The sequence below is a fragment of the Pinus tabuliformis genome, chromosome 9 (genome assembly GCF_031772625.1).
Source record: "Pinus tabuliformis cultivar Carrire ecotype Pingquan chromosome 9, CPIR1, whole genome shotgun sequence".
Lineage (NCBI taxonomy): Eukaryota > Viridiplantae > Streptophyta > Pinopsida > Pinales > Pinaceae > Pinus > Pinus tabuliformis.
The window spans coordinates 1,659,939,125-1,660,011,213 of record NC_142307.1 but is presented as its reverse complement, the minus strand read 5'-3'; the positions used below and the strand labels follow the sequence as shown (position 1 = coordinate 1,660,011,213).

Sequence of the window (72,089 nt, the reverse complement as noted above, 5' to 3'; positions counted from 1 at the left end):
TAAGAATCTTTTGTTTTAGCTGGGAATTCTTACAGAGGTATAAGCGATCTTTGTACCATAACGAATCATTTTTCCAGCTAAATGTATCAGAAGTACTGGAATCTTGTTGTAGCTTTCGAATAAGTGCCCACACTTCTTCGTCATTCTTCCATTCCTCCCTTGCTTCGTTTATCCAATCTGGTTGGATAATAGAAATGGCACACAACAATGCTTCCACATCCTCATCCTTTCTTGAGAGTGCATCTGCCACCACATTTTGCTTCCCTTTTTTGTAGATGATTTCAAAGTCATAACCCAACATCTTTGTGACCCACTTTTGTTGCTCTTCAGAGGATAATCTTTGTTCTAAAAAGTATTTAAGGCTATCATGATCCGTTTTTACCTTGAAGTGTCTTCCCATTAGGTAGGGTCGCCATTTCTTAAGTGCATGGAGTATTGCCAACATTTCCTTCTCATAAATAGCTTTGCTTAAAAACTTTCCCTTGATTGGACGACTTTCAAAAGCAATGGGTCTTTCATCTTGCATTAGAACAGCACCAATTCCATTTCTGAAGCATCACATTCCACAATAAAGGTTTTTGTGAAGTCCGGTGTAGCTAAGACCGGTGCTTGGCACATTGCCTCTTTAAGATGTTCAAAGGCCTTTGTTGCTTCCAGAGTCCATGAAAATGAATCTTTCTTCAATAATGTTGTTAGAGGTGCTGCTATTCTCCCATAATTTTAACAAACTTGCGATAATACCCTGTCAACCCAAGAAATCCTCGCAGATGCTTTATGGATGTGGGGATTTTCCATTCCTTAATGGCTTTAATTTTGCTAGGGTCTACCTTAACTCCTTCATGAGATACAATATGACCCAAATATTCCACCTCCTGGACTCCAAAGAAACATTTGGATCTTTTTGCATATAATTGTTTCTCCTCCAATAGTTGTAGCACCCTGTCAACATGTTCAACATGATCCTTCCAAGACTTGTTGTAGATTAGTATATCATCAAAAAATACTAACAAAATTTTCTAAGGAATGGTTTGAAAATTGAATTCATCAAACCTTGAAATGTTGAAGGTGCATTGGTAAGGCCAAAAGGCATGACCAAAAATTCATAATGACCCTCATGAGTTCTAAATGCCATTTTCGGAATGTCTTCAATCTTCATTCTGATTTGATGATATCCCGAACGAAGATCCAACTTGGTGAAGTAAATTGATCCATGCAATTCATCCAGTAATTCATCAATGACAGGAATGGGGAACTTATCTTTAATAGTGAGCTTGTTGAGCTCCCTATAATCCGACACATGCGCCATGATCCATCCTTCTTGTGCACCAATACTACTGGAGCTGAGAAAGAACTTTGACTCGGTTGAATTATACCAGCCTCTAGCATTTCTGCAACCATACGTTCAATTTCACTTTTTTGGACATAGGGATATCTGTACGGCCTGATGTTTGGAGGAACACTTCCTGGAATCAGATGAATAGCATGATCATGATCACGCATAGGTGGGAGACCTTTGGGAGTCTCAAATACCTTGGAATGATTGTCCAAGACTTTTTGGAGATCTGGAGAAATAGATGATTCCAATGTGGAAACATCTAGCAAACATAATTGTGCAATTACACCTCTTTGCTCCTTTTTTAGAAGCTTTGTCATGCCATTAGAGCTGATTATCTTTCCTGGTTTCCCTGCAATACCCCTTAATTCAACTTCCTTTCCTTCCATAGAAAATTTGATGAAAAGTTCTTGAAAATTAAAAGCTATTGTACCCAAGGATTGTAGCCATTGGACTCCTAGTACAACATCAGCACCTCCCATTGGAATGGAAAGCATTGGGCTAGTCAATACATATTCTCCCATGGATAGCTTGATATTATGGCACTTTCCAGAGCAATTTATTGTTCCTCCATTTGCAATCATCACTTGACACTCTGGTGCTGGATATAGGAAGCAATTCAATTCTTTTGCTACCCTACAATGAATAAAATTGTGGGTGCTTCCTGAATCAATCAACACTATTACCTTTTTCTTCTTGATTTGTCCTTCTATCTTGATGGTTTGAGGAGTGGTAATTCCCTTCAATGCATTACAAGATATGGTCGGATTTATTTGTTCTTCATCTAGGCTTTGTTCCTGGAATATATCCTCTTCTTTTGACCTTTCTTGCTCCTTTTCTTCTTCCTCTTCACAATCTATGTAGAATAATTTCTTCTCAGCACACTTATGACCTTTTGTGTATTTGCTATCACAATTGTAACAAAGCCCTTTTGCTCTTTTTTCTTCCAATTTTTGTGGTGTCAACCTTGTAGGTTGTGGAAGACTATGGGCAACAACACTTCCGTCTTTATAGTTGTGAGTGGTATGCTTCCTAGTTGCCATAATTTTGCTTTCCATTTTTCTTGCTAACCTGAATGCCTTCTCTAATGAATCAGGTTCCCAAAGGCAAACATCATGTTGGATATTATCCTTTAAAGACCCTATGAACACATCAATCCTATGCTCCTCTGGAATATCTTTTACCCTTATGTTCAATTTTTGAAACTCCTCAATGTGCTCCATTATTGAACCCTTTTGTTTGAGACTTATCAATTGGCTAAAAAAAGTGTTGCTTTTTATAATGTGCTATCAATTCTTCCATAAAAATTGCCCAAGTGATAAATTGTTTACGAGAAAAAAGCCATTGATACCATACAAACTGATTTGGTTCCAAATATACAGTTGCCATACGTACCTTTTGTGCGTTTTGCACATTATTGAGATCGAAGAATTGCTCCATCTGTAATATCCATGTGGCGGGATCCTTGCCATCAAACTTCCTCATATCGATTTTTGGAATATGGTGATTCTTCGATCCAACATTAGCATCTATGGAATCATGATTAACATTTCTTTTGTTCTCATCATGAGTTTCCTTTACTACCTTTTCATCATTAGTAAGTATTTCTTGTAGAAAATTTGTCAAATCTGTCTTCAAATCTGCCATGCCTGTCTTCAAATTTGTGTTCAAATCTATCTTCAAATTGTCCATCTTAGTTTCCATGCCATTTATCTTAGCTTCCACACCATTTATCTTAGCATCTGTTAACTTTTTTGAGCGTGACATTTGTTGCACTTGTTCTTGTAATTTTGATATATCATGTAGCATTTCTTCCTCTTCTTCATGAGTCATGCTAGAGCTTTCAGGTTCCTTACTAGGTGTTTGCATTTTCTTTCCTCGGGGCATCAGTTACTGATAATAATTCTCTACTATGCCCTTTGAATTCCTTCAAAATAAATTTTCAAACAAAGCTTAAGCAAAAATTTAAAAAAATCTACACACCTTTTTTCACTTTGTAGGAGCTCGATATTGCCTCTGATGTATCTCTGTACTTTCCAATCATCTAGTTCTGAATTTGCGACCTGTAGTAGCTCTCTGTGTCCTCTTTCCAATGCCACCAGTCTGATCCAAATTGGATTCTCCAAGAAAGGTTATGCACAATCTCCCAAGATGACCTGATTATAGACCTTTCCGGAAGAGCGAAGTTGTATGAAGTGCCACGTGTACAATTTTAGATATTTAGTTTTGAAAAAGATATACAAGAAACTACAGTCCGTACTATTTCTGTACCTTCTTACGAAATTTCAATCCGATTCCTAGAGAGAAAGTTATGACAATTTACCCCAGGTCACCTGTTTTGAATGTAATTCAGGAGTCTGCAAAAAGACCAACTTCCTCAGATCATATCTCCGAAAATATTGCGCAAAAAGCTTTGAAATTAAGACCCACGGTTCAACACCATTTCTTCTCAAATGGGTTTTTTTTGCGACTTCTGAATCATCACAGGAAAAAATTTATAGCGAAAATGCCACGATGACCTGTTTGGAGCAGCGAAACCCTAGAATCCAAAGCTCTGATACCAAATGTTATGAAACCAGCTCAAGAAAAGATAGAAAAGATAGATCAACGCCTTAGAATTCAGCCTCTTCGAGGGGGCAACCTCCTTTACATTACATAAATGAACAATTCTTGGATGATTCAAATGACAAAACCTCCTTTCTATATATAGGAGTCTAAGGAATCACAATATAATCCAGCCGACCTAACAATAACAATATAAAGCCACAAAAATAACAATAGAGGGATTCTATGAGGCACAGAAATAACAATATGGGGGTAATAGGGGCACAACAATATAAATAAGGGGTATAACTATAATATTAATGGGGTAATCACTAGTATTATAGGGACCCAACATAATGCCTTTCTCTTGAGGGGCAACAAAAAATGTGTGAAAGAATTTACCTTTGATATCCTTGTCATTTCTTTTAATGGATATAGCGACCATAACCAACACCCCACCATTCAACAAATCTTGAGAATCTGTAGATTTGATCTGAATCACATAACTAGTATAGTTTAAATACATTACACAGTTATGAATTTCCTGCATAAAAGGAAAGTAAAATAATGGTAAGAAATCAATGACCAATGGCCATAATAAAATTGAAGGAATGTTGGTTTAATCTTTTACTATAGGATTAACATCTGCTGATGGAATTGCGCCTACCAACATTCAAGGGATATCCCCTATAATAATTCCCAATTAGACCTTAAGCCATTTGGAGTAGGAGTCCCAGTAGTGGGTGGTATTGTAATGCCTTGACTGCAATAGCAAGCATAAGTAAGTATGGTAAATTTTGGTGAGAGAAAGTTTGTGACCTTGTGGCGGGTCAAGTGCGATGCATGGGGGTCCTAACGCATGGAGAGGAAAATGAAGTGTGCCCCTTCCAATCCTATAATAGTACATAGCTTGAAAGGAACACATAAGCAAAATGACATCACACACTAAAATGTGAAATAGTCCACAAATTAAAGTGACACGTTAATCCAACAACACACATTCAACAAGATTCATACAATTGCATAAAATGTAGTTCATAAGAAAATGTGTAAGAAACAACATACATTGCTAAAGAAATTGGAATAGTCCAACTACAATAATAACATATGCATGAAATTATTCTGGCTCTGATATTATTATTATAAGTGAATGTTCCATCCATACATACACCATTGATGACTAGTAGCCCCAAAAGTGGAACATTACACTCAAGAACACTTGGTCCTCTAAAGAGGTATACTTGCTCTACGTTATGGATGAACCAAGCCTCATCACAATACTCACAATCCTTTTCTAAGCCTAAACCTAGCCAAACTCTTGGCTCCCAAAAACATGTTCTATGAGTTATGAGGTTCTTCTTATAATAGAGGGTGGGCTGACCCTTGAAATTCCCCTTTGTGACTCTTTGACTACCCTCATAACTCTTCAACTTCTTTATAAATAATTCATTACTTTACATGATGACCTTTCACATTCCACTAATGACATTTGGAATTTCACTTACACATATTTACAAATAATATTACATTTTGCGCATGTACCCATGTGAGAAAAAATAGGCTAGAGACAACCTACCAATGTAAAACATTATGACTCTGAAGTTTGGGGAAATACCAATTCAACAACCTCCACTTAGTGTTTCTTAGTCACATAGTGAAGCCAAACTTGGTAATGTGATGATGTCCCAAAAATGCTTGATGGCGTATTTTTGAGAGTGGACTCTTGCCTTCATAGCATTCAGGTATATGGTCTTGGAACCTATGTATAACTCATTTTGAAGCATGTGCAACATGGTGTTGATCATGACATGACCACCAATGTACTTCTGCATTTTATATGTTTTCAGCTCCAAGTCATCCATGGTGGCCTCTCGCCTTAGCTGCTCCATGTACCCATTGATCTCTATCTGGACTTGGTTCTTGGGTCTAGCCTTGGTGAGGTAACCGATTGATGGGATCTTGTGCATTATCACCATAACATCCAAACCCTTGTACAAATGTGCATATGAGGCTTGTATTTTGCTGACAAATGGGGAGATCTACTCACAGTTATGGATCAACATCCACACCTTTTCTTTCTCCATCTCTGCCTATGACTTCATGTTCTTTGGAAAGTGAAGCGAGGACCATTTTTACCGCATTTTCCACGCTTTCACATGGGTGATGGAAGCATGTATGTTCCTGAGAGTTTGAAAAAACTCTTTTCTCTTCTGGTGTAAGCCATGCACATGGACAACTGCTTTATTCACAGTGATGAATCCATCATAGAACTTCTACATGGTAGTCTCAAGTATTAATACTTCAACAAGTATCTCTTTACTCATCTCTTCCATTGTGGAAACTGTGCTTTGTTCTTTGTGCTATTCTGCCTCTTGCCTGGCATCATGAAAATTCTTTTCCATTTATTCATTATCAGCCAACATGAACTTAACATTTGAGCTCGTTCCTCCTGCATAGGCCAAAGTGGCATCGACAAGGGCAACTGTATGATTTCTAATACCTGACACTATCATCCTTTCCTTCATGAATGTAGGTGACACATGATCATTCTGAAATTGTTTCCATCACGAATGTACAATATTCTTCTGCAACACATCAAATGATATATTTTACACACCCATAACTGGATCATCATCAAGGACTGGTTTTGAAACTAGAGGTGGTGGATATTGAGAGGTGACCTCTAGTGTTCATGGCACAAGTTCAATGTATTCATTCTATCGCGCATACTCCAAATGCATCTCTGTCACTTCAATCAGTTGCTCAATATATTGAGTAAGATCCTAATGTTGCATATGTTCATCCTCTTCTTCAGCTGCTGGTCGTTCTGACTTCTCGACCTGTATGCGCATTTTTTTCTCTGTCATTGCGCATTGCCTTTCTTCTTCTTCCCATTTCTTCTTCTCTTCCCTTTCTCTCCTTCTTAGCTCCTAATCTTCCTTCAACTTCTTCTCCACTTCTTGTGACTTTAGTTTCTCTTCCTGCAACCTCTACTTTTCTTTCTTCCTTCTCTCTACTCTCTTTATTCGTTGCTCCATCTTTGCCGCATCTTCGAAAGCTACTTTCTTAGTGATAAGACTTGTTCTCCTCTTGTAGCTTTTCTCTGGCTTTGGGTTCTCGACAATCTTCCTCTCTCCCTTGTCATGGGTTGGATTGTTGCTCATTTTTGTTGTTGTTTTTGCTTCCTCCACTACTGCTACATCTAGAGAAACCTTCCAAGTTGTGGCTATACTTACTGGATCATGGAGCTTAGATTCATTGTAATAGTACCTCTAAGGGTCCTCCTCATGCCAGTGAAATGTCCCGTGCATCCATGGATAGTACATCTTCGCACAATGGTTCTTGCATATACCATGGGGATCATATGGATTAAAGTCTTTGGTGCCAAACTTGAACTTCAATATCTCGTTAGTTTCAGCATCTAAATCTTTCAAGCTCTTAATCTTGTATAACTCGATCCACAAAGGAGGAGCAGACCATGGTGTCTTCTTCTTCCTATGTAGTCTTACTAATAACCCTATGGAGAGGTGATATGAGACCTCTTACATGGCCAACACGTCTGTGGCATGCCTTTATAAAACATGTAGAGGATCCTCTCTACCAAACACTCTAATAAAGATGGCACTGGGTGAGGCATACCAATTTGCAATGTTAAGTATTGCCTCCATTTCTTCTTGGGACATGCAAGGTATATCCTGCTCTAATATCAACTTGTATGACAAGATGATGAAATGGTCAGTTAGCCTTTCCATTACTCCTAGGTAGTTGCAGTTAGAAAGCAACTTGCAATAAATGTTCATGGTAGATTTTTTTGGTGTCCATGTCCATCTCATGCAAGGACACTGTTCGTTGGCACAATTACATCCGATGAGTATGCGGACATGTAGAATCTTGCTTTCTCATCCCTGGACATAAGTGACATGGATTTTCAGCTAATGAGCCAACATGTCTGACCAGTTGAATGACCTTCCATCGCTTACAAACTAGTCCAATACAACTACCCAACCTTTGGAAAAGGGCTATGTGCTCTCTTGACCGTAAATTCGACATGCAAAGATGATCAAGAACTGGTTGGCCTTCCTGTGATATTTTGTCTTGTAAATATGATTGGGTGTCTATCTAAACTTTGATGGCTCTTTCACCCAATGCTTGACTATATCTGTCATTTTCACCTGACTATGGGTGGCATAGAAAAGTGTGTCCATATGCCTCGCCTGTTGAGCTAAATGATACATATGATGAAATTTCTCCACCCTAAAGTTGACAAGATCTAACCTATTGGAGCTGCTCAATGTCATAGTCCCTGGATTTGTGTGTGAGATAATCTACCTCATAATGTGTTCACATGGGAAGGCAAGGTACCTACATGCAACCTTGTACAAGTCTGACTGTTGGATATTGATATACACCTTTCGGTCCTCTAAATCTTCCTTGAAGTCCTCTTGAAAAGTATCCTTGATTTGTTGCCATGTAAACTTTATGCCATTCTCAATGGAAAAAAGAGTGTCTTCATAAACTAGTAGATTAACTCACATCTTCTCAACTATTTCCCGAGTACTACTCTCGACACTTTCCTTTGATGTTTCTCTCTTGGAGGCCATGTTAACCGTAAATGCTAGAGAGATGTTCAACAATTGTTATACCTGCAGATAATTAGGGGTGTTTTGAGGTCTAAAATGGGCCTCATAAGGAGATTATAAAATAATATTGGAAATAATAAAATAGGATTAGATTACATCATCAAATCTTAGAGGGAAAAAAGAAAAAACTATTTTTTCAACTCATATTTTTAACTTATCTCCCTATGGGATTTCTCAAATTTTGAGCAAAAACACTCGTTGGATGCAGAATTTGATTCTTCATTGAAGGAGTACCCATGTTGCATACTTTTGATGGACCCTTCTACATGAAAAAAGAGAAATACATGAAAAATGTGAATGCAATCACATGTTTTCATGTATTTCTCTTTTTTCGTGTAGTAGGGTCCATCGAAAATATTCAACATGGGTACTTCTTGCACGAGGAATTAAATTTTGCGTCCAATGAGTACTCTTTGTCTAAATTTGATTAAAACCATAGGGAGATAACTTAAAAATACGAGTTGAAAAAGTAGGTTTATTATTTTATTGATTTTTTATATTTTTACCTTTTTGCTCCAAAAATGGTGAATCATCCCCCATGGTCGACATAATTATCTTGAATCCTATTTGTTCTTATAATGTTTATTTTGGTTGTACATTTTCTTAGGAGGCCCATTTTAGACCTGAAAATTCTCGTAATGAGAGAGGACACTCATCACATGCAAATGTTAACTTAAAAAAGAAACTTCAAGACAATACCAAGCAACAAACTGGGCTCATGATGGGGCAGACTATGTAATTCTTATTCACAAAGGTGACTTGCTGCTTGCTAGAACTGTGAATTTCACAATCCTAGCAATAAATGGGGAAGGCTTGCTGATTGGAGCTACGTAATGCGCAGTTCAGTCTGGGCACACGACAGGAGAGATTGTGCATTACGTAGTCCCAGTGGCCAAGATTGCGAGGCTAGATCTTGGAACTACGAAGTGAGCAATTGGAGCCAAGACAGGGTAGATCCTACATAGTTCCAAATGGTAACAAAAAGGCCTTCAACTCATAGAATGCACAGTGCATGCAAGGGAAAGCGAGATCTTGGCAAGGGGAACCGAGATCTGCCCAAGGGGAGTGTGAAATTGACCAAATCTAAACAATCATGTGATGTTCAGTGGAGATGTAACTGAGTGATGATGTATGCAAGTAAACCAAGAGGAGTAATAATTCAAACTGAAGGAAAATGAAGCATGTGAAGAGAGTTTCCACAATGACGATCGTTAGTGCAAAAACAGGGTAATGTATGTGACACTTGGGAAATGCAATGCAAAAATTGAAACATTACTTCTGCAAGCCAAAACAAGTTAAAATGAAAGTCTCTATTTAAAAAGACAAGTGATACAACACTCTCACAAGATAAACAAGAAATGGTGATAGAAAAAGCGGCAAAAGACTAGAAATGAAAAACTTACCCAAAAAAATGACGATGATTGTAACGAAGATTCCTTTATCTCATTGGGAATGCGAGAGCTCAAATATCGAATTTCAAAATGAGATCTAGAAGTGTCAATTGAATATATTTGGTCAATTTAGGGTTTATGAAGCGAAGGTAAAAAATCAAGGAATAAGCGACACGTGGTGGTAGTTTCAAAAATAACTCAAGTGCTTCCTTTGGACATCTAGAAATAGATCCCTATTCTAAGTTTTTTTTTTCATTTTTTGCCTTTTCCCTTTTTCGAGAAAAGATGCCATGCACTACCCAAAGAGATTGTGAAGTTCTTGGAAGGACTCGGCAACCTGCTAACTCATGCACTACGTAGCTTCTCAGCAAGAGGCTTCTATGCATTTTATAGGTTGAGTGATTGTGGGCTTCCTCTAAAGCTTTGAAAAATTTTACAACTGAAGGTTTGTTGTGAACTAGCTTTGCAAAATTTTGGAGCTGAAGGCTCACTATTAGCTAGGACATCATAATTCCCAAGAGTAAGGGTGGTTTCCCTCAAGGATTGCACAGTTATCTAAAGTAAGACCAAGTCTGGATGAAAAACAAGTCAAGAGATTGGCTTGTGGGTTAAAAATTAAATGAAGTAAGCAAACACAATCCATGAAGCAAAGGACGAGGCTCCATCAAAGGACAAGTACCTAAATCAGTGCAAGATGAGTTGATGTGATTTAGAAGGGATGTTGCGAAAGGAAGCATAGGCAAAATTTTGGAGGATGGTTGGAGGGGCTACAACAATGCCAAATCTAGAAGCAGATATGTAGGTAGAGGCCCAATGCTAAATTAGAAGAAGACAATGCAAAAATTGCAGATAATAAATTCATAAAATCATGGAAATTCTCTACCTCAAACTATCTCAATATGTAAATAAACAAATACAGAAAGGAGGGATACATTTCCAAGGTATTTCGTATCCAGGAAAAAATGAAATCGAAAATAAGGATTTCAAATAAAGATACAATAAGCACACCCAAAAAACCTGTGGGGCACATAGAAGCACGTGGTACAAACTTTAAAAAATAACATTAGGTAAATCTTAAAAATCATGTTATTAAAATTGTCATGTTATAAACACTTAAGCTTACCCCTCTTTCTTCAAAAAGCTTCATTTTTTATCAGTGAAGATAGTGCAGGAAGCTTTGAAAGTCTTATTTGCGGGGTCTTAACAGAAAAATAGCATTTAATACTTTCCACTTGTGAAAGAAAATAGTGGGGGAAATCATACCTGCCATACCTAGATATAGAGTCCCAAATTAGAAATTACAATATTAGACAAGAGGGTCACAAAAAGTGCAAGGTTTGATGGAAGACATTAAACAAGCATGGTAAGGACATGGTGTCCAAATGACATGGATGGTTACGTAGATATAATTAAAAAACCCTTTTTGATATCATTGTGACAGTTAATCTATTCAAATGTGATTTGTTTTCACTGATTCTCATGGTATGATTTAGTTTAACCATTCAAATTTTCATTATGCCCTATTAACAGATACAATTAGAAATATTGGTCGTCCTAGTAGTACAACGTATACCATATGACACACTGGTTTATCGAGTTATGGTCAACATCATATTCTTATGTAAAGCAATAAAAGATTAGAAAATTGATCCAAGCACGGAGCTAAGAAAGAGTTTAGGACAAATTTGGAAATGTATGTTTTTTCACTACATTATTTAGGGCAATGACTGAAAGAAACATTACATTATGAGTGCTCTAATAAATCCATTATATTAGTGAATGGAAAAGAATTCAATACCACCATCCCTATAGCTATTTCGTGCTTGTGGGATGCATGATGCTTAGATCTGTATAGAATTGGTGCACAAACTCTGGTTGTTGTTACACGATATGGTAAAACTACCCAACAAAATAAGTGCTTACCTTCCATTTCCCAGCAACAAAACCCCTTATTGCATTTCATTGAAAAATAAAGAAATTTACCATAAAGGATAGCTCATCATCGAGCCACTTGACCAAAGCCACAAAATTTTCAATGTTTTTATCTACATAACTCAAAATTTATAAACAAAAATCTATTTCTTTGGACATGGAAAATGAAAGAAACAAAATTTAGCTTGAAACATCAGTGGTTAGTCTCTAATCTATAGAAGGAGTACCTAAGCAAAACATGGGAAAATTGAAATATAGATAACTACTTACAGCTAGTAAATGCAATGAATGATTCTTAATTTCTCCAATTTTGCTACCACAAGCATTTTTCTCGCTGTAGCAACATTTTTTTGAAGGTTTGGGAGGGGGCTTGGGTATTCTTAATTCTCTCCTTTCAACTTTCTCTTGTTTAATTTATGTCACTTTACGTGGTTGGAAACTGATGGTGACTTGTGGACCTTACCCTGCTCATCTTTTTGAGGAACTCTCTCCTCATATTTATGAATAACCAGTTTGTGTCTATCCTTGAATGGAGTGTACTTATTGTCTAAATCCCTAGAAATTGACATTGATAACATAGGGAAAGACATTGCTACATCTTTTGAGACAAGAGACTTATATAAATCCTTAAGATTGTTAGACTTCATGGACTAGAATCTGTAGAATAAAAAACATAAAATATAGAATGCTTTTTGTCGGTTCCATAACCCTATAATCCCTCCAATTCAAGCATCTCTACAGTGAAAGCTACAAGGACCTACAGAACCCAATGGCCAAAAATATTATTAGACTAGAGAATAATTTCTGTCGATCACACACATAATCGTACACAACTCAGCAAAATCATATAGATATTCACATATATTCATACACAACACATAGCAGCCTAGGGGCCAATGCCTAGACATATGGCAGTGTGGTTACTAGTACACTGTGCAACTAGTGACACCAACTACCTGACACTCTGCCATCCCAGCTGTCACCGCCATACCTGCACCAAACCTACCACATCACCATTATCTTCTAGATCTCCATCTGAATCACATGCAGGATTCCAGATCCTCCTTCAGCCTCTATAAGTTTGTAATTTCTTTGGCCAGGCCATGCAAGCCAATGCCCAGGCCTTTTGTGTAATCAGAAATGATTCCTCTTCTCCAATTATTTGATTTATCTATATTTTTATCTATGATTTAGTAATCATGTTGTTTCTCCATTTATCTATCTCTATAAATTATTCTCTGATATGTGCTCTGAACTAACAACTGTTGTGTGCTCTGATCTAACAACTGGTATCAGAGCCAGTGATATTCAGAGTGCGTGGATGTGTCATAAATTTTTTAATAACTAAATTGCTGCACTGTTGTTGTCAGCCTGAACATGCTCACTAGATCCGAGTCAAAGTTTGTTCCTCGTGAGCAACACTACGAGAGGCCATTATTGAGTGGCAACAAGTTCCCTCTACAAATGTTCTCCGTAAGCAGTCATTACGGAGCAGCAACAAGGCGCCTATTCTTTGCAAAAAGAAGATGTGAGATTTCTTTTTTCTGAAAATACGTTGGATTGGATAGAGGTCTTGGCTTGAAAGGACCATCAAAAATTGGACTAAAACAGAAGGGAGGATGGCTGTTGAAGGACCACTGTTGAAGGAAAACTGAAATCACAAGAAAATGGATGATTGTTGAAGAAAAAAAGAGATCGCAGGAAAAGAGGACCACTATTGATGTTGGAGTTCCAAACATGGAGTTCGATGCCATGTTGTAATCTTTTCAAATGGATATATGAGCCACTTATTTTTGATGTGTGATGGCTTTATGTTTTTTTTAAGTGTTGTCTTAATTTTTGAAAAGAGCACGTATGTGTGAACTTGAGCAAAAAGTATTTTTTTAATTTATTATTGTGGATTCACACATCTTTAATGTTGGATTTTATGTTTTTTTTAAACATAAAAAGGTATAGTTTATTAAAAGAATGAGGTTTATTACTTGTTTTAGAGGAGTAAACAAGTTTTTTTAAGTGCTAAGAGAATAAAAAAAAGAGTTAAAAGGAGAGTGATTTTGACAAAAGTTGTAATAATTAAATTTTATTTTTAAGTGGAGTTTTTTGTGTTTTTGGACATAAATTTGATTGAAAATGGAGACAATAGTTACAAATATGGAGATGTTCAGTCGGGCTAATTTTTCCCTATGGAAATCACAGATGGAGGATATACTGATTTTAAAGGATGAGTATTTGTCGATTGAGGGAACGACAAAGAAACCCTCATCAATGATAGATGAAGAGTGGAATAAGCTAGATAGAAAGATGATTCCAACGATCCACCAATATCTAGCAAAGAATGTTTATTTCAATGTGTCTAGGGAAAAGATGACCGAAGGATTATGGAAGAAACTCCATGATCTATATGAGAAGAGCACAACATCAAACAAAGTGTTCTTGAGGAAGAAGCTTTATAATCTCAAGATGAAGGAGGTTGCTTTAGTTGCTGAGCACTTGAATGCATTTAATATTATTATTAATCAAATTCCCTCTCTTAAAATCATTTTAGATAATGACATTAGAGCCGTTTTGTTAATGTGTTCTATGCCAAAAATCTAGGAAAATTTAATTGTAGCTATGAGCACTTTAGCAACTATAGGGACCTGAAGTTTGATGATGTCAGCAGTAGTTTAGTGAATTAGGAGCTGGGATGTAAGTCAATTGCAAAAAACCAGGGAGGAGAGGCTCTAGCTCTACCACGGGAATGGATTGAGTCTGGCAAAGGTGATCAAGATTGAGAGGCCGATCAAAATCAAGGAGAGGTAGGATCGTCTACTTTCATTGTGGAAAACCCAGGCACATGAAGAAAGAATGTGGATTCTAGAAGAAAGGATAAAAGGATCATAGACCATCTAATATAAATCACAAGTCACCCATCACAACCGAAGGTGAAACTACTGTTGTAGCCACAAATGGTGATGTGTTGTTTACTGTTTCAGTAGATGATGCATGTGTGTTGTGGGGAAAAGTATCCGACTCGGAATGACCCTATCCCTACTCTAAGGGTGATAGTTCCTTAGCAACAACTGAAAGTAAAGCTTTGATATTTTTCCTTTATGAAAGTACAGAGAAGGAAGAAAAGATTGACCAACCGATGTCTTTCGCTTTTGTCGATCCTGTCTTCTATCTTTGCCTCTTGTTCCCAGCTCCTTGCTCCCTTTGCCGGCCCAGCTACACAAAGATCCTGCAAAAACAAGAGAGGGAAACTACAAGAAACATGTACTCATAACTGATGCATGGATTAGGATGAATCAAATATACAGATGAAAACAATACATCATTGCAATACAAGTATATAGGAGAACATCAAAAGCTTTATTGATAGAAGAAAAAGGTTCTGAGAAGGTTACAACCATAAATGGCTCCAATCCAGCAGCACCTCCTCAGCAGCAAGAAATCTCCTCTTCTCCTCTATAAAAGAAATCACCCAATAGCTCTAATTGTAAACCAACAGCACTTCCTTGCTTTGCACAAAATTCCAGCCTCCCTAGACCTCATGAGAGAGCTCTATATATAGGAGATTTGGAGAAAGGATGAGTCAGCTTGAGGTTGGCTTCAAGCTGACTAGTGTCCTCTCCCACTTCAGTTATACTTTAGTTCTTGAGTCCACTTGGAGATCCTTGCTTCCACTTGGAGTTTAAGAACCTCTTACTCATCACTGGGCGAATTCCCTGATCCAAGTGTCATTTTGGAAGCTTCCTGGGCATTGACACCTTGAGAAATGAGCCTGCCACTTGTCCAAACACGTTCAGCGCAGGTAGCTAGTGTTGGAGTTGACATTCAGCGCAGGTAGCCAGTGTAGCAGTTGACATTCAGTGCAGGTAGCCAGTGTAGCAGTTGACATTCAGTGCAGGTAGCCAGTGTAGCAGTTGACATGATCCAGAATTGCCTTGTTTTTGAGCGTTTTCAGGTGGAGAACTGATTTGAAGTGTTGTGGTTTGCTGACCTTGTTCCTCTAGGGGTAAGAACAACATGTTTAGGGACTTTGGATCCCTTTGATTATGGACATTTCATGCTTCATGCTGTAAGGCACAAAAATGTCTATAACAGTTGCCCCGTAAAGTATGAGGTCGTTTATCGGGTGAAATGCTTTATCCAGAGGATCCGAAGTTCATTCAAGTGCTGAGAGGTGCCCTGTAATACGATACAATACAATACATTATTTTTCATTCTGTTTTCATGATCTAGCTGAGGCGGGCATTCCCATGCTCAGCTTTATAAATACATTTTGGTACATAGAACAGACGATCGTCTGATGGTAGACTGATAATTCTCTGCTGAAATTATCATCCTTTGAATAGGATGATCATCTGCTGCAATGATGTACATGACAAATGTTTTTATATTTCCTGAATATATTTCGCAGCCCAGATGGATGAAACTAGATCCGGGGTCTTCAAACTCGCTCGATCTTCACTCTAAGTACAAGTTGATCCATGTGAGAATTGCACTGAAGTCGAACATGGAAAGACATCGCTTGATTACCGGTCAATGATGAAAATCGTTGACAAGCGCGAGAGGAATCACCGATAATGATAATGACCCTCAAGGTACTGCAGTACAATTCACGTGGCGTGAATAAAGGACTTGGCGTCGAACGCCACGCAAAATCTTCTGGTCGAAGGTCATTGATGTATACCTATCGCCGGAAGTGAGAGACTTGCCATTGAGGCATGCAAGCTTCAAAGTACTGATGGGGTTGTTCCTAGATCAACTTCTTGGATAATGAGCTGAAGTCGACAAGAAGCGATCCGTCAAAGGAGGGCCTTAATGAATCCCACATCAATGACACGGAACGGAGCTAATGATTTTAGTGGAGGTGAAAACAAACTGTGACATATGATTCAGGGTGGCGATCATGAATGGATGAAGGATAATGTATGGCAGTGGATGGGACACGGTTGACACTTTCAGAATGACCTCTCTTGAACATATAACGACACTGATGCGATGGATCGGTAGCATTACCCCAAAATGTGGATGGTTTGGCGAAGACCATGGCGATGAGACCGGTGAATGAAACAACCCAACCCGATGTGGTACGGAGGAAAAGTGTCATGTTCAAGAGCGACTTGCTACCATTAAGCTTTGATGTTCTCCCAATTTTTCCCCTGTCATTTCTGACCAGTACCTCTTTATTTTTGTCAAGCTTGAGGAGGATAACATATGCTTGTTCTATAACCTGCCCTTCGGGCAAGCCCATCGCTATGTTTTAACGAGCCTAGCGATAGGGAAACTCGTTCTCGTCTAAAGACAAGTTTGTCGCTATTTAATCATTTTAACGAGTCTAACGACAAGGAAAACTCGGTCCTTTTCATTTTTAGAGAGTCTGAAAAGGTACAGAAAGTTAACTCCAAAATTCCTTTTTCGTCATCTAATCCCTTAAGTCCGAAAAAGTATAAAACAATACAGAAGGGATGAGTGTTCAGTACTTTTAACGAGCCGAACAAGACAAGCGCTCGATCTTTTTGTGCAATAATCCCTCAGGTCCAAAAAAGATTAAAATCTAGAGGAGGGATAGCTCTTCCGGTCGTTTAATGAGCTGGAAGGCCAAAACTCGGCAAACTTTTCATATTTTACGAGTCAGATGAAAAGAGCTCAAAGAAGACTCGTCTTTTGAGGAACGAGTGATAAACAGGGATAGCAGCAGATTCCAGGTACAGGTTGGAATTCTCCAATCACGGCAGTGTCACAAGGATGGCTAGGTGAAATCACTCTTCGCAGCTGTTTCTCAAAAGAGGTAAACACACAAATGGAGGTGAATGATCGGCCAAATGAAAAGTGGAGGTGACGGTGCACAAACACGACCAAGGCTTTTATGGCTGATGGATTTACGATCTCAAAAGGTTATTTACCGGGATAGGTTCTTTTTTTAGATAAAAATGAGCTTAAACTCTAGAGGGAACATTGCTCACTGCTTTTATTTATTTTTTAACGAGCATGAAGACCGCGTTAAAACTGCTCGGATCTTGCGTTTATTTTTTAACGAGCATGAACTATGTGCTAAAACTGCTCGATGATAAGTTTGCATGCCCCCGGCATAATAATGAAAATCGAGGTGCATGCCCCCCAAGCTTCATTGCATTCAACTCGGTGGTTGGAATGAAGGTTTACCTTTGAGATTTGGAAAGGGGATTTGTTTCATTTTTTAACGAGGTTGACATGAGATAGGAACTATCCTCGAGACTCGTTATTTCATTTTTTAACGAGGTTGACATGAGATAGGAACTATCCTCGACGCCCACTGTATTTACAGTATTTCCATTAGGGCGATGATCCATGCTGACAAAATGTTTAGGAATCTTCCGTATCCATTAGATATAGAAGATTTCATATTGTAGGTTTCCACTGTGGCCACTTCCGTCAGATTACTTGCAGGCGGTAGGGAAAAAGTACCCATTAAGGCAGGGTCTTTTAGGAGACCTACTCCGATATTTTGAAGCGAATGATTGCTTCTATGGATCATTGGAATGCTTCCCGTAACTTGTGAACTGTCGGGGAGAAAAGTTTGTTGGTCGACGACTGTAATCTCTCCTTGAAAGGGAAATGCAATCTTCCTGAAGTAGGTCGACACGACTACGGCCATGGCATATATCCAGGGCCTTCCTAGTAGGATGTTGTAATCGAGGTTTCCATCAATTACTTCAACATCAACTTCTACTGTTTTGCCCCCCAGTTCAACTTGCAAGTTACCTAAAATCCCGTAGGGAGTGTATGATCGTCCATCAAATGCTTTTAAGGTCGTTGACGATTTCGACAAGGGTGGTGAGCCTAAATTTTTCCAGCAACTCATCGACATAAGACATGTAGATGCCCCCTCATCAATAATTGTTCGATGAACAGTTTTGTTGAGGGCTTTCACTTGAATAAGGAAAGCTAGTTGAGCTGGTAACTTAGGGTCATATCCTTTATGATCAAAGGCCACAAGATTGGAATCCATTGGGTCAATCCCACCTATTGCTGATAATAAAGTTTGCTCTTGGGAGGGGCAATTTTGCGGTACCTCAAGTGTCGACATAGCGGACGGCGATTGGGCCAGGTCCTCTATTATATTATAATTCTGTGCTATTTTGGCACGAGGATTAAATGTCGATTTGTGTACTACTCCCTTTGGCAACTTTACCATTGGTTCAGGAATGATGGGTGGCACAACTTTGGTCAAAGCTGTCGTCGAACTACTAGGTTGTTCATTAGCCTTGTTATTTGACAGCCATGGATTCCCGTAATCTTTATTCCTTGTCAAAGCATTATTCTGCTGCTTTGAGGTAGACAACATAAGCACTTGGGATTGGGAAGCATTTTGATTAGCAACCAGATTTTGACCAGGATTAGGAAACGGATCAGTCAACACAGCTGAGGTTTTCGGACTCTTAAAGAATCTTTTAAGCTCAGCTTTGCATGGACAATCTGCTGTCCAATGATCCTCATCGCATATATGACACCCCGAAGGGGGTTTCCCTTTTCTCCCTTTCTTTTTCTTCTTGTCTCCTGGTTGCTTCAGTTGTTTGCCCTTGTCGTCCGACACGACACTTACTTCCGAGGCAAGAAGTTCTTCATTTGCATTTTGATTCGAAGTCTTACGGGTTTTCTTAGACGAATCCCGTGTTGACTTTGCATTTGCAGTGCCAATCACACCATCGCTGGCATGAGAGTCACTATTTGATCCAGGAGGGGGAGGAATTTAAAATTCCGGTCTAGGGGCGTCAGGTATCTTGTCATAGAGCGTGCCAGACTGAGTATATACTAAGTCTAAATACTGGGCACGAGCAATAACTTGCTCCTCTGTTACGACGCCTCCCTTGGCCACATCTTCTGTTATAGCAGGAAGAAGCGACTTTATAAACCACTCAGCTAAAAGCTGATCTGGAACATAAGCCTTTACCATTCTGCGACGACGACGCCACTCATGTATATGATCTGATATATGTGCGGTCGTTGTCTGCTTGAAATTGGTTAAGATCTCGGTTCCAGTTTCGTACCTTATAGGTAACTGAAAGTGTGTTAAGAAAGTCGTGGCTAGGGAACTAAAATTGTTGAAAGAGGCTCTAGGTAATTCAATATACCATTTAGCCGCCGGACCAGTCAATGTCCTCTGGAAAAGGCGAAGCCTTATCGAATCATCATTCAAGGTATTCGACGAACACCACAGATGGAAAGTCATCACATGATTCGACGGGTCTTGCCTAGGATTTCCATTGAATTTAGGAATGTCCGAAGGAAGTTTGTGAGGAATCCCTCGCCACCAATGGGCATAGGCGATTGGATCATTCGTCAATCGATGTAAATCTGGTAATTCTAGAGTCGCCACGAATGGCAACTGCTGATTTAGGTTTGGCGAGGCATACCCAGGATACGATGGAATCGCCTAAGCAGTAGGCCTTTGCATACCAGCATAATGCAACTGATGTTGATAGGACTGATATGGCTGGTGGGCTTGGCCACTGTAAAGTGGTTGATTTAACCCGTTCTGAATATAGGGTTGCCCACTATTTGCAAAGATCTATCGCTCAGATCCCTGGTACACCTGTTGAAACTGAGGTTGTTGGTATTGCATCATCCATGGCTGCGAAGCCATGTTTTGCTGTGCGATACTAACCGACGGACCAAGATGCGGGGTTATGGTTCCCGTTTGTATCTGTGTCGTCCCGGCAGTTGGCGATTGTGGTTGTGTTGCAGGGTCAAGGGGCTGTTGCATTACAACTTGGGGTTGACATACAACAGGCATCGATTGAACTTGCGACACGGTTACAATTGCTGGCGTCGTCGGGATGCTAGACATAGGTACACATTGTTGCATGGAATATACAACTCTCGGTTGTTGGGGCAACATAGGCACCCAACCACTCGTCGTAACTTCAGTCAAACCTGAATGCGGTTGAAAACTGCCGTATGGGTATCCTCCCGAAGAGGGAAGTGAAAGGGCATATTGCCCCCCATACGGTAACAATCTGGAGCTCAAGGGTATAGATTGCCTTTGAGGACTGGATGGTCCAAACTGATTTCCAAAGGGATCAATTTGTCTAGTTTCAACATAAGAATTACCGGGTATTATACCGGAAGAACAAACTGGAACAGACCAAGTTGTCATAATAGTCCCTGGGTGGACTCCTTCTAGCTGTTGAGAGCTAGTCGGGACAGCTGGTATGCCGGCAAACATCGTCGGAGTGACAGCAGGAGCTTCTGCTGTCGCTGTGTCATTTGGCACAGTCCTAGATGTCGACGGTTGCTCAGAAATTTTAAGTCTATCCAATAAACTGCCTAACGATTCTACAGGAACTTCCACTGGCGATGGACAAACTTCTGATGCAGAAGGAAAAAGAGTGATGCCTACTCCAAAATGAGTTGGAGTATTTGCTTGCTGGTCCTCTACGATTTCCTCTATTGCAATCAGACCAGGAGGAAGAGGAAGACCGTCAGGTTCGTAAAAGATTTCTGGTGCCGAAGAAGGGGTTGCTTCGACAGCGACAGTTGTTTGAGCAACAAGACTCTGTGGACCGGTTTCAGATGGAACTGGTTCAGTTATGCAAGTACTTGTTCTCAGACTAGGATCAGTACAACTGTCCCTCTGTCGCTGTTGAACTTCTTCAAATGAGGCAGGGATTCCAGAAATATTAGGAGTGACCAGAATCTCAGATGTAGTTGGAACTGTTGTTCTAACTTTAATGGGAGATTTTGACCCAGTCAAGCGAGTTTGCTTCGTCCGTACTACTCTCGATTCCGGAGACAAAGACGATTGACTCGCTAGTCTCCTCGAACGACGGAGTTCTAATTGACTTTCCTCCACAGTTGCGGATTACTCGATCAACTAAAATACAAAAAGGGGAATTATGTTTCCGTATTGAATGAATTTTATTAGACGCTTTTAGACACAACTTTGCTTTTTCATGTTTTAAGAGTCGAGAAAAAGCTAAAGATGACTCTAGTCGCCTTCGATGTATTAACGAGCCCGAAGTGACAAATGCTCAGTTGGACTTTTTCAGTTATAGAGTTTGAAAAAGGCCAAAAGAAACTGCTCTGGAGATCTAGGCAGAGGGTGTGCCAAACCTTTCGCGAAACCACAGAATACGTTTTACGGTACGGGTGGTCGATCTTCGTGAATGCTGTGTTCACTGCATCGCGATCAGTAGGGCAGCCGACACGGCTTCCTAAGGATAAAGGATAAATGCCTATAGGGGTCTCCCAATATACGTGACGGTACGCGGGAGCACAAGTCCGTATTAGTGCTATCGTCCCTCAGGAGGAATCACCCACCTTCGTAGAGATCGACAGTCACTACGTTTAACGACGCCAGAACACGTCTCTGCCTAGACCTCTATTGTGAGCGTTATGTTACAAAGCGTTTTTAGATTCATTCAATATATTTTAAGTTGATCTTGTTTAGCAGTTTGTCTTTCAGGATCACCACGAGATGTATTGGTACAAATTCCTAAATGTAGCTAAAATGATAAGCAAGCTTTACAATCTTTTTAGCTTTGAAAATCCTAACTACTGAGGGGAGAGAAAAACATTATCTTTCCACACAGAGCACAAAGCACAAACTAATGCACTTTCCCCTAGATCAATCACGCAAACTTATCAAAAATGCAAATGCAAGATGCATGTATTTCTTTTCTTTTCCCTTAATGTTGATGTAGACAAAAGGAAACTGTCGTATAATTTTCGAATTCAATTTGAAGCGTAAACAAACAAGTTTTGTCTAAAATCAAAAGACGCCTTACAGGTACTTGTTTCGACACTAAAAATGTATGAATTCAAACCATAAAATGAAAAACAAACAAACTCAAACAGCCATGAAGAGTAATAAAACTAGCTCTTAAGATCGCGACGACACTTTTACAGTTCAGGATCTAAGAGGCCACAGCTATACTGGTTTGCTTTTCACAATGGGAAACTGTAACTGAAACAAGAAATACTGAAAGAACAATCACAGTTTCATCACACAACTGAGGCGGAATAATGTCAAGGAAAGTTGGTTTACAGCAAGTACAAATGACAAGCAATCAGCAGCAAAATAACAGTGAAAACAGGGCCAAGACTCAGTAGGAAACCTCAGCAAGACACTGGCTAACTGGTTCAGCGCAGGCTCTGGTCTGTCAAACTGACTTTCAGCGCAGTTCCCGAAGGGAGTACCTACGCTGAAATGCAGACTGCCTTTGGGCAGCCTGCACTGAGACACGAGAGTTGCGTTTACAAGGGTTTCCGGGTCATAAAAAGCTCAAAAATTCACTGTTTTTGCTGAAATAAAAAGCTATAGGTCAAGTACAAGCTAAGGGATGATCAAGAGGATGAAAAGCTATCACAAAGAGCACAAGAGTCCTTGTGGATCAGCTCTTCAAATCATAAACTTGCTCAGAAACTGAGCCAGAGCAGCTGCCCTTTACTTTGCAATTGAAGGACTCAATTGCAGTTCGATTTGGTGCTCTCCTTGTTTATGAGATGAATAGCAAGAAACACAATAAACCAACAAGATACTAGCTCCCCAGCGGAGTCTCCAGTTTGTTGTGGGGAAAAGTATCCGACTCGGAATGACCCTATCCCTACTCTAAGGGTGATAGTTCCTTAGCAACAACTGAAAGTAAAGCTTTGATATTTTTCCTTTATGAAAGTACAGAGAAGGAAGAAAAGATTGACCAACCGATGTCTTTCGCTTTTGTCGATCCTGTCTTCTATCTTTGCCTCTTGTTCCCAGCTCCTTGCTCCCTTTGCCGGCCCAGCTACACAAAGATCCTGCAAAAACAAGAGAGGGAAACTACAAGAAACATGTACTCATAACTGATGCATGGATTAGGATGAATCAAATATACAGATGAAAACAATACATCATTGCAATAAAAGTATATAGGAGAACATCAAAAGCTTTATTGATAGAAGAAAAAGGTTCTGAGAAGGTTACAACCATAAATGGCTCCAATCCAGCAGCACCTCCTCAGCAGCAAGAAATCTCCTCTTCTCCTCTATAAAAGCAATCACCCAATAGCTCTAATTGTAAACCAACAGCACTTCCTTGCTTTGCACAAAATTCCAGCCTCCCTAGACCTCATGAGAGAGCTCTATATATAGGAGATTTGGAGAAAGGATGAGTCAGCTTGAGGCTGGCTTCAAGCTAACTAGTGTCCTCTCCCACTTCAGTTATACTTCAGTTCTTGAGTCCACTTGGAGATCCTTGCTTCCACTTGGAGTTTAAGAACCTCTTACTCATCACTGGGCGAATTCCCTGATCCAAGTGTCATTTTGGAAGCTTCCTGGGCATTGACACCTTGAGAAATGAGCCTGCCACTTGTCCAAACACGTTCAGCGCAGGTAGCTAGTGTTGGAGTTGACATTCAGTGCAGGTAGCCAGTGTAGCAGTTGACATTCAGTGCAGGTAGCCAGTGTAGCAGTTGACATTCAGTGCAGGTAGCCAGTGTAGCAGTTGACATGATCCAGAATTGCCTTGTTTTTGAGCGTTTTCAGGTGGAGAACTGATTTGAAGTGCTGTGGTTTGCTGACCTTGTTCCTCTAGGGGTAAGAACAACATGTTTAGGGACTTTGGATCCCTTTGATTATGGACATTTCATGCTTCATGCTGTAAGGCACAAAAATGTCTATAACAATGTGTATATACATCTAGTAGTAGTTTTGATTAGATCCTTGACTCTTGGGCATCTCACCATGTAAGCCCATGTAAAGATAGTATTGTTTCATATAATCCTAGTGATTATGGTAGAGCGCATTTGGAGAACAATCATTTTTGCAGTATTGTTGGAGTGGGAGATGTCTAGATCAAGATGAAAGATGGACAAGATATATTGTTGAAACAAGTTAGACATGTACTAGAAATGCACATGAGATTGATCTCTATGGGACGATTGGATGATGAAGGATATTCCACAAGCTTTGTAAAAGGAGGCTGGAAAATTAGTGAAGGAGCATTGGTCGTGGCCAAAGGACCCAAGATAGGAACATTATACACATTGAAGGCATTGATAGGAAAATTAGATTTGGATGTTGTCACAAAACATAGATCGGTGGCATAAGTGTTTGGGTCACATGAACAAGGAAGGGATTAAAAATCCTTGTCGGTAAAAATTTATTGTCGGGTTTGAAATCCTACAATCTTGATCTTTTTGATCATTGTATATATGGTAGAAAAAGAAGGGTTTCATTCCTTAGAGGCGGCCATGATAGAAAGAGAAATGTGTTAGAATTAGTACACTCAAATGTGTTTGGGTCTGTTAACATCAAATCATTAGGATGAGAATCATATTTTGTAACATTTATAGATGATGTATCCAGGAAGGTTTGGGCATATCCTATGAAAAATAAGAGTGAAGTGTTTGGAATATTTCAAAAATTCCACGTCACTATTAAAAGAGAGACTAACAAATTGCTGAAGTGTTTAAGAATAGATAACGGTGGAGAATATTGCTCAAATGCATTTAAGGAATATTGTAACAGGTTTGACATAAAGCATGAGAAGATTGTGCCTGGTACTCCTCAACAGAATGGTGTCACAGAAAGTATGAATCACACCATTATGGAAAAGGTGTGAAGTATGTTGTCCAATTCTCGTTTGGAGAAGAATTTTTGTGCTGAAGCAGTCAGGGCCACTTGCTACCTCATAAATAGATGTCCAAGTACAACCTTAGATGGTGGTATCCTTGAAGAAGTTTGGACTGGTAAGATGTTGAATTATTCTCACTCAAAAATATTTGGATGTCACGCATTTGTACATATTCGTAGAGAAAATAGAACTAAGCTAGATGATAAATCTATGAAATGCATTTTTTTGGGATATGGGGATGAAGAATTTGGTTATCGTCTATGGGATCCAATCAAACATAAAATTATTAGAAGCAGGGATGTTATATTTAATGAGTTAGAACTGTTCAAGAGGACTGTAGGTGGGTTGTAGGTCAAGAAAGTTATTGACAGGTTTAAAGAGCAGTAGGAAAACATCCCTCCAATGCAAGAAAATGAACAACAAATTCAAGAGCATGAAGAACAACAAATGGAAAATGATGAACAATAAGAAGAAATCTTGCAGGAACCTTTACAGTAGATTCAACCTAATAACACACCACCACAATTGGTTCGCAGATCTGCTAGGCCTGATAAGCCTGATAAGCCTTCACAAAGGTATCCTCCTTCAAAATATATTTTGTTGACAGATGACGATGAGCCTAATTGTTTTCAAGAAGTTTGTAAAGTTGAGCACAGTAAAGAATGGAAGAAAGCAATGGAAGAAGAAATGAACTCTTTGTAGGAAAATAAAACTTGGGAGTTGGTAAACCTCCCAAAAGGATGAAAGGCTCTACAAAACAAATTGGTCTATAAGATTAAGCATGAAGGCGACGAAAAGATGGAGAGGTATAAGCAAGGCTGGTGGTGAAAGGATTTGCCCAAAAAGAAGGTATTGACTTCACTGAAATTTTCTCACCTGTTATTAAAATGTCATCCACTAGAGTCATTCTTGGTCTAGTTACTGCTTTAGACCTAGAATGTGAACAATTAGCTATAAAAACTGCATTCCTTCATGGTGAATTGGAGGAAGAAGTTTATATGGAGCAACGAGAAGGCTTCATAGAAAAAGGCAAAGAAGACGTTGTTTGCATGTTGAAGAAGAGTTTCCATGGGTTGAAACAGACACCTCGATAATGGTACAAGAAATTTGATTCATTCATGTTGGAACATGTTTTTGAAAGGTTGGAAGCTAACCATTGTGTCTGTATCAAAAGGTATGATAAAGCAAAGTATATCATATTACTATTATATGTGGATGATATGTTGATTATTGGGCATGATAAGAATAAGTTCAATAGGTTGAAGAAAGATTTAGGTAGTAAATTTGTAATGAAAGATTTGGGACCATCACAACAAATATGGGGCATGCGGATTATGTGGGACAGGTAAAACAAAAGGTTATGGCTGTCACAAGAAAAATATATCAAGAAGGTGCTTGACAGGTTTAATATTAAGGATGCCAAGCCAGTTATTGCAGCCCACTTCAAGTTGAGTACTAAATTATGTCCTAGTGATGAAAAGGAGAAGGAAGAGATAACTAGGATCCACACATTGCATATTCAGTGGGAGTAGTGAGCAGGTTCCCTGCCAATTGGAAAGGAGTGAAATGGATTTTGAGGTAGCTCTAGGGTAGTAGTCCTTATTGTTTATGTTTTGGTCATAATGATACTATGCTTGAAGGATTTACAGATGCAGATATGGCTCGAGACATGGACACCAGAAAGACGTGGACACGAGAAAGTCCACTACAGGTTATTTGTTTACATTTGCAGGTGCAATAGTATCTTGGGTGTTAATGCTACGAAGAATAGTACCTCTCTCCACAATAGAAGCAGAGCTTGTAAAGAGATGTTCAGGATGCAACGATTCCTAGGAGAGATAGGAATAAAACAGAACGAGTATGTGCTATATTGTGATAGTCAAAGTGCCATTCACTTGGCGAAAAACCAATCACATTGACTTAAGGTACCATTAGATGCGTGATGTGTTGGAGGAAGAATAATTATCCTTGGAAAAGATCCATAAAGATAGGCACCTTGTTGATATGCTCACTAAGATTCTACCAAGAAATAGACATAAGTTATGTAGAGGCATGATAGGACTTGCTGTTACTTGATTCATGACTCTTATTTTGCTTCAAGTGGGAGAATGTTAAGTGTGAAGCCAAACTGTGGTACAATGTGCAACAGACCGCGCCAAATACCCTACACTTCGCCATCTGCCACACCTGCACCAAACCTACCACATGACCATTATCTTCTAGATTTCCATCTGAATCACATGCAAGATCCTAGATCCTCCTTCAACCTCTATAAATTTGTAATTTCTCTGGCCAAGGCATGGAAGCGAAGGCCAAGGCTTGTTGTGTAATGAAAAGTGATTTATCTTGATTTATCTCTGTTGTTATCAGAGATTCATTAATCTTGTTAGTTTGTCTCTTTAAATTATTGTCTGATATGTACTTTGAACTAACAACCGCTGTGTGCTCTGATCTAACAGATCACACACATAATCGCACACAACTCAGCAAAATCGTATAGATATTCACATATATTCGTACACAACACACAGCACCCTAGGGGCAAATGCCCCGGCATACCACAGCGTGGTTACGTAGTATAAATTTTTTTAAACAAACTAATGTTCAACCTAAAAAAATTTCTACGATTCAAAATTTTTTCAATGGACGGACTAAATATAGATGTCACTGCGCAAGCAGTGACGTAACAAACATAAATGTACAGACTACCAAAACCTGTTAATCATGTGCTTCATGTATAACTGACATTAATCATGTTAACCATGTGTTGCCGACATATGCCGTACGCCGACAATATGGGGTGAAAAGATGATTGATTTCAAATCAAAAATCGTTTCCTCGGTCAGAAGTTGGACCACGCGGTAGTTTTTGAATGTCTTATCATCATGGGAAAGCAATAAAAAACAAACAATTGCGTGCGAAATAGTGACGTCATCTTTCGGCGGCGTCGTTACCGCAACACGTAGATTGGCCAGTGACATTTTTCAGGAAACTTTATGAAAAACCATGTAGAGAAAATAGTTAATGGCATGCCTGTCTCGTGGATATTCTTTGCAGACTAAAGATGATGGCAAGTAAACGACGGAACTATGTACGTTAACCGCTTATCAGGGTTGTTTGTTATAAATATTTGAGGGAGTCGTCTAAGGAGGCGGAGGCGGAGGCGGAGGCGGAGGAGGAATGAGGCGGAGGAATTATCGGCAACTTTAAAAGTGGTCGGAATTTTAGTAAAAAGAATTTCAAAAATGGCCATGTTTGAAGAATTTCTATAACTTTATCAGCCTCCTTAGACTACGCGATACTTGAGTTCGTTTCATTGAGTTCTAACTAATATTTCCATTTGAAGACTAAAGAAGGCAAGTAAACGACGGAACTATGTACACAAATCGCTTATCTCTGTTGGTTGTTATAAGTATTTGAGTTCGCTTCATGGAGTTCTAAGTAATATTTCCATAGTGGTCGCTCTGCTTAATTCCAGAGCTCCTCTAGTTTCATCATGGTTGTCAAATCTGGCCATGGCTTATGCCACTCGATTCACTGCCCGCCTCGCTCGGCATCTGTTCTTACACTCGCAGCCTTCAAGAAAATATACAACCCCAATCTAGCTTCTCGTAAAACACTAGTATCGCCAAGAGTAGCTACAGTTGCATCGCCTCTCTTGCAGGGTGGATGCATAAGCACACAAGATGGGATGTTACAGAGCTTTAGGGAAGAGTTGGATCGGCCAGTTTTATACTCACAGTACACCAAAGAATTGGAGACAGCTACTGATGTTCATGTACAGTTAGCACATATGTGGAATGATATACAAGGATCCCACCATTGGAATGGGCTGTTGGATCCAGTGAATCCCCTTCTCTTATCAGAGATTATCAGATATGGGGCATTTGTGCTGGCCACTTATGAAGCTTTTGATGGGGAGCCTCAGTCTAAGTATTACGGGAGCTGCAAATATGGTCGGAAGAGTTTGTTTCCTCAATTGGGTATGAAGAATTCCGGTTATGAAGTTACGAAGTATATTTACGTGGCCACACCGGACATTGACATGCCTGATTTCTTGAAGAATGAGTTAAAAAGTGGAGGCGGATATAGCTGGATTGGTTATGTTGCGGTGTCAAGCGATAAAGCAGAGATTAAGCGACTAGGTCGCAGGGACATTGTGGTGGCGTTGAGAGGTACTGCCACATACATGGAATGGCTTGCGAATTTGATGCATTCACTAACTCCTCCTCGTTTCAATCCATTCGATCCTCGTGAGGATGTAAAGGTCGAGATGGGTTTTCTGTCCCTCTACACTTCGCACAATTCCAGGTGCAGGTTTAATAATGGCAGCGCCAGAGAGCAGCTTTTGTCCGAGATTGCAAAACTCATACACAAATACAGAGGAGAGGAACTTAGCATAACGATAACTGGACACAGCATGGGCAGTGCAATGTCTATGCTATGTGCTTACGACATCGCGGAGCTTGAAATAAACCGTGTGGATTATGAATCTTGCTCCAGAATACCAATAACGGTATATTCATTTGGAGGTCCCCGTGTGGGAAACGTCGCCTTCAAAGATCGGTGTGATGAACTAGGCCTCAGAATACTTCGAATCGTCAACGTTCACGATGTGGTGACAAAGGTTCCCGGTGTAATATTTAATGAGAATTGTCGCCTCCGGCGAACAGTGATTGATAGAGTTCCATGGACTTATTCTCACGCAGGTGTTGAGCTGGCGCTGGATCACAACCTGTATAAGCAATTCTTCCAAGGAAAAATTCATCATCCGTCCTCCGTTCATGACCTGGCTACATATTTGCGGCTTTTGACGTGCCACAACGGTCCATCGAGCAGTCATGATCTCCATTGGCATGATTGGCGTAACCATGACTACCAATTGCAGGACGACGGTAACTGCGATTGGCGGTCTTCGTTGATAAGACACCTACGACGTTTCTTCGAGAAACACCTAGACATCAATATAGATGCCATATGGGCCATTCTTTCTTCATCTCTGTGAGAGCCTCAAAATCCAAAACTTTTGGAGAAAATAAGAATCCAAAACTTTTTGGAGAAAATAAGACAGATATGTACAGATTGCTTTAATCTTCGTGACTTTAATCTTCGTGGCTAACTCTTTAAGAAAATTTAATTTGTGTGATGGCTAAAAATTTAGTGGTATGTGAGGCATGTTAGGTTTGAGAAAATTAGAACAAACCTGAAATCTTGTATTTACTGGGAAGACAGGTAAGATATATGGGATTAAGAGTTATACAAATTTGCAATCAGCATGGGAACTTGAATGAGGGTGTTGGAAGTCTACATATTTCATGAATCGTCATTTCAAAATAATGAAACGTTTATTATAATGCGGGTTATTGTTTGAGTTTTTTCCTTGTAATATTACGATTTTAGTTAACACTACCATTATAAAATTTGGTGTTGTAATTTATATGATATATATAGTTACTCTTACCATATATTTAAGTCTTAGGATGGTCAACCCTTTTTCTTAAAATCAATCCAAAATAGTTTCAACCTTTGCCTTCAAAATTATATAAATAAAATAAATAATAATATTTATTTATATAGTTTAATTATCTCGAAATAGGATTTGAAAGTACACTAATTTAGTTTAACGTGTCTTACATAAATAGATTCATTTTGGTAAGCATGGAAGAAGAAATCCTTTAGCAAAGGAAATGGAGGAATAACTTTTTAAGAAAATGTTTAATAAATTTTGTAGCAAAGTAACTAGAGGAATAATTTTTATATAGTAGTTTACAATTTTTACATTCAAAATTATATAAATAAAATAAATAATAATATTTATTTATATAGTTTAATTATCTGGAAATAGGATATGAAAATACATTGGGTTGAGTTTAACGTTTCTTACATGAATGGATTCATTTTGGTAAGCATGGAAGTAGAAATCCTTTAGCAAAGGAAATGGAGGAATAACTTTTTAAGAAAATGTTTAATAAATTTTGTAGCAAAGGAACTAGATGAATAACTTTTATATAAAAGGAAATGTTTCTTTTGCCACTGAGCTTCATAAGATAAGATAGATCTCCTCAATAGATATATTTAGATTAAACTTTTTCGTGTTTAAAATAAGAGGATTTATATTACAATTCGTTATTTTAGATTTATCAACTCTATGTTTTATAGGAAAAACAATATAGATAAGAATTTTCCTCATGATACACTATAACAATATATTCATAGTGTAAGGAATGAAGGTAATATCTTCTTATTAGGGAAATTTAATGGTAGAAATATAACTAGCCATGCTATTCTTCTACGCAATGATTCAAACCCTAGTCCTCTTTGGCTAGATGAGGACCCTCATTTAGCTAGTAAATTTGAAAGAAGCTTTGAAGACCTCCCTAAGAGCTTATTCGTTACCAAGTTAATGAAAATTTCTGTTCTCAAGATCTTATAATTTGCAATGGTCCAAAAAAGTGGCCTCAATCCAACTACATGATTTATATTCATGAGATTGACAACAATATCATGGATCATGTGATATCCCATATCCCTATAGCAATCCAAACCATAAATTCTGACCTCCTTAATGAATGAGCGTGAATCTTAACATGGACCTTTAACCTTAACTCTAAACTTTGAGATGCACAATAAACACTTGCAAGAGTATTGTGAGGTTCAAAGGCACTTTGTTTTTGATAGGAGAGAAATGGATCTCTTCATAAAGGATTGAAATAGGGATTTACACCTATTAACTTATAAGGATAACAATAAAATCCTCTATCATATTTTTACTACAATCATCCCTACTACCATTATCAAGTTCTCTACAGAGGTGTTATAAAAAAAGACAATACCACTACCAACCCCCACTATGATAATGATTTTAACATTTCAAGAAAAGATATTATGGATGCTCCTAATAAAATCTTAAAACACGATAAGATAAATATGCACAAATCTCTTTTAGAAGGATGAAAAAATATTATATAAATATAAACCGAGAGAAGACATTGCATAATTCAAAGTGTGATATTATAATGTTTTGGAGGAAAATCTTGATTGATGATAAATAATATTATTCCCTTGAAAAATTGGAATATTTCTCATCAAAACCTTTATGAATCCCCTACCTCCATGGACACCATTTTGAATGTCCATACACATGATGATAACTTTTCTTTGTAATACATTTAGTTTGGAGAAAAAACTCCCTAAAGGGAAAGGCTACAAAGTTGAAATTTTAAAAATGGAAGGGTCTACCCTCATTTCTCACATACAAAAGCTCTTCAATTTGGTAGTGAAGCTAGCTTCCCTAAATATTGGCAACATAGCCTTATTGTGAATATCTTTAAAAGTGGAAATAAGAACACTGCATCTAATTGTAGCATCATTATGATTAGCCACATCTTATCCAAGCTATATGGACTTATTTTGGAAAATAAAATTATCATTTAGCTTGAAATACATCGTAAAAGAGCTAAAGGTGAAGCTTGGTTTAAGAGACATCATTTAGTGGTGAAACATATTATTACAATAATAAATTTGGTCCCTTCTATTGTCTTGTTGACTTTAGAAAATATTTTCACCCAATTCTCAGGAAAAAGCTATGGAAAATGGAAAATTACATATTGGTTCCTGTTGAGATGAGGATTGTTGTGACAAGGTTGTATGATAATGTTATTTCCAAGCTTAGGATCACTGAGAGTAGCTTGGAAGAAATTAATTGTATTATCAGAAATTAAGCAAAGGTGTCACTAATATATTGTCTCTTTTGGCATATGTATTCATAAGCAAGAAAGATGTTTGAATGATGTTTGGAGGAGATATATTGTATCAATCCCACTCTTATTGGTATAATCATACCTAAATTATCCTTTATGCTAAGTACATTTCTCGTTTGCCAAAGATACATTACAATCTTGGAAAGCAATGAAGAAGCATTAATGATTTATGCTCCAAGGTGGGTATGACTACTAATATTGATAAAACTAAAGTCATGAAATTAAATCAAAGGAGATCACCTATGGTACTTTCATTTTTAACAACTACTTCAAAGAACTACCCTCATACAAATATCTACAAAACAACATCCACCATAACCTCAATTATAATGATAACACTGAGAAAATAATAAACGGAGGTTAGAAAAATTATTGTGGGCTTGAAAACAATTGTATGTCAACAAATTTTTGGATGTGGGGATAAAAACCCCTCTTTGAGACTCTCATCACTCCTACTATTTTATATTGGTATGAGGTGACGGGTTTTAGTATACTCAGAGAACCATGGACGAAGGTTAAGTAGACCAACCTAGATCCATCTTAACTCTGGATCTATGAAGAGTTGAGAGGGATAAAATCTCTTGAGGTGCAAACCTTTTTTTGGAGCGCACAACTAGATGAAAGATTTGCACTATGAGAGATTTGATCCCTCTTGGAGCTTGATGGATCCAAAGTTAAGATGGATCTAGTTTGGTTTAATTATTAATTTTATTTCTATTTTTATGTAATTTCAATGATTCTAAATGTTTTAATTAATATACTTTTTTAAATGTAATTTGAGCGATTCAAATGTTTAAATAACATAACATGACATTACAACATCTCTTCGATACTGGGCTCCAGAGTATTAAGCCCAAAAAATTAAATTAAAAAAAATATTTAAAAAATATTTTGATTGTGAAATGAGAGATGGTTTTTGGGCATGTGGTATTGATAAACCATGGTATTGTCCCATGGAGTTGTAACAAAGTTGATTCACAAATTTCTAATATCCATGGTTTAAAATCTTATTATATTGTAAGTATAAGTTTTTATGCGCTTATTAATCAAACGTAAATATGGCTACCAAAGTATTGGGCATTACATCTCTCCATTTTGGGTTGTATATTACTTTAAACTTTATTATTATTTAATTAAGTCAACATGTAAATGTTTACAAATTCTTTACATTTTATAAATTGAACATTATTTTAAAATGTTTATTTACTTACATCACACCTACACATCTACCCTATACTGGGTTGTAGAGCACCTCTCGACGCAAAAAAAAAGTATTTTATAACATACAATCTTATTATTAGAGGAAATATTCCCTATCTTATCCTCTTCATTGAAGCCAAACTTTCTCCCAATGAAATCATGGTTGTGACTAGGTATCTTATGTTTAAGAAGAACTCATGCAACATGGAAGCCAGGATATTTCCTTGAATTCCTCTTAACTCTAGCAAAAATTCCCACATTTGACTCAAGTGAGGATGCGTTAAGGATTCCTAGGCTTATATGGCCCATTAGGATGTGGAGGAGTAGATCATGTTGTAGAATATGGATTATATTAAGAATATTATTACTTGCAACTTTAAGGAGAGCTTCTAGATAAGTATAGAGTAAGAGTTTTATCCTATTTTCCACTCCACTACAATGATAGAGACCATAGTTCAACTTACCTTAGCTCTTAGCTAAGATGTATGTCATTTTACCATTGGTTTTTATCATATGAGTATTACAAGGAAGTTATTACATGTTGTAGTGTTTAAATTTCATAATTGAGTAATTTCTCATAATTATTTTGTCATATTTTCATAATTATGAAATAAATATTATTTCATAGTTGAGAAAATACTCATAATTAAGAAGAGGTTTCATAGAGAGCTCGGAAAATATCATAAATGAGCATGAAACTTGTGCATGGCTTTTAATTGTTTGTTGTACATCGAGGACTTGTATCCACTCAATTCACATGCAATACCCCTATCTTCCCTTGGCCTTTAATCTCTAGATACATCCTCCAATATCTAGGAATGACCTATATAATGAGATTATATTAGGGGTAGAAAGGAGGATGAGAAGATACTGAAGGAACCTTATGTTGCATAAATAGTACTAGAGTAGGCCCACATTTGCTTAATGAATGAACCCAATTTTGGAGTTAGACAAGGGAGGATAAGGAGCATGGGATTGAAGTAGGATTCGACACTAGAAGGTATACTTATGTATTGTATTGTTTTTCTATGTGAATAGGATTTTGGTTCCACTGCCTCCATTTCTAATGTTTATGAGATGATGTTGATTTTTTATATGATTACATCTATTTTTTAATCTAACTTTCCTTATTAGAAAGGAAAAGGATATTTCCTTTCTTTGGTTGTGCATGTCTACATGTGTTGAGAGCAAGGATTTGGAGTTTGATCTCTAACTAGGAGAAATGATTTTGGATACAAAATTAGGTCTATTATCTTCATCAGCATGAGTGGATATTAAGGTATTCCCCTTCCCCAACCATTTCCATTCCATGAAAAGGATTATTTTTTATTATATCTAGGATCCACTTCTATTCATATTTCCCACTATCTAGTAGAAACTAAGGTGGTATCTATGGGACAATAGTTCCTTTGTTTGGAGCATAAATAAATAAATAAACTGAAGTGCAAACATTACTCACGTGGAAATCATACTCCTTCTCTTGTCCTTTTATCTTCTATATACATTTATTTTATTTATATTTGAGTGATTTTCTATTGATTTTTATCTCTTAGACATTATTTTTGAGATATATCTAACCATGCTATTTTATATATATATATATATATATATATATATATATATATATATGTATGTATGTATGTATGTATGTATGTATGTATGTATGTATGTATGTATGTATGTATATATATATATATACATACATACATACATACATACATACATACATACATACATACATACATACATACATACATACATATATATATATATATATATATATATATATATATATATATATATATATATACATATATCCTTCCATTTTCATTGATAAATAAGAAAGTTACAACCAGATAAAACAAGTTAGGTGGCCTCAACTTGCCCGACGGGAAACCAAGTCTGTTGGCCACCTAATTGCAAGATAAGCTATCCAGTAATAGAAATAAATGTCTTTCTAACGAAGCCTTTTTTTATATAAGTTTATTTTAAAAATAATTAAGAAAAAAATGAATATGAGGAAAAAACAGGTTGTGGATTTTAGGTCAAATTGTTTATGTTTCTATATAGAATCTCAATTGAAATACTACACACCATCTTAGTTGCACTCCATACTCTTGAGTAAATAACAATCATACAGCAAATTGATACTAAAATAAATGTGGATTTTTTGTTTATAACACACCAACAATAGCTTAGTTGTATAGGTGTTGAAATAGTTTTGGATAGGACACTCTTCAAGGAAATTAAATTGAAACTATTTTTACTAGAGAGCGTAAATCCATCACCATATCAAACACTTTCTAGAAAGCTCCTCTCACATGATAGTCAAACATTCAATCAAATTAGGAATGTGTGATGTGACATCTCCACTCCCTTGCTACTATTGTTCACTAGATTTTTCACATTAATGGAAACCTGTTTGAGAGACATGTGACTCTTTTTAGAAATCTCTACAGAGATTTTAGGATTAGTTGCCTCTTATAGTGGCTATAACCACACTCTAGAATTTTGGCTCGCATGTAGATTTTGGAGCCTACCATTGATCATGTGAATGATTGTTCTTGATCACTTACTGGTAAGTTGATGATCTCAAGTCCCCCTCCTTGATCTTAAGATTTGTTCACGTTCTCATATTTATGCAATATGTTTCATCTTTGGGCATAATGATTATTGTTTGTCATGCAAAGGGACGTTGTTCTTTTTTAAGGGGAATCTTCTTGCGTATCAGTTTCTCTCATCACATAGACATGTTTCTCACTCACTTCATGCACTCTTGTCACAAAGGTTGTTGCATCAAGCAGAGTATGTTTTATATGTTTTGGATGGTCTATGTTGTATAACTAACTAATCATGCTTGATCATAGTCCAGTTCTATCACTGCTTATATCGGTTTCATTGATCTCACACTTATCCAGTTTCGCAAGAAACATAGCCTCACCCAACTTTCCAAAACTACACACTTTGCTTCTGTAATGCTCAATATTTTTCCCTTGCCTACTAGAACTTCACAATGCATAGAGACTCTAGCCTCCCTTGGGATCCAAAACTCCATGGTGTTTTCCTCCAATTCCCTTTCCTAGCTGAAACGCATTGTCATTAGAAACTTTTCAATATTGTCCCTTAGCTACTCAGTTTGTCTTGCAACCAGGGAAAATTTTAAGGATGGAGAATTAGCTTCAAGTTTTTAAACATTGGTAAATCTCAGTAGGCCCTATTTTGAAAACTATAATATGTATATTAATGTAGTAAAATGATTCAAATTGATAATGGTTTTATATATAGTATCTATATAATGTTGGAGATTTTTAAAGTAAAATAATTTTATATTCTAAAATTTGGGTGAATCGCTTTTAGAAAAAATGGAAATTGGAAAATGTTTGTTTTGGAAAAGTCATAGAAAATTATCCCACCTACGAATATGAGCCCCTTAATTTTTCCATGCTTGCAACCTGAAACTGCACAGATGTTTCCTCCTGGGACCCATCCCACAACAATCCCTCGCATTCAAAAACTGGTCAGTATTGCTGCTTAGCTGTCCAGATTGCACTTGCCTCAGAGACGCCACAGAGGTTTCCTCTAAGGACCCTATCCTGCAACAGTGTCTTGCATCTCAAAACTGTACAATGTTTTCTAATCTTTCTAACCTACCTTGCATCCAGAAAATGTGAAGATGGGCCTCCTAGGGACTCATCTCAACAACAGTCGCTACCCCTTGAAACTGCACTAATCTATCTCTTAGTGACTACAAGAAAAGGTGACATGCTACATCACTCACAAGGATTTGAGGAGAAGGACCAAGAAACCAAGCTATGATAAAATATCGGGACCTCATGCAAACTTTGTTGGATGCATATCATCTTGAGGGTAAGTATGGTAAGTAAAGTACATATTTTGAAGTACATCTCTTAGTGTATCTTGAAGGACTACTTGTCATTATCATATCATTATGTCTTCAATAACATGCATTTTTGCGAGCACTAAAAGTCATTCCATGTGTTTCTACTACGTTTCTTGCTTCCTTTTTTATTTTTGAACCAACTTTTGCCTTTGGCATGTTGATTTCTATGTCATTCTTGCGATCTACTTGTGGTGATTTGAAGGTTTGTATTTGTGTGTTTGGGTTATGTTAGCTATGCGAACACTTGTCGCACTCACACATAAAGTTGTAAGTACTATTGCGCAAGTGTGATCACGATCGTCCGAAGGTCTATCCCAAGTGTCGTACTTGTCACTTTCACCATTAGATTGTCCAGTAGAGGGTACTTTTTTTCCATGTTTATCTTGTTGATTTGAGGTGTATTGTCACCAAATTATGCTAAGTGTGTAATAAGAATGTCATGTATGCACGAATTACCTTGCTCTCACACTTAGTCATTTTTCCTGAAAATATGTCAACTAGACAACCCTCCCTAACAGGACCCCGACTGAGCTGCACTATGTAGTCTCAACTCTGAGTGGCCCTACTCTACTTTCCATAACTACATAGAACTTGACGTTGTCCTTCGAGGCAACCTGCGCTACGCAATTGTGGAAGTGAGCAAGATGACTATCTCCGAGAACTGTGCATAAGTTGTCCCCAAGACCAATCCAGTCTGTGCTTCCCGTAAGATCACTCATCGAGCTTCCCTCTAGTCAAATAGAAGACTTGAATTGTAGTATGACCTAGGGCTAGATTGATCCAGAAAACTACATAGAAGTTGCCCAGCTTCTTGCCCTACACTGCCTGTAGAAACTGCATAGACATGTGAGATAGGCCTCTACTGCCTATCACTACACTGTCCCAAGAAATTGCACAGGTTTGACTGGAAGCTCCCCTACTCGATTGCTCTAGTATCCTTCTAAAAATTGTGTAGTTTTGAATGCCACTCTCCTTCCTTCCCATATTTTCACTCATCACGAAAACTACACAGTTATGTCAAGAAGTCACTTACTGTATATCTCGGACTCTGTCCTAGAATTCTGCAATTATGACCAATAGCTCCCCACAGCCTGATCCAACCTATAATTGGAAAACTAAAAAAGTTTCTTCGATGCCTCCTGCTACCTGCTCTCTTACCTAGAGAAACTGCATAGGTTCCTATCTGGACTGCCAGAAGACCTACCCAGTCCTCATCCTGAAAACTACACATAATTTCCCAGCTATTCCTCCTGACACCCTACCATGTCTTCCTCCTAGGAAATGTGCAGTTCTGACCAGCTGGGTTCTACCTTGCAGTTGTCATTGCTATCCTGGATTGTGTAAGTCTACCTCTTAGTGACATCTATGTAGTTTTTCTCTACAATGCCCTAGAGCCTCTCATCCCGGCCTGAGCTATTCTTTGTGCAGTTTCAATGCCTTATCCTTCCTCTTGGTCACCTGCACCTGAAACAAAAAATATTGTAGGATATTTTTTGATTTGATGTCATCTCGTCATGAGTGATTATAAGAATAGGTACATTGATGGGGCATTGTGTGACGACAAATTTCATGAAGAAGGAGCACATGCAATAAGACTTGCTCGTAATTGAACGTACACATGAAGTACATCAAGTAGCAAGTGAAAGAAACATGTGCATGGAACCATCTTGTGAAGACCAAGACCGTTGAAAACTCCACATCACCAAGCTATCCAAAGATGAGGACAAAGCACATTCAAAGACACATCCATCAATTAACAACACAATAGCTTGACATGGATATCACAGTCAACCAGTACATGTTAATAGTGTCATGTTGAGTTGTGTTATGAGTTGTCTTGGCCAACTCACTACTATGAGCTATAATTTTTGTAATCACATGTAATGTAAAGTGAAATTCCAAGTGCCATTAGTGGAATGCAAACAATCATATGTAATTTAAAGAGTCATATGTAACGAAGTTGAAGAGTCATGAGGGTAGTTCAAGAGTCATAAAGGGGAATGCTAATATATATATATATATATATATATATATATATATATATATATATATATATATATATATATATATATATATATATATATATATATATATATATAACCTCTTAACTCATAGAACAGGATTTTTGGAGCCAACCTTTTTGTAGGAATTTCTTACAAAGTGCTTGGAGAGTATTGTGACAAGCCTTGGCTTCTCCATAGCACAAAGCAAGTACACATCTTTGGACGAGTATGTTGTGCTGACTGTAATGTTCCACTATTGGGGCTAGTGACTGTCATGTTTCTATGTATGGATGGAACTTTCACTTTATATATATATATATATATATATATATATAATAGAGCCAACACATCTTCATGCATACGTTGTTATTGTAGTTTGACTATTTTGGTTACTTTAGAAATGTATGATGTTTAACTTAAGCATTTCTGTATGAACTATTCCATATATGATTGTATAAATCCTGTTGAAGTCGTGTTGTTGGTTTAACCCATCACTTTGGATTGTCGACTATTCTTCCTTCTAGCCTGTGATGCCATTAAACTCATGTGTTCCTTTCTAGATATGTACTATTACAAGCTTCTAAGGGCACACTTCCTCTCCCCCTCTATGTGTTATAACCTTTGCATGCATCTCTCCTGACTCACTACAAGGTCACACACTTCCTTCTGACAAGGATATCTTGCTTATGTTTGTGCCCTATCGTAGTGAAGGCATAACATTACTACCCATTTTTAGGTATCCTACCCCAAATGGTCTGAGGTCTAGCTGGGACTTCTTACTTGGGGGATCCTCTAACATGTTGGTGCGTCCAACATTGTCAAAATTTCTGGTGCTAGAAGGAGGACCAGATGACAAGATGAGTCCTCAAAGTCTGTTTTAGATCCTTACACATCTCTCGTGACTTATGTTACAATTCATCCTTTGAGATGTATGTCTTATGGGAATGACTTTGAAATCCCAGAGGATCTTTGGAATCTCTTGCCACAAAACACATATAAAGGTGAAGGCATAATGACTTGGCCTAGACACAATGTTGTCTTTGCCAATCTCTTTGATAGTTATGAATTCCATGAGGATTACATGATCTACATGTTGTTCATATTCACGCTTTGTTGGAACCCATTGCAATGGTATGTCACACTACCTGATAAATACATTCACTCTTGTAATCATTGTGTTACAGAGATAGTTGATTCTTTCCATCATTTTGACCCTAAAGGACTCAATAAATAAATTTGGAAATTTCGAGAGAACCTCATGAATCCATTAAGAAATTTCACATATGTTTTCTTAATATTGCATTTCAATTTCCTGAACATGAAATTGATTGGGAATTTATCAATGGAATATTTAAGTATCTTCTTCACATATTCTCAAATACTCAAATATTAGAATCATTCAAACCCCTCCCAACATACCTCTGTGTTAGAGCTACCAAATCTAAGACAGATAAGGTTTCTGTCACAAGTTACTATCCATACTCATCTCATCAAACAACTCTAGCCCCATAGTGTGAGGTGGGAGAAGGTGCGCATCCATCTGTTGAATTGTCACATCCTCCCACTACACCTTCTCTTGATTTTTTTGCAGATTGGGCTAATAAGACTGTTGGTTGTCACGTGAGCATGTTTCCTCAACCTCCATCCCCGTATTGTATTGATCCTATGGATTGTACTGTATTGTATTCTCTAGTTCTGGACTCCACACTTGTTGTTCACGAGGATCAAGTTGTCAACAGAGTTGGTGTTGAGAAACCAACCTATGCTATCATTTATGATGAATACGTGTGGGAATCTGAAGAAGAACCCGTGGCAAAGGATGACCTCCTTTTATCTGCATCTCATCTGCTTTTTCCTGACATATTTCGTGATTCCACCATTTTTAATTTTCTATGTGAGAATTCATTCCTGGAAGCATCTACTTTTGATCATTCACAGACTACATCAGATGTCAGTCTGCCATTGCATAGTAGAGAGGACACATCTTTCCTTGCAAATCCACTCAATATTTCATCTATCATTTCTAGAAATGCAAAGGAGGAACATTCTTGCTTCTTAGCAACCCCTATGTGTGGTTCATCAGATTGTGAGGATGAAAATGAAATCATTAATTTATCTAATCATGGCTATCGTGATCTCTTCAGTCCTTCATTCAATCATGATGTTGATTCAATCGATGTTGATCTTTCTAAGCCACCCTTATTTGATGACCCATCTATCAATGAAGTGGAAACCTTGCAGGTTGTCATGGTATTTCAGCCCTATCTGATGTTTATGTGAGGCCCTCAATATCCTGAGGTTAGTTCCACTCCTAATCAGAAATTTGTTGAAACACTCGAGGCTCCTCATCACTCTCTTGTTGACATTGAATATAAATCTAGTTCATAGATTTCAGACACTCCATTTGTATCACACAATCCTGTCACTCATGAATTGGAGGAATCATACACAATGAGCACTCTTGCTAAACATACATTGTCATTGTTTCTCATTTTTTCTTTTTTTTCACGATATAAGGAGTGTACATGCTTATCATATGCACACAATGTCTTTCATAACCATGATATGTCTGCAAAATGCTTAACTTGCACTTTTACTCTTTTCTTTTATATTGACGATTTTAAACTCAAAGCGTCTTGGTCTTCACTATTATATTTTTCTTGTTCATTAGTTTACACAGTTATCATTCTCATCAACCACACCTTCATTATGGATCAACTAATGTGCCGATGGCTGCATTGGAAATATCACTTTACGTTAAGAGGCTCATGCACTGTCTACTTTAGGAGTATGAGTAGTGTTTTCTTTCTTGTTTTTCTTTGTTGCATGCTTGGCTTATTTGCTTTTCTTACTTGTTGGCTTTACTTACTCATTTTTCTTTTGATTTAGTTATGCTCTTTTCTTTCTTTTTTGTTTTCTTGTTTGTACCCACAGGTTTAGTCTCACATGAAACTGTGTTTGGCTCTCGAGACGAGTTAGGAAAATATAAGAGGACTTGTAAAACTATCAACACATGGTTATCTTTTGTTCTCACTCTTTATGAAGAGATTGTTGTATTCACTCGATGATACCCTAACGGAAATATGTTATGTTTAGAGTGAGTCTTGGTGAGAACATAACGCTTGGACTTTTAACTAGTACCACATACTATAGTCAGTTTTTTGGGTTAACCCGTGTCATCTTGGTCATGTAGAGTAAGGTGAGTGGGAGAACCTTAACAAGTATGTCAGAGGTATATATAACATACTTCTTTGAAGGGAAAGACTCTTCTACTCTCAAACTATTACGATCCCTCTTCCCTCTGAAATAAATACGCGTCTATACATATTTCTTTGAAAAAATGAAACAAATGAAAAATAAATAAGACGAGAGAAGAGAAACGCTTCTTACATAGTGAGGTGATACAAGTAACTGCACTGGGGCACTAACCAGCCTCGCTGGGAGTGAAGTGATGCTTGCTTTATTGTGTGACTTCACCGAGGTATTGTCTAGGCCAGTTGGAAGTGGAGCAACACCGCAGATGAAACTAAAACTCAGTTGACATGGCTTGGTATGTGTTGAATGATCAATAGAATGGTAGGGACTACATCTTTCACTCAATTTAGTGACGAAGCCATGATAATCAAAGAATCAAACAATACTTCTAACAGCTTAGTTATACCTGTTTTTCATGAAATAAGGTCCATACAAAGAGCTAGAGTTCTACAAGTGTGTCGGCAATGTTGTAGCGGCGACAACCACCCTCCAAAATTTTGGCTCACATGCAAATTTTGGAGCCTACCTTGGATCCTGTGATTAATCATTCCTTGGTCACGTATTGGTAAGCTAGTGATCTCAAGCTCCTGTCCTTGATCTTAAGATGTGTTCACATTCTCATATTTATTCAGTATGTGTTGTCTTTAGGCATAGGGATTATTGTTTTTCATGCAAAGGGATGTTGTTCTTCTTTGTCACACCTACGGATAATCAAATCTAGACTTGTGTAAAAAACATCTCCTTGAATCCAGGAATATACAACACTTTTATGAACAATACTCCTCTTTTCATGAGCAGACAAGTGGGGTGGTGTTTTCCTAGTAACCAAGTAATTAGCAATTTCAAAAAACCATGGGGAATCTGTTGGCATAGAAAATGATGTTCATCTAGAAAATCATCATTAAAAGGATTTGCTTCACCAGGATTATCTAATCTAGAAAGAAAATCTACTACAACATTAGATTTTCCTGGTCTATCAACAATAGTAAGGTTAAATTCCTGCAACAATAGTAACCACCTAGTCACTCTATCACAAGTTGATGGTTTATTCATCAATTATTTAATCGCGGAATGATCAGTATGTAAAAATACTTCATATCCTGTAATATAGTGCCTAAACTTATTAACTACAAAAATTACATCTAAAAACCCTTTCTATGTAATTGTATAATTTAGTTCAGCAGAAGACAAATTCTTACTAATATAATAAATAGCATAGGATTGTTTATTTTCCGCTTGTCCTAAAGTTGCACCAATAGCCAAATCTAAAGCATTAGAAGAAATATGAAAAGGAAGAGACTAGTTAGGACCTCTTAAAACTGCTGCATGCACTAACTTTTCCTTCAATGTTTCAAAAGACTGTTGACAAGCTGTGTTCCAAGAAAATTCACTATAGCTAAAAGTTGAAAAAGAGGAGTAGCTATCATCGAAATTTTTTTAATGATTCTCCTATAATATCCAGTGTATTCTAAAAAACCTCTTACTCTATTTTCTATTTCTATTTCAAGTTCCTCTACCGGATCTATATTGATTCCTTGAAAATTTCCTTCATAATTCATAGATTTGTTCGAAAGTTTGCTGAGAAATATCACCTTGTCCTATTAACAACAAGGTTCTAATAGTACTAGAATCAAGCTTAAGTCTGGACCTTTGTAAAATATACAAAAATCTTTCTAGATAGTCTTCAAGAGTTTCATCATCATACTGTATGATTGTAAAAATCTCATCCTGCATGTCCCGAGTTCTGCAATATTCTTGATATTTAGATAAAAGCAAACTCTTCATCTGATCGCAAGAAGCTATAGTGTTTCCTCCTAACCCCATAAACCATTGAAAAGCTGAGTCCTTGAGAGTAACAGGAAATAATATTAGCTTCTGAGCATTAGTTGAATAATCATAACTTCTACAAAAAATATCACAGTCGAATAGAAAAGAGCTAGGATCTTCATGAACTTTACCATGGAAATGAGGGAGCGCTGATGGTGGAATGTTCTTCATTTGTGCCACAGTATCGGGGTCCACAATTGGGAACACAAAAGTGGATTGTTCCCCTCTTACCTAGTTTTCATTAGTCCCTTCCGCATGATCTTCACGATCTGCCAGTGTTTCCCTTTTTGCTCCCAACAAACTGAACCACACCTGAGGTGTTGTCACCAGAATCCAAGTGGATTGTTCCTATGTGATGGGTTTGGATTGGATTTGGCTACCTGCTCACAGAAGGAGACCCAATATGAGAATGGTTTTCATAATTCTTTTGCACTTAGTGGGCTTTGATCCCCTACCTTTTCTAGGCATTCATTTTAAAATAGAAAGAAAAATAAGAAAGACAATTTCTAATAAAAATGTTGTCAGAAATCAATAAACACAAGTAAAATTCCTTCAAAGAAGCTTTTCAAAAAAGTACTGCAAAAATGAAGGAAAAATTACCTCTATAGTATAGTCAGAAAATTCTTACCAAATCAAATCGCCTCGCTGGCAACGATGCCAAAATGTTGGGTGCAGGAATTGAACTTAAGCAAACTCCTCAACACTTAATTGTTAACCCGGGGGATTCGTAGACATAGAGGCAAAGCATAGGCAATGCCAAAGATGGTATAAATATTTCTAATGTCAATCCGTATTTTATTTAAAGGAAAGATTGTAGAATCAAACTAAAGAAAGAAAAAGGAAATTTGAACCATCAAAATAATCTAAGACTAGAACAAGGAAGAATGCATTTACAAAAGAGATTTAAAAATAAAGGAGCAATCACTCTAGCTGACTATTGATTAACTACTGATTTTCTGGTTTCCTTTAGCAAGGACACTTTAACAGTCTCAACAAATGGGCCGTTCAAACCTGCTTATATAGAGATTTCCTTCTTGCAGTAATCTATCTTGCACTCGTGCCGTGTGCTTGCACTAGTGCAGGAACAAAAATTTATGTAGAGAGTATAAATAGTGTCTGTACTAAAAGTGTTTTTCCCTCGTGCAAGGGCTTGAACATTCTCAAGTTCAGAGCACTCAGATCCCGTGACAAGAAACATGTTCTTGCAATAGATCAGAGCTTCCTACACTTAGTATTTAATTCTTGAAATAAGAGCTTAACTACTGCAAGTGTTGTGAAATCAAATTGCACACATAAAAACAAATCTTTCTGATTTTAACAAAGTGCAGAAATAAAGAAACAATCCTTATCATTTATCTTGTCATGAAGCATTAATGAAAGCAACAAAACTATTGGAAGTAAACTAAAAAGTCTTGCTGCGTCACACTGACGTGCACTGGTGCAGGTTCATTTCTCCTGCTTGGACCAGGCGGGAGAACCAAATCAAACAGAACAGTAGAAAGTGAATAGTGCACCAACATGCACTAGTGCAGGGTTATTTCTCCTGCTTGGACTAGGTAGGGAAAACCAAATCAAACAAAACTGTAGGAAATGAATAGCACACCAATTTCGCTGGTGCAAGGTTATTTCTCCTGCTTCGACCAAGCGGGGAAAACCAAATCAAATAAAACTGTAGGAAATGAATAGCACACCAATGTGCACTGGTGTAGGGTTATTTCTCCTGCTTGTACCAGGTGGGGAAACCAATCCAAAATCAGATGCAAGAAAACAAATTCTAACTACTTCACACTATGGATCCACTTTCACTCAAACAAGAATTCATGTGCTATACTTTAAATCACACTTGGCAGTATAAACATAAATTACAAGAACAAAAAATAGGGTAAACGTGCTGGGTTGGCTCGGCCCTAACCAACCAGCACATTTCCCTTCCAAATAGAAACGTTGCTCAGCACTTTATCAATTCATCAACTTTCAAACAAAAAATGGTTCATGAAAACATAAGGTAGAGCTCTGTTCTTATTAATTCATATCCGCAAATACATGCGTGATTACATAGTCTAGCCTAGATTTGGGTGATAACAAAAATACAATCCTATTACCACCTCCCTGGTTATATCTTTGTTCTATACAAACTTATCAAGAACTATCTCATCCTATTTACATTCCTCATTATATAGATCCTTGGCCAAAAGCCAAAAGGATCATTTAACCGATTACATAACTGATATGAAGAATTTAGCTTTCAACCTTCAAAATTAGGCACTTTAACAAAATTGGTCATAACCAATATCCAGTTATTCATTCCTCATAAATCCAATCTTAGCTACCTTTGGATTGCCTTGCTGTCATGGCTGGAGCTCGGCTACCTTCAGATCTAAGTTGTTGTCATGGCTAAAGCGGCACAAAACAAGGCAATGATCAAGGAGGTCCGGATCTGCTGCAAAGATTCCCTATACTGGGACCGGTGTGAGATCTGATCCTGCACTAGGATTAGTAGTCACGGTAAGCACTTAACTATCAAACAACATTGGAGATATCGATAAGTTACAAGAGTGATTATAAGAGAGAAATCACGTAATAAATAATTAATTAATGCTAAGTTAGGTTAAAAATATGAAATATAAAGTTCATGCAAAATATGTCATGGTTCTTTGACTAGTGCAAGATGAGGGTGTATAAGAGAGGCAAACCAATGGTAAATGTTCATGATTTACAAAGGGAAAAATGGTCAAAAGGGAGAAAATTAGGGGGCTAACAGTTGTCTTAGCTATGTGGACACCCATCGTTCTCACACACAAAGTTGTAACCACTGTCGTGTAACTTTCATCATGGTTGTCCAAAGGTCTATCCCAAGTGTCACGCTTATCGTTTCAACCACTAGACAATCTTGTAGAGAGCCATGCTTTGCAATGTTCGTCTTGTTATTTTGGTGTGTCTTTTCATCGAGTTATACTAAGTCTGTAATTGCAATGTCATGTATGGATGAGTTCACTTTCTCTCACACTTAGTCATTTTTCCTGAAAATCTATCAACCAGACAACCCTCCTCAACTAAACCCAAACTATGTTGCACTATGTAATCTCAACTCTCAATGACCCTACTCTACTGCCCAAAACTATACAAAGCTTGAGGTTGTCCTCTAGGGTAGCCTTCTCTACGCAATCCTAGAAGTGAGAAAGCTAACCCTCTCCTAGAAATGTGCAAAAGTTGTCCACAAGACCAATCTAGTATGTGCTTCCTACAAAATCACTCATCAACCCTCCCTCCCATCAATTGAAAAACCTGAATTGCACTGTGACCGGGGGATGCACTGCTCACCAAAACTGCGTAGAAGTTTCCCAACTTCCTTCCCTTTATTGCCTGTAGAAACTATGCAGACATGGGAGACAGACCTTTGGTGCCTATGAGTGCACTATCCAAGGAAATTATGCAAATATGACTAGCAGGCCCCCTATTGGCTTGCTCAGATCTCCCTCTAAAATTTACATAGTTTTGATCGACATTCTCTGTACTATCCCTCTCTGTACTCGTCCCAGAAACTACGTACCTATGTCGGGAAGGCCCCTGCTGCCTATCTTGGAATGTCTTCCATAATTTCACAATTATGACTAGTAGCTTCTCGCAGCCTGATCCAACCTTCATCTGAAAAGCTATCCAGAAGTGTCTGCTAGTGCCTCTTGTTTCTCAATCTTCCTTCCCCATTTAAACTGGATAGATTCCCAACTAGACCCTTGGATGACCTGCCCATTCCTCATTCTAAAAAGTGTGCGGAATTGACCAAAAATTCCCCTTGACACCCTCCCATGTCTTTTTCCTAGGAACTGCACAATTCTTCCCAGCTGGGTTCTACCTTGTAGATGTCACTACTATCCCGGATTACGTAAAGATGCGTCCCATTAAAATCTGTGAAATTTTTCTTGACTGTTCCTCGAAGCCTCTCATCCTCGCCTAAGATGTTCTCTGCACATTTTTAGTTCCTTTTCCTCTCTCCCAGTCACCTGCACCCAAAACAGAAAATAATGCATCATGTGATACTAGGAAATTTTTGGATTTGATGTCATCTCTTCATGAGTGATTATAGGAATAGGCACATTGATGGAACATGGCATGAAAATCAATGGGATGAAGAAGGAGTGCATGCTAAAAGACTTGCTCAAAATTGAACGTACACACAAAGTACATCAAGTAGCATGCGAAATAAACATGTGCATGGAATGATGTTGTGAAGACCAAGACCATTAAAGACACTGCAACACCAAGCTATGTGGAGATGAGGGTCAAACACATTCAAAGACACATCCATCGCTTAACAACAAAACAACTTGACATGGACACCACAGTGAGCCAATACATGTCAATAGGGTCATGTCAAGTTGTGTTATGAGTTGTCTTGACCAACTCACTACTATGAGCATTAACTATTGTAATCAGATGTGATGCAAAGTGAAATTCCAAGTGCTATTACTGGAATGCAAACAATCATATGTAATGTAAAGATTGATATGTAACAAAGTTGAATAGTAATGAGGGTAGTCCACGAGTCACAAAGAGGAATGTCAATGGTCACCCCACCCTTTGTGATATATAGAACCTCATAACTCATAGAATAGGCTTTTCGGAGCCAAGATTTTGCTAGGCATTGCTTAGAGATGGCTTGGAGAGTGTTGTGATGAGCCTTGGCTTCTCCAGAGTGAAATGTGAGTACATCTCTTTGGAGGAGCAGGTAGTGTTGACTGTAATGTTCCACTATTGAGGCTCGTGGCTATCATGGTTGTATGTATGGATGGAACTTTCAATATATATATATATATATATATATATATATATATATATATATATATATATATATATATATAGATATAATAGACCAGCACGTGTTCTTCCATATTTTGTTATTGTAGTTCAACTATTCTAGTTACTTTAGTAATATATGTTGTTTAAATTATGCATTTGTGTATGAAAATTTCCATATACAATTGTACGAATCTTGTTGAAGTCATGTTGTTGGTTTAGCCCATCACTTTGGATGGTCGACTATTCCACTTTCTAGCCTGTGATGTCATTCATCTCGTGTGTTCCTTTCAGGCTACATACTATTACAGGCTTCTAATGGGCACACTTCCTTTCCCCCCTCTATGTGTTAAAACCTCCCCATGTATCTCCCTTGAGTCACTCGTTGCAAGGTCAAACACTTGCCTCCGACAAGGACATCTTTCTTATCTCTATGCATTATCACAGCTAGGTCATAGCTTTACCACCCATGCGTGGGACTCCTACCCCAAATAGTATAAGGTATAATTATAACATCTTATTGGGCAGATCTCCTGACATGTTGGTAGGTCCAACACCATCAACATTACCCTTCCTACATGTATGGTTCCAATCACACATGTCATTTTTGTGATTAGAGTGTGAGGTCATATCATTAGTGGCCTAATTTTTAGAGTGCTTACCTAGGTGAGTATGGGTGTGAAGTCATGATAATAAATGAGGAAGACATCAATCACTATACCAGTGCTCCTTGGGTGAGATGCTCATCTTAATTGAGGCCACTTATGCCAATCAAGGTTGCTAAAGGGGGGATGGGTTAACTTCTTCTCAATCCTTTGTTAATCGTAGGTCCTTTAGGACCTCATCATCTTAAGAATCTTTCCTTTTGTGAGGTACCCCAATAGGTAGTTTTCTTCTTGCATCTCATTTTTATAGTGTGTGTTTTTTGGTCTATGTTTTGATGGCCATTGGAATGCATTAATTAATTAATTAATTAAACTTATATTTTCACCATGGCTAACCAAATTATCCATTGATATTGAGGATTAATGAAACCTCTCCCAAAGAGGAGGATCCACAAACACATAGATGTAGGATAACTCTATCATAATAGGGATTTCATAAAACAAGATTTTGGAGGGTGATATTTGGATGAAATGGGGCATATTGTGTCATCCTTGAAGTAGTAGATGAAAAACCACCACCACACATGAACCCACTTTTGAATAATTTTATCAAACCCATACTGGTACAAGTGTATGTTTGTTCCATTGAACCTTTTTCCTTGTTCTCTCATCAAATGCCTTGCTATAGTGGGGATTCCACCATGGGAGAGATGTCCACTCCTCCTCTTTTGACAATCCATATTTCTTCACTTTGGGGCATACCATCAGTCACTTCTACAACTGTGAGTAGTTTCTCAAGCCTATATGTATTGATCCCTCCTACTAGATTTGTGTGTGACATGAGGAGAATCCAAGGCCCACTTACAATATCTAGGTGGATGCTACCTAGTTCATATGTTTAAACCATGAAAATCTTCTTCAGGGAATATTTTGAAGGGGCATACAACTATTCTTGCTCACTATAGGGACAATAATATTTTTTGAGGTACATATAATCCTTAGGTTAGTAATGCCTTAGGAGGAATTTGGTTCTTTGGAGGTTTGAATTCCTTTAGAGGGGATAATTTATGTAGGGGAAATGTCTACACTAGTACCAATATACCCAGTAGCCTTACTACTTACAATGGCAATTTCATACCAAGAATTAATTCTTCTAGTGCCAAGTATAATCCCACTAGAAGCCATTATTTTAGCATTTCCTTTTTCACTAGGGGAAATTTCCTTGAGGAAAATAATCTTTTCACTATGGAAGGTAGTCCAAGGGTCTATTAACTCCTTTGATCATTATCCCTTTCCTAGAATCTATGTTATTTGTGCATATAGGGGTCCATTTTTACCACTAGACCCATTCAGTAAACACTAACCTCCTTTTCTAGAATCACTTGATTTGTTGGATCTTGATAAACTAACAAATGCATCCATATGCCATGAATGTAAGTGACCTCCAATGCAGAAATTTGATGCAAAGTTGGGAGAGAACTCGGCCACACATACCACCATGTACCATCTATGGTGTTATTCAAACTCTTTGGTGGATGATAGTATCAGGATGGGATTCTTCCAAGGAACCCTAATGAGGGATGATTCTAAATGGTATATTGAAATTCAAAAAGCATCATATGAGGATTATCTTCCTGGCAAAAAAGATTAGTGAACCATTTGCATTTACCTTTGCATCAGGAGATTAGAAATTATCTCTATTTACTTTCAATTAGAGCACATATGTCAACATATATTACCATATTCATGAGTGGAATAAACATAAGCAATAATTGAGGACTGAGTGTCCTAAGAAATTACTAAAAGATTGTTTTACTCGATCCTTTCTATCTTAGATTACAACTTGGATGTCACTATGGAAAGGGTGGCTACAAGGGAGTAGGCCATATTACTTTCCAAATATCTTGATTTGATTTAATCATAGTTAGGAACGTTTTATAACATTGTTCATAATTCTCCATGACCATCGACCATTTCACAAAGACCTAAACTCAAACCACATTATGATGATGTGATTAGCTTCATCTCTACTGAGGTTGTGAGCTAGTTGGATTTGTAATTTGGGGGAATTATTGTTACATTGTAAACCCCTATAAATGTGCCTACTTCTTGCCAAGCATTGTCTCTTGAGAAAACTACTCAAATTCACATGATCTAGTAACCTAACGGTAAAGAGAAGACGACCAAGAAAAATAAAACTTTTAAATATTCTCAAGTGACATAACAAACCCAACCCAAATAAGGTAAGGACATGAGTCAATGATGATGTAAATTCAAGTTTCCTTAAAAAAAATCACATTAGTCATTATAACAGGCCAACCCGCATTTACCCGCTTTTACAAGCTCTTGAGCTTAAACATGAGATGAGAGTTATTATGACATGACACACCATCCCAATTCCATTTATGGAAATGAGCTCTATTAACTAGAAAACTTATTGAAACCCTTTAGATAGACATGATCACCTAGATGTGAGACAACATCCACTGATCATCTTAGCCAAAGTTGGAACCAGGGAACATTTTAAGGATGGAAATGTATCTTCAAGTTTAGAAACTTTGGTGAATCGTATTAGTCCCTAACATGCAAACTATAAAATTTTTAGCAATATGTTTGTAAAAATATTCAAATTTCTAATGATTTTATATAGACTTTATAAAGCTTTGGTGATTTTGAGGTAAAATGATTTTATGATATAAAATTAGGGTGAATCATTTTTAGGAATAAAGGAAATTGGCGAATCTTTTTTTTGGAAGAAACATAGAAAATTAGCCCTCTTTTGAATATTAGCCCCTAAAATTTTCCTTGGTTGGAATTATCTTTACGGCTAACCTTGCAACCTAGTCGCACGCATGCAACCAGAGTGCTCCAGTCACACGCACAGGTCTTTCTCCATGCGATTACAACTGATATTTAGTTAAGAGACTATGACTGTAGAATTAATGCCACATTTCCAGGGCTAGCCTACAAGCCACTACACAAAACCCCACAGAATAGTGTCTAAGATATTCGCAAGTACGAATAACCTATTCTTAGGCTTAGATATTACCGAAACATGTTAGTCACATGATAAAAAAGTTAGAAAATTATATGGCAAACATGGTAGGTACATGTCATGAATGCATATATGTACATTGTTACCTTAGTTTCATGAGAGAATCATCAAGAAGGCTCACTTCCCTCTCAGGATAGATGCAACAACACTAGTTCTCTTATGCATTGATATATAACCATCTAATCACTTATCGAATCATGAACAAGATCCATAACAAGAGCACGTCACTTAACTATGCCAATAACTAACATTCAACCAGAATTTAACCATGACAAACAAATCATAAAAACAACAAAATAACCAATACATGTGCTCATTGATCTCAATAAGAAATAACACAGAATAACATATGCGTAAAGTCAACCAAGTTAGGGACATTCATGTACCACTCGACCATAGATTGGGCTGAAACAAATCTCTCTTTCGGCCAATCAAGCCCATGGCATATTCTAAGCATGAATGTGTGATCACGTGGGATAAACCAAAACATAATTAACAAGGGCTTCCAAAGGTTAAACAACCTCAACCCACTGCCACAGTGATTTCACCTAAACAAGTCAAAAAATCACCAAAACAAAAACAAACTTGGATGCCTTTGAGTTTTTCACCGTAGCAAGAGGAATTTTCTTATTTCCACTGATCTATAAATAATTCTAGGAGAATGCCAATCTCCATCCTTGACCCTTGGAAATTTTCCTGAGATAACTCACGAGGATGTGAAATTTACTGGGAATCCAAAGCTTAACCAAAATAGGTAATCCACTACATAATGGCTATCCAAGAAATGGCAAGGCACGAATAAAACCACTATCAATCTAAGCAAATCCCATGCCAATGACAAGAAAGTAACAAAATAACCAAATTCATGTACCATGCATTCGAATCTCAGGAAGGAAATCACACATGTAACATGCTATCTATAATGATTTCCTAGTGCAGCTACCTTTCCAACCTTCTTCTTCACTACCCTAATTTTGTTTTCTTGTTTCCATTCTTTTGTCCAAGTACTCTCTCTCTCTCTCCAAGTGTAATTGATAATTCCTCAATGTCGAGGTGAATATTAGAATGCTCAGAGAGTAACCAAGAAGTTATCAAAAGTAACTAAGAGTGACTAAGGGAGACATAGAATGTTCTCGCTCTACTTTTGTTTCCCTTTCCTTTCCTTTTTCCTTCATTTTCCCTTGCATGAATCATCTTGTCTCTTCACCTTCCATTTCTCTTATTTTCCTTTATTTCTTATATTAAATTTCGGTTTACTTCCTTTTCCAATGCCAATTCTAATTTCCATATCCAATAATAAATGACAAGGGATTCCCACTATAATTTTCTCCCCTCTACTTAGCTTGGAATACGTATCCCATGAGCTTGGTTTAATTTATTTACATGAAAAATAAACTTGGGGCTGTTACACTCATGAGTTCCCATAGGTGGGCTGCTACATCCATTCCCTATAAAACCTTAAAAAAAACGGTTGCAACACCTCCCCCTCCTCTACTTAGTGGCATGGGATGACAACAATTTTATGGAAGCTCACCGCATATCATTATGTGCAATGAGAAAGTGAAATTTTTTATGAGAGAAAAAAATTATGAGATTCGAGAGTCTAGTTCTTCATCTAAGGACTCAATCATCACCATTTTATCCAATGGCCCTCTCAAGTTAAATAAGTCTTTAAAGCATGTGTTTTAGCAAGCTAAGGGTGTTCTCCATATGTATACACACAAATCTAGTGCTAAGGTAGCCAAACATTATAGTATTGTCAAGGGTTTACACCAAACATTTTGTGCCATGTCTACTTTAGAGCTTTTATAGAGTTTTACTGCACAATGTAAAGCCTTGTTGACTTCTATTAGAAGGGTTGATCATTTAGAGTTAAATTTGATAACTTTTTACATTGATGTAATTCAATAGAGGTTATCCAATTAGGTTTCTTTTAAAATCTCAGTGCATATTTGTAGTAAAATTGTTCACTACACTCTTGTCGATGAAGGTTCTTCCACTTATATCACGGAATTATCATGCTAGAAATATCTTAGTTTTCGAGCAATAACTCAGTATTAACCTTGATACCTTTGGTGGCCAAACCTTCTTACCCAAAGGGATCCTTTTGGAATTTACCGATGAGCTAGGGGAAAAAATATTTCCATTGATGGAGAAGTTGTTGTCGACACATTTAACTATAATTTTATCCTTCAATGTAGTTGGTTCTATATTATGGTGATTATTGTGTAATTTTTATTTCATGATATTGAGTTTCCCCATGAAGGAAAGATTGTTACCATTGATAAACTCAAATACTATATGCGAAGAACCATATTAGCTACTATGGGAACCATAATGCCATTTGTTGGGGATAACCCTTCAACCTATGAGAATTCCAGTGTGGGATTCTTTAAGAGCTCATTATTAATGGGTGTTTTCCCTATGACACCACATGATATTCCATATACTACTCTTCCCCCCGTGCATAAGATCTCTTCCATCACTAATGGATCCCATCAGTGACTACAGCCTTCATTGGTGCCCTCTCCTTTTGACATATATTTGTATAGTGAGTACATGGCTTTAAATTTGGTTGAGATAACTTATCATAGGATACATTTGAAATCTAATCATAATTCTGAGTTAGGTGAATCCTGTGACGGAAAACTCGATGACAATGCTTTTTCCTTATGGGCTATTGACCATCCATTTTCTCACGACTTCCTTAATTATGCTCTTGCCAGTGATGAGGTAATTACGGAAGTTATGTCTATTACTGATCATACATGGGAATAAATTCCTCATTCTTATTATTCCTTCATTGGCTAGAATTGTTTCACGAGTCACCCAAAATACTAGCTTCCTCTGGCTCTCTTAAGTGGTCATAGTTCCCCATCATGTTACATGGGGTTTTACTAGAGGGAAGTTTGGAGATAATGTTAAAAAATATACCTAGAAACATTGTTAAGAAACCAAGTCACATGGAAAACCTTATGACTGATGCGTATTCTACTCCTTAATAAATTTGACTTCACACGACCTTTTCCAAATAATTCCACAATGTCTTCACTTGGTATTATGAAGAAATTCGTAAAATTAAAATAGCACCAAGCTAATTCAATAAAAGCTCATGATATTGAACTTTCACAAAGCTGTTTAAAACATCTAGATGTGTAACAAACCTCAAATTGATGTAATTATTTTTTTATTGCTTTCAACATTACTATAATTGTACCTACATCAAATATTATCTTATTTTCTTTATCATATGCATCTTTATTGTATATTGTATTATCATCATAGTTCCATACTTTGTTGTCTGTCTTACTTTGTTGTAGTTATGTAAGAGGTCAATATTGTATATGATGATTTTCTAGCTAGTTGTTTCAAGTTGGACTACACTTGGTTATTATTTGGATTCTTATGAACTCACTTTGGAAAGGTTGTTCACATGACATTAGTTTTATTACATGTATTCTATCCATAATATAATCCATTTTGATTTCATTATATGTTCCAATTCAAATTATCAAAACGCGGGTTTCCTTTAATTGACTGTATTCACTTTTTTTTGTTGGAAGATTCATGCATGCAACATTTGCATCCATTTGATTTTCCCATATTTTGACCTTGGTTCCTCCTATCTATATTTTGTTTATATTATATAAAATAACAAAGACTATTCCTTACAAACTCAGACCCTTATTCAAGATTCCTTTTAGGTATTAATCGTTCATATACATTAATACATTGGAATTCTACTTATATACATATATATCCCAAGACATTAGCTATTAATCATTGCATATGTTAAATATTTGTTGAAACTATAGTAACGTATATATATCCCATGCCACTTTGGTTCGCCTAGATATGCAGGAAATTAATTTAATGGGAGCTTCAATTCGCGGTTATACTTGGGACTGTGGTTACGTGCCACATTTAAGACTCTTGTGATTTTCTCATGGCTTATGGGAGGAAATTCACTATGAACGACTCTGATTAACTAATCTAAATCCAATGGTGAGCCTTTGCTAGGGTTAATCAAAAGCCGTATCTCCAAAATTAAAAACTCATTTCATTCTTTCACCGTGGCCAAACACCGGTCTACATCTTTGCAAGGTGTCTCGGCTCCCTTAAGCCAAACAATGTTGTTCCATCTAAAGGGTCTACTATTAAATAGTTTATTGAGGGAGATTTTGTTCATCGAATTTGGTGTAAAGGTATTATAGTCATTTTTTCCTCTATTTTGCTAGTTGAGTTATACATAGGTAATCTTTTGCAACTCTGCCGACATTTCATTCACAATTGTTGTTCTTCTCACACCTTTGTGATTTTGTTTTAAATTGCAGGTAATTATGGAACATATGGAGCACTCTGTTTACATTTTGGACCTATATAGTCTGGGTTTATTTACCCAGCAAGGTTTGTTGCAAGGTAATTATTACATTTCCCTGAAATTTCCATAGACATTTCGTTAACAGTTCCATTTGTTGGAGAAACCCTAACTTATTCATTTTCTTGGTTACAAAGCGAATCGACAATGTTGGGGTTTATTCTAGGGCTTACCTGTCATCTAGCTAGTGTACAAGGTAAAGATGTTTCAATTTGTCCCTCTTAGTTGGGTTGAGGAGGAAGATTTTTAAGCCTCTAGCATAGTTTTTATTTATGGATTCAGTCCCTTCCGAAGTGAAATTTGGGATAGTATATGTTAATTTGTCGTAACATTTCTTTTATTTCTTTTGCGTAGGAGGTAATTACCATATGGATTTTATTTATCGTGCTAAGGTTTTCGAACCCTAGGAGATTAAGGGTTTCTCCTACCTTCTTCTAGTTGTTATATCATTGTGGTCATGGCAAGGCTAGTTATTTCATTATGATGTTAAATGTTTATTTTCTATTAACGAGTAACAATTTCCATGTTAACTTATATGTTATTGTTGGCAACATGTTATTTTGAATAGGATGGGTCCTATTCTTCACAGGTATAATGTGACCGAGACCACACTAATTTTTGTTCCAATACTCTATATATTACATTCAATACTTCTTATACTTTATGTGAAATTCTCTTCTAATGTATTCTTAAGCCTGTGGTAGGCATAGGGTTTGAAATAGGGTTTTAAATAAGGATGCAACATGTTCAGTAACGGGTAAAAATTATTCATAATTTTTCTTCTCCATCTTTATGTCTAGTTATTAAATTTTCTAAAAATTCTAACCCTAGCCTGTGACTTTTTTTTCTAGGTAAGGCTTATGGTGTTTCGAGGAGGGAATAAATGTTTTCCTTAAGTTAAAATATTTCAGGTTCTCTTTCAACACTCCTTTAATTTCCTACAGGTCAACCTTTTATTACACTTACCTATTTTGTGTGATTGTGTTGAACACACGATTTATGGGAATCAACTACTGTTACTAGAAACCTTTACATAATTTTTTAATTTTTTTTGGGCCCTACGAAGGTTATACATGATATTAATTTGTATCTTGGCATAGATCCTTAATTGTCATAAACATTTTTGTTTGGATCTATATAGCACTATTATCTACCAGACTTTTCGCCTTGTTGTTCTTTAATATATTGGAGAGTCTTTATATGATTTATATGTGAGTCTCCTGTGTACATTTCATTTTAATGTTAGAGAAAAATTGTTCGATATAATTTAATCATATGCATAATGGTATTTCTATGACTATGTGTATTCTATATTATAATGATTTTCGGTCTATATCAACCTTGATAATAATATTCTTTTACTATGTCATTACTGTAACATATACTCTTTTGCACTATAGATTTGTGTTATATCTACATCGGTTTCTATGCTATACTCAATTGAGTCAATTTCATAATTCCTTTTTATATCTACATAAAAGAATTGTTTAAAGTTTCTTTTGTGGGGTTTCTTCTTTAAGTAAAAAAAAGCCCTAATGGCTCTTCATACAAATTTTGATTTGTCCCCTATTATTATTTTATACATTCTATTGGTGACTATTCCTTAGTTTCCTACCCAAGTGTTCAGTGAAGAAATTCTCCCAAATTTCAAGAATTTATTTATTTTAACTATTTATGTCTATACTTAACTAAGTAATCGTCCTTGTATTATTAAGAGGTAGCTATATTTTAATTTCTTCCTTATGCACTGCCATTTCCATGTTCCTTTTTAGTTATGCAAAATGTTGAATAGAAATTGTCCTTTGTATAAAACATTCAATAATTTGAAAGAATATATATTTTATGTTTATAAATATTGGCATATAATAATGCATTGTACTCTATAAATTTTCTAGCTAGAGTTACAATCCAAATAGATATTTAATGAATAGAAGTGACATGGAAATCTCATGTATCCTTACCAAAAAGATATAAACCCTTTCCCTTAAAGCAAATTTATCTCAAATTGCAGATCATATCTGACACAATTTAAATCAAAAATGCATTTCTACCTTACTTCATTTCTTTCATTCTATAGTATAATTTAAAGATAAAAAATATTATGATAAAAATTCAAAGTATGTAATTCTCGAATAAGAGGGCCTCAATTATACCAAAACCTCTAGTGGCATCTAGGAGGGATATATTTTCTGATATCTACCTAATGTGTATGTATTAACTAACTAACATTTCCATCTCTAAAATTTACCTTAAATAATTTTTTCCTTTATGTTTGCACACAAAAATTAAGAACGAGTTACATTAGCACATATAATTATAATAGATTATGCCTGGAAACTATAATACACACAACTGGGTACAAAATTAGATATCATCCTTTGTTATATCAACACATAAAAATGATCAATTCAAAATCAATAATAAGATATGAACAGAATTTCATCTAAAAGTAATTACTTCTTTGAGAATATTTAGTAATTGAGCACATTCCACCCAACTATGAACTCTCTCCAAGAGTTCCCCTGAGCTAAGATCTTCTTTCCTTCAGGAATCAACAACCTACTTGGTTCCTAAGTGGTTTCTCTTATAGATTCTTCCCAACATATTTTTAGTAGTGTCTTGCTTTAAGGACTGCTCTTTTTTTTTAAATTCTCAAAATATATGATTTTATTTTCTTTAAAGCACACCTTTACTCCTTGTTATAATTTATTCCACTTTTCAGGCCACTTACCATTTGTCTCTAGCAAAGCAATTAACATAATATTTCTCTCTTATTATGTTAGTATTTCAATATCATTACTTTGAGTATTCCATGTACCTTAAATATTTCCTTCATTAATATGTATGCAAATTGTGTTGTTCGAAATGTAAAGTGTACAAATATGAAGAGTGTTTTTTTACTGAATTTGTCTACAACAAATGTAATAGAGTCATGATGTCTTCTTTTTCTTAGAATACACATGATAAAATCTAAGGAGATAACCTCCCACTTCCATTCTAGAGTGGGTAATCATTTTAATAGTCAAACTAGGTGTTGGTTCTCTACCTTCACCAGTTGGAACTTTAAACATTTAGCTTAATACTTTTCCACTTCTTTCTTCATGTCAGGCAAATTAAAAATATTTTCTTAATGCTAAAATAATTTTATGATATCCAGTGTGTCCTGCAAAAGGCTTCCGATGATCCTCATTCAAGATAAGTTATTTTAGTGCAGCCTCATTAGGAACATAAATTATATTCCTAAAAGTTAACAATTTTTCTTAATTTTCTACATAACTAGGTACTGTTGTCTTCTATAATTTCATATAAAATTCATCTTTCTATGGTGAAATTTTGATTTTTTTTGCGAAATCTGTCTTGGCACTAATAAAAAAAATTTCCATTAGCTAATTTATGTTTCTGTTTAGGGTGTCTTCTCCTTTATTCTCTTTACCTTTAGTATGCTTTATGTCAAATTGAAATTCACTTAAAAATGTCATCTACCTAGCCTATCTAGCATTTAAATCAAATTAGCTGAAAAAATACTTTAGGCCTATGTGATCGGTAATAACTGTAAACTTCTTGCCCAATAAGTAGTGCCTCCACATATTTAAAACATGTATAACATACTTTTATTCTAAATCATAAATGTCATAGTTCTCTTAATATGAATTTAGTTTTCTTGATTCATATGCAACCACATACTTTTCTTGCATTAACACACCACCTAACCCCTCAAGACAAACATCAATACATACCACAAGCTCTTTTTCTGAATATGAAATATTCAAAATAGGTGCTACTATTAATACATTTTTTAACTTATCAATACTCTTCAAACACTTGGCTGTCAAGTAAAATTTCACTCCTTTCTTTTGTAAAGAATTGATGGGATAGGATAATTCAGAAAAACCTTCAATGAACCTTTTGTAATACCCAATAATACCCATTATGGACTTGATATCTGGTACATCCTTAGGTAATAACCAATCGAAAATGGCCTTAACCTTTCCAAGATCATCAAATATGCCTTATTTTGAAATAGTATGACCCAAATACTGAATTTTTCTTTTGTAAAAATTACATTTGTTGATCCTTTCATACAATTGATGTTCTCTCAATGTTTGGGACGCTATTCTTAAATGTTCTTCATGTTCCATTTTAATTTTAGAATATACCACTATATCATCTATGAATATGAGTAAAAACGTATCTAGGTATTTACTAAAGACGATGTTCATTAAACACATAAAGGTATCAAGTGAATTACTAAGACCAAAAGGTAATACTACAAATTGGTAGTGTCCATTGTCCATAATGTTGTTTTATGTATGTATTCATCCTTTATTATTAATTGGTGATATCATGATCTGAAATGAATGTTTGATAAAATGGTTTCCCCTCTAACTTCATCAAACATATCATCAATGTGGGGTAAAGGATATTTTTTTATTGATGGTCAGTATGTTCAATTGTCAGTAGTCTATGCAAATCCTAGGAGTGTCATCCTTCTTTTTTAAAAACATCGTTGGGACTCCTCAACCGATACGAATTGGATGTTTATGTTCTTTCTCATCCATATTTATGCATTTGGAGTTGAAAAAGTGGAGGAATTTGCCCACGGAACCATTTTTATCGGTGAGGCCCAGTTTGGCGAAATAGGGGTTGAAGCCTTCTAGAAACGTTTTGAGGCATCGAATAATATTTTTTGGGGGTAAAAATTTTCTACTCTAATTCAAAAAAATTTCATTCTATTCTACACATAAGACCTTTCCAACAGTGTAAGAAGCACGTTAATGAGAGTCTGTATGCAAAAGTTATGCCACTCAGAAGTTTACCTTCCTATTTTCACACCTATAGTTCCAGAGGATGCATTGATGTAAATCCAAATGGTTGGGTCCATTGATGTAAATGGATGGTAGTGAGATGAATGTGAGAAAAATAATCAAGAAAGGTAAAGTAAATGGATTTGAGGCAACAAATTCCTTGGCTAGGCTGGGAACTGTTGTTCTTGATGTTGTGCATGTTGTGCACAAATACAAGGGAGTTCTCTTAACCTCAACCTCATCATATCTGGCAATTATGTTGCAATCATGATTGTGTTAATGTCTATATATGTATACATGTATGTCTGTATGTATGTATGTCGTGGCTAATAGGGTCATCATGCATCATGATTATTTTATTCTAATGTTTATATATATGTATGTATGTATTGATGTGACCATTTGACATTGTTGTCACAGATCATTCTTGTGGAGGAATGACTTCTTATGCAAGTGAATAATGTGAAATAGGTTCATGATATTATGGGGAATCAAGTGGAAAGAGTAGTCACAACAAATTTATGAGGCAAGTATCATGTGGATATGAATTGATATTGTATGCTTGTATTATGCCTATGTTTATGTTATGGTAGGTACTGTTGAATGATACATCAACAAAATGAAGAAAACGTGCTTTGCGACATGCTAAGATAAGCATGGATGGAAGAGAGACATTGGAAGAAAGGTTTTGTTGGTAGAGGTGATATGGTTTTGGATGTGTAGTTCTATTGTTGTGTGTATGTTGTCAGTGATTGTACCTATGGTTTTGTTTGCATGTTTTACATGTCGTGCTATGTACATATGGTGGTGTGTGCCTGTTGTATATATGGTGTTGTGTGTATATTCCATATGTGGTGCTAGGTATAGATGGTGCTATGTACATGTTTGATATGTGGTGTTGTGTACATATTACACTATGTGCATTATGGATATGAATTGTTGTATGCATATGGTGTTGTGCACATGTTGGATATGTGATGTTGTGTACATATGGTGCTATGTAAATGTTATATATGTAGTTCTATGCATATGGTGTTGTGTGCATGTGGTTTCGTGTACATGAAGTACATGTGGTGTTGTGTACATATGGTGTCATGGTGCTACGTATATGTGGTATTGTGTACACGTTGTATATATGGTGTGATGTACATTTGTTCTTGTGTACACACTGCGAAAATGGTGTCATGTACATGCCATGTTATGTACACATTGTGCAGATGGATTTGTGTACATGTGGTACTGTGTACATGTTGTACATATGGTATTTGTGTACATGTGGTATTATGTGCATGTCATACATGTTGTGTTGCAAGCATGAAGTACTGTGTATATGCATTATGTTTTCGTTGTATTGTTACATATGTATTTTTTGTGTTGTACTACATGTACATATATGTATTGTGTTGTACACTAGGTGTAGGTGTATGTATTGTGTTGTGATATACACTAGATGTAGATGTACATATTGTATGGTGTTGTATGCCATGTGTGGATGTACATGTTGTGATGTACATTGTGTGCATATGTATGTGTACGTGATTGAAGAGAAGCAAAGGAATTGGGTGTTTTTTAGGCGTGGAAACTGATCTTGTGTGTGTACGAAAAGGATAAAGGTAGAAGAAATACACTAATTAAAGGATAAGTATTAGTATTTTATTTCTGTTTTATTATGGAAGTGATCTATGATTATGATCTACGATGGTTACATGCGATCTATGTTTTTGGTTTATGATGATTGCATATGATTCATGATTTTGATTTATGATGGTTGTGTTTTGAGCTAACTCAATGTGATAAGTTTATACATGATGACTTGGTCAAGAGCTAGTTGGACTTGCTGTGACAGGAAGAGAACAAAATTGCATGGGTACCTTATTGATGAGCTATCGATGAAGTATGATGTGAATTTATTTCAATTCATTTTAAATCTAATGGAAGTTAAGTGCTTGGTACATGAAGCACTAAAATTCTCGGTTGGGTGGTTGAAACTGACAACTAGTATTAACAACAATAACAAAAGGAATTCGAATAAGCATCAATATGTTGGTAAAGCACTTCAGGAGCAGGGCCATTGTGGGGCACTAGTGCCCAATAATGTCCATTTATTAACATGAACATGCTATGACTAGTATGATAGTCTTGAGGCAAGTATATGACTTAGTTGTTAATGTTCTGATACGAGGAAGCCTTGCCAAGGAATGAATCCCCAAGATACAGGATATCGAGGAACTTGGAAGGAGAGTGACTACATGGAAGGGGGTGATCGAATTTCTTAAGGTACTGTATAGCATATAAGAGAATGTTGGGGATGGATTTTTTCTGGTCATTAGCATTTCTAGATGGAATCAGATGCACATTGGTAGTGTGCCTTGGAACGATGAGCTGGTAGCAGTCCACTGAGAAGACAACAATGCAGGATTGTACCATTGGACATTGGATGCACCTTGACTTTGGTAGTGGATTTTGGACTTCTTTTGAAGGAGGTGAATCCTAGTACTACTTTTGAGGGTGGAGCTGTAAGCCTCTAGATTCCCTTGTTGTTGATATGAGTATCATTTCCTTTTATTTGTTGTTTTAGAAAATGTGCACATGTGTATATGTGGTGTGTTAGGCCCCTATACTACTAGTGTAACCCCTTATTGTTATTAGTACAACCCCCTTATTATATTGATGTACCCATGTAGTGCCCATATTGTTACTATTGTGCCCCATAGAAGCCCAGTATTGTTATTATTGTGCCCTTACATTGTTATTGTTATGTCGGCTCTGATTATGTTATGACCCCTTAGACTCCTATATATAGAAATGAGGTCTTGTCATTTGTATCATCCAAGAATTGTTCATTTATGTAATGTAAAGTAGGTTGCCCCCTCGAAGAGGCTGAATTCTAAGGCGTTGATCTATCTTTTCTATCTTTTCTTGAGCTGGTTCCATAACATTTGGTATCAGAGCTTTGGATTCTAGGGTTTCGCTACTCCAAACAAGTCATCGTGGCATTTTCGCTATAAATTTTTTTCTGTGACGTTTCAGAAGTCACAAAAAAATCCATTTGAGAAGAAATCACGCTGAACCTTGGGTCTTAATTTCAGAGCTTTTTGCGCGATCTTTACAGAGATATGATCTGAGGAAGTTGGTCTTTTTGCAGACTCCTGAATTACATTCAAAATAGGTGACCTGGGGAAAATCATCATAACTTTCTCTCTGAGGATTAGATTGAAATTTCGTAAGAAGGTACGGAAAGAGGACAGACTATAGCTTTTTGTATATCTTTTTCAGATCGAAAGGTCGAAACAGTGACACGTGGCACTTCATACAAGTTCGCTCTTCTGGAAAGGTCTATAATCAGGTCATCTTGGGAGATTGTGCATAACTCTTTCTTAGAGAATCCAATTTGGATCAGATTGGTGGAATTGGAAAGAGGACATAGAGGGCTACTATAGGTCGCAATTTCAGAACTTAAAGATCTGAAAGTACAGAGTTATAGTTGTTTCAAGGCCGAGCTCCTAAAATAAAATAAAAAAGCAAGATGAGGAAGTTTGATGGCAAGGATCCGGTAAATTGGATACTTCATATGGAGCAATATTTTGATCTACATGGTGTACAACTATTACAAAAGGTATGTATTGCATCTTCATATCTAGAACCAGATCAATTTTTATGGTACAAAGGGCTTTGTTCTCGTAAACAACTTGTTACGTGGTCAATTTTCACGGAGGAAATGATAGCACATTATGAGGATACAAAGAGCAACACCTTCTTTAGAGCAACATCACAACAATTGGAAAGAGTAAAAGGGATTTGTGACAGAGTGGAAAGAAAAATTATGGAAACCAAGAAGCATACCCCTCACAACTATAAAGATGGAAGTGTTGTTTCTCCTAGCCTTCCACAACCTACAAGGGTTACACCACAACAATTGGAAGAAAAAAGAGAAAAAGGGCTTTGTTACAGTTGTGATAGCAAAGGCACTAAAGGTCATAAGTGTGTTGAGAAGAAATTATTTTACATAGAATATGAAGAGGAGGAAGAAAAGGATCAAAAAACATCAAAAGAAGAGGATCTACACCAGGACCCCACCCCAAGGAAAGAAGAAATGAATCAGACCATATCTTTTAAAGCATTGGCAAGAATTACCATTGCTCAAACTCTCAAGATAGAAGGACATATCAAGAAGAAAAAGGTGCAAGAAGTGAAATATCAAATCAAGAAAGAAGAAATGAATCCAACCATATCTTGTAATTCATTGATCGAAATTACCACTCCTCAAACTATCAAGACAGAAGGACATATCAAGAAGAAAAATGTTCAAGAAGTGAAAGATCACATCGAGCATCAAGAAATGAATCCAACCATAACTTGTAAAGGATTGGAAGAAATTGCCACTCCTCAAACTCTAGAGATAGAAGGACATATCAAGAAGAAAAAGGTTCAAGCAGTGAAAGATCAAATCGAGCATCAACAAGAAGTTCTCCAACTTTTAAAGGATAACACCACTTCGGTGCAAAATCAAACGAAGCAATAGGTAGATCAGCATCGTAGTGAAAATTGTTTTGATAGAGTATTTTTATTACTACATCTCAAGCAAGCTATTTATGAGAAGGAAATGTTGGCAATACTACATGCACTTAAAAAATGGCGACCTTACCAAATGGGAAGACTCTTCAAAGATGAGGATGTGGAAGCATTGTTTTGTGCTATTTCTATTATCCAACCGGATTGGATAAACGAAGCAAGGGATGAATGGAAGAAGGACGAAGAAGTATGGCAACTTATTCAAAAGTTCCAAAAGATCCCATTTCAAACAATATTGCCAGAAATTGAAGAGGAAGGAAAAATCATATTGGAAACTGGAGCAGTCACAGAAACAAGAACCCGATAGCTATGAAATCGATCAATTTCAGAGTTTCTCATCAAGTGGAAGAACTTACCCGCTGAAGATTCCGCAAGGGAGGACAAGAATTTTATACAGAAGCATCAAGAACTACTCAAGCGTTGAGCACAACGCTTTTTGAAGGAGAGGGGCATGTTAGGCCCCTATACTACTAGTGTAACCCCTTATTGTTATTAGTACAACCCCGTTATTATATTGATGTACCCATGTAGTGCCCATATTGTTACTATTGTGCCCCATAGAAGCCCACTATTGTTATTATTGAGCCTAGACATTATTATTGTTATGTCGGCTCTTATGTTATGACCCCTTAGACTCCTATATATAGAAATGAGGTCTTTTCATTTGTATCATCCAAGAATTGTTCATTTATGTAATGTAAAGGAGGTTGCCCCCTCGAAGAGGCTGAATTCTAAGGCGTTGATCTATCTTTTCTATCTTTTCTTGAGTTGGTTTCATAACATGGTGATTATTGTAAATACCATAATCAGTTGTGTTATAAAGCTCTAGTAAATGGTATGGTTGTCATGTTTCAATAGATGGTCATTATAAATGATGCAACGAGCTAGGTTATAAAGCTTCATGGGAAATATGTTTTGTTTTAGTGGCCTTACTGGTTATAGGTGTTATTAAACATCGAGGAAGTTGTTCCCGCAAGGGGGAGGGTTCTGTAACAACGTATTGTAGCAGCTACAACCACCCTCGAAAATTTATCCCATGTTTCGTTTTCGAGCCTCCCTTCTAAATCATAGCATCTCGTCTTCCAGTGATCCAGGTACGTGTGATTTGATTGAGCCTCATCATTTGCATATTGGTTTCTCTTTTCTTACATGGTTTAGTGTCTAATGCACAAGCCGATCTCTTTTCTTGGTTTTCATCTAGTTCTAAGATTTCCTTAGAGAATTGTGCAATCCTTGAGGGTAACCATCCTTGCTCTTAGGAATTTCATAATTGAAGGTGACAGTGAGTCTTGAGCTCAAGAATTGCACAGTGCTAGTTGATATCCAGCCTTGAGGTGGTAAATTGGGTAGAGCATGAGAGGTATCTTAGAGCCACATAGCCCAGAAATTGTGTGGATGCCTTTTTGCTTAAGAGTTACCGAGTGCATGAACTAGAGAGTTGCCTGGTTCCTCCTAGAACTGTGCAATATCTCTATGAAATTCATGGAAACATTTAATGAATAAGGGTAAAAGAAAAAGGTGAAAAATAATCCTTAGGATCTATTTTTAGCAGGTTGAAGGAGACACTTGATCTATTTTGGAAACTGTGGCCAAGTGTCACTTGTTACTTGATTTTTGGCTTTCACATCATAAACCATAAATTGAAAAAATATATTTAATTGGCACTACCAGAGGTCATTTTCACATTTGGTCTTGGATATTTGACATTCCTGAGGAGACCAAGGAATCTTCAATGTGATGGTCGTCACTTTTTCCAGGTAAGTTTTTCTTTTTTTTGTATTTTGTCACTTTTTCTTGTTTAGCTTGTGAGAGTGTTGTTTCACTTGGTTTTTTGAATGAATGTTGGTGTTTTAAATTGTTTTATCTTCTAAATTTTTTTTTATCCAATTTTTATATTTCCTTTCCAAAGTGTAGCATGTACTTTCTGGTTTTTTTACCAATGGTTTCCATTGCATCTACTTCCTTCACATGCTTCCTTTTCCTTCGGTTTGATTGATTCCTACACTTGTTTCACTTGCATGCATCATCACTTAGTCAAATATTCACTCATCATCACTCCATTCTTCACATCTACTCAATTTCACACTCCCCTTGGGTAGATCTCAACTCCCCTTACCAAGATCATGCACTCCCTTGGAGTTCTATGCATTCTCAGAAGTAAAGGCCTCTGCCTTGGATTCTGGCATTGTCTTGGCCTAGATAAAAATGCACAATACGTAGCTGCAGGAGCCAACCTCCTAGTATGGTCACCGAGACTACACAAATGCGCAGTCTCTCCCGATATTTGGTCAAAATAAACTACACATTGCATAGTTCCAGTCAACAAGCCTTCCAACTCACTATTGGGACTGTAAAATGCATAGTTCGAATAGGTAGCCAGTGTCCTCTATGAACTAGAATTGCCCAGTCCTTCCCATCTTGGGCCTAGTTTGTTTCTTGGTCTTGTATTGAAGTTTCATTGGTTTCCGAGCTGAGATTTCCTTTCCATGAGTTTCCTCTCTATCCCATAGGTGCAAAATTTTTTGAACATCTCTCTTACAGTTACAGTTAACATGGAATTCTAGAGAGATGCATCAAACAAAACCAACGAGAATAATATGAGGGAAGTAGTTGAGTAGATACCAGTTCATCTACCAGTTTATGTAGACACTCAGTCGTTGATTAAGAAGGGCACAAAGTTGATATGGCAGCAAATCAAGGATGCTTTTGCAAAGGAATTCAAGGAAGACTTAGAGGAATAGTTGGTATATATTAGTATCCAGCAGTTAGGCTTATATATGGTTGCATGAAAGTGCCCCTCCTTCCCATGTGCGAACATTATCATTTGGATTGTTTCACATGCAGATCTAGAGACTAAGACATTGAGAAGTACCCGTGAGATAAAGATTTCCACCATTAGGGCATAGAAATTTCAGGAGATGTATCATTTAACTCAGCTAATGAAGCACATGGACACACTTTTCTATATCACCCATAACTTTGTGAACACTAGAGATATCGTCAAGTGCTAGGTGAAAGAGATGACAAAGTTTATATAGACACCCAATCATGTTTAGATGACAAAGTCGGTCACGAAGTATTATCAATTTTTGATCATCTTTACATGCTAAATATACAGTCAACAGAGCACAAAAGCCTTTCCTGAATGCTGGGTAGTTTTACTGGACGAGTTGGTGAGTGATGGTAAGCCATGCAACTAGTCGTATATGTTGGCTCATCAGTTTAAGATCCATGCAACTGATGCATAGAATACACCCAAGAATGATGAAGTGAGATTCCACATGTTCGCATACTTTCTAGATGCAATGAATGCCCAACAACAATTTCCTGGCATGAGTTGAACATGGACAAGAAAAGAGACTGTCATAAAAATTTATTGCAAGTTTCTTTCAGACTATAGCTACCAAGGAGTAATGGCAAGGCTCATTGAAAATTTCATAATCCCATTGTACAAGATTATATTTGAGCAAGATCTACCTTGCATGTCCCGAGAAGTAATGTAGGTGATACTAAACATTGCAAATTGGTATGCCCCACCTGGTGGCACCTTCATCACAGTTTTTGGCAGAGAGAAGGCTCTGCATGTTTTACCAAGGTATGCCATGGACAAGCTGGTTATACAAGAGAACTCATATCACCTCTCCCTAGGGTTATCAATAGGACTACATGGGAAAAATAAAGTGACATGGCCCGCTCTTGATTTTGGATTAGATTGTACGAGATTAAGAGCTTGACGGAACCACACATCAAAGCTAAGGAGATATTGAATTTTGAGTTTGACACCAAAGAATTTAATCCTTATGACCCCCATGGTATTTGCAAGAAGCACTGTGTGAAGGTGTATTATCCATCGATCCATGAGACATTTCATTGGTATGAGGAGTAGGTACTATTACAATGCCTCCAAACTCCATGAGTTGGTCAATATAGGAACAACTTGGAAGGCTTCTGTATAGGAAATAGCAGCATAGGAAGCAACAAAAACAACAACAATAAGAATAAATTCAGTGAAGGACAAGGGAAAGAGGGAGGTTATTGGGGATCCAAAGGAAAATTGAAGCTCCAGGATGCAGGGATATCCTCTCTTGGAGAAAGCTTATTTCACAGTGGATGCAAAGAGGGAGCAAAAGATACAGAGAGCATAGTGAAGGAAGAGAGAAAAGAAAAGCACATAGGAATCAGAATTGAATTTGCAGGAGACAAAGAAGAAGTTCAAGGAAGATCAACATTTGAGGAGGAGAGAAAGAGAAGAGAAGTAGATACAAGAGGAAGAAGGAAGGCAAGGCCTATTGACAAAGAAAACAATTCCCATAGAGGTTGAGTAGTCAAAACAAATTTTAACTGAAGAAGAGGGTGAACATATGTAAGATCGAGAGCTTTCTTAATAGATTCAACAACTCGTTAAAGTGACAATCATGGAGTTCGAATGGGAGCCACAAAATGAAGGAACTAACCTTCTACTAAGAGTGTTAGAGGTCATATTTCAATCTCCACCACCTCCATTATCAGAACCAG

General features: G+C 37.0%; 1 protein-coding gene across 1 annotated transcript; it reads left to right on the top strand.

Annotated features, from left to right (window-relative positions):
- Positions 1-28,915: 28,915 nt before the first annotated feature.
- Positions 28,916-30,424, top strand: LOC149155246 (phospholipase A1 EG1, chloroplastic/mitochondrial-like). Its single transcript, XM_089444368.1, has one exon. The coding sequence runs from the start codon at positions 28,916-28,918 to the stop codon at positions 30,422-30,424; it is 1,509 nt and encodes a 502-aa protein (XP_089300494.1).
- Positions 30,425-72,089: the final 41,665 nt, after the last annotated feature.

What these genes read in the sequence shown, in the direction of transcription:
- LOC149155246 (XM_089444368.1), top strand. Translation starts at nt 28,916, where the DNA reads ATGGTTGTCAAATCTGGCCATGGCTTATGCCACTCGATTCACTGCCCG.